The 71,461-nt window shown below is 42.4% G+C and overlaps 4 protein-coding genes and 2 pseudogenes across 9 annotated transcripts in view; 1 reads left to right on the forward strand and 5 right to left on the reverse strand.

The window, feature by feature from the left end:
* Window positions 1–13,673, reverse strand: part of LOC111964182 (peroxiredoxin-5, mitochondrial) — a 15,759-nt gene extending 2,086 nt beyond the window's left edge. Inside the window, exons 1-3 of the mRNA XM_023987957.2 lie at window positions 13,536–13,673; window positions 8,559–8,693; window positions 7,859–7,990 (exon numbers count right to left, since the gene is read on the reverse strand). Of these exons, the coding sequence (XP_023843725.1) occupies window positions 7,859–7,990; window positions 8,559–8,693; window positions 13,536–13,628 (360 nt within the window). The 5' untranslated portion in view covers window positions 13,629–13,673. The remainder of the gene's footprint in view (window positions 1–7,858; window positions 7,991–8,558; window positions 8,694–13,535) is intronic.
* A 6,004-nt stretch (window positions 13,674–19,677) lies between these two features.
* On the reverse strand, window positions 19,678–24,560 carry LOC111964185 (mannose-P-dolichol utilization defect 1 protein). Of its 3 annotated transcripts, none has more exons than XM_023987963.2 (7): window positions 24,358–24,560; window positions 24,001–24,066; window positions 23,686–23,818; window positions 23,468–23,519; window positions 23,086–23,136; window positions 20,575–20,685; window positions 19,678–20,344 (listed from the first exon to the last, which is right to left on the reverse strand). In XM_023987963.2, exons 1-7 carry the CDS (start codon window positions 24,470–24,472, stop codon window positions 20,222–20,224), a joined length of 651 nt encoding a protein of 216 aa, XP_023843731.1. In that variant the 5' UTR covers window positions 24,473–24,560; the 3' UTR covers window positions 19,678–20,221. The 3 variants fall into 3 exon arrangements, with proteins under 3 accessions (XP_023843731.1, XP_023843729.1, XP_023843730.1); XM_023987961.2 differs by having other exon boundaries at window positions 23,086–23,204; window positions 23,468–23,553; XM_023987962.2 differs by lacking the exon at window positions 24,001–24,066 and having other exon boundaries at window positions 23,086–23,204; window positions 23,468–23,553.
* Window positions 24,561–25,290: 730 nt separating this feature from the next.
* On the reverse strand, window positions 25,291–37,706 carry LOC111964183 (steroid hormone receptor ERR1). 3 transcript variants are annotated; one of them, XM_023987959.2, is made up of 9 exons: window positions 37,218–37,706; window positions 37,051–37,109; window positions 34,747–34,870; window positions 30,833–31,216; window positions 30,550–30,666; window positions 30,223–30,336; window positions 29,837–30,004; window positions 29,337–29,606; window positions 25,291–28,748 (listed from the first exon to the last, which is right to left on the reverse strand). In XM_023987959.2, the coding sequence occupies exons 4-9, from the start codon at window positions 31,209–31,211 to the stop codon at window positions 28,495–28,497; spliced, it is 1,302 nt and encodes a 433-aa protein (XP_023843727.1). In that variant the 5' UTR covers window positions 31,212–31,216; window positions 34,747–34,870; window positions 37,051–37,109; window positions 37,218–37,706; the 3' UTR covers window positions 25,291–28,494. The 3 variants fall into 3 exon arrangements, with proteins under 3 accessions (XP_023843727.1, XP_023843726.1, XP_023843728.1); XM_023987958.2 differs by lacking the exon at window positions 37,051–37,109; XM_023987960.2 differs by lacking the exons at window positions 34,747–34,870; window positions 37,051–37,109; window positions 37,218–37,706 and adding an exon at window positions 34,145–34,342.
* Window positions 37,707–43,649: 5,943 nt separating this feature from the next.
* Window positions 43,650–44,889, forward strand: LOC111963709 (high choriolytic enzyme 1-like; annotated as a pseudogene).
* Window positions 44,890–47,785: 2,896 nt separating this feature from the next.
* On the reverse strand, window positions 47,786–58,195 carry LOC111963710 (potassium channel subfamily K member 4-like; annotated as a pseudogene).
* An 11,561-nt stretch (window positions 58,196–69,756) lies between these two features.
* Window positions 69,757–71,461, reverse strand: part of stx5al (syntaxin 5A, like) — an 8,096-nt gene continuing 6,391 nt past the window's right edge. For both annotated transcript variants that reach the window (XM_023987965.2, XM_023987966.2), the window contains exons 8-11: window positions 71,373–71,454; window positions 71,087–71,187; window positions 70,758–70,879; window positions 69,757–70,559 (exon numbers count right to left, since the gene is read on the reverse strand). In XM_023987965.2, coding sequence (XP_023843733.1) covers window positions 70,400–70,559; window positions 70,758–70,879; window positions 71,087–71,187; window positions 71,373–71,454 — 465 coding nt within the window. In that variant the 3' untranslated portion in view covers window positions 69,757–70,399. The remainder of the gene's footprint in view (window positions 70,560–70,757; window positions 70,880–71,086; window positions 71,188–71,372; window positions 71,455–71,461) is intronic.

Here is a 71,461-nt window from a genome sequence, read left to right on the forward strand (position 1 = left end):
GTCGAGGATCGGTAGGATAGTCAGTTTTACTAGGGTAAGTTTGGCGGCGTGAGTGAAGGAGGCTTTTGTTGCGGAATAGAAAGCCGATTCTTGATTTGATTTTGGATTGGAGTGTTTGATATGAGTCTGGAGGGAGAGTTTTGCAGTCTAGCCGACACCTAGGTACTTATAGATGTCCACATATTCTAGGTCGGAACCGTCCAGGGTGGTGATGCTAGTCGGGCGTGCGGGTGCAGGCAGCGAACGGTTGAAAAGCATGCATTTGGTTTTACTAGCGTTTAAGAGCAGTTGGAGGCACGGAAGGAGTGTTTGTATGGCATTGAAGCTCGTTTGGAGGTTAGATAGCACAGTGTCAAGGAAGGGCGGAAGTATATAGAATGGTGTCGTCTGCGTAGGGTGGATCAGGGATCGCCCGCAGCAAGAGCAACATCATGGATGTATACAGAGAAAGAGTCGGCCCGAGAATTGAACCCTGTGGTACCCCATAGAGACTGCCAGAGGACCCGGACAACATGCCCTCCGATTTGACACACTGAACTCTGTCTGCAAAGTAGTTGGTGAACCAGGCAAGGCAGTCATTAGAAAAAACCGAGGCTACTGAGTCTGCCGATAAGATATTGGTGATTGACAAGGTCGAAAGCCTTGGCCAGGTCGATGAAGACGGCTGAACAGTAATGTCTTTTATCGATGGCGGTTATGATATCGTTTAGTACCTTGAGCGTGGCTGAGGTGCACCCGTGACCGGCTCGGAAACCGATTGCACAGCGGAGAAGGTACGGTGGGATTCGAGATGGTCAGTGATCTGTTTGTTGACTTGGCTTTCGAAGACTTAGATAGGCAGGGCAGGATGGATATAGGTCTGTAACAGTTTGGGTCCAGGGTGTCTCCCCTTTGAAGAGGGGGATGACCGCGGCAGCTTTCCAATCTTTGGGGATCTCAGATGATACGAAGGAGAGGTTGAACAGGCTGGTATATAGGGGGTGCGACAATGGCGGCGGACAGTTTCAGAAATAGGGGTCCAGATTGTCAAGCCCAGCTGATTTGTATGGGTCCAGGTTTTCAGCTCTTTCAGAACATCTGCTATCTGGATTTGGGTAAAGGAGAAGCTGGGGAGGCTTGGGCGAGTAGCACGGGGGGGGCGGGGCTGTTGGCCAAGGTTGGAGTCGCCAGGAGGAAGGCATGGCACAGCCATTGAGAAATGCTTGTTGAAGTCTTCGATTATCACGGATTTATCGGTGGTGACCGTGTTACCTAGCCTCAGTGCAGTGGGCAGCTGGGAGGAGGTGCTCTTGTTCTCCATGGACTTTACAGTATCCCAGAACTTTTTGGAGTTAGAGCTACAGGATGCGAATTTCTGCTTGAAAAAGCTGGCCTTTGCTTTCCTGACTGACTGCGTGTATTGGTTCCTGACTTCCCTGAACAGTTGCATATCGCGGGGGCTCTTCGATGCTATTGCAGTTCGCCACAGGATGTTTTTGTGCTGGTCGAGGGCAGTCAGGTCTGGAGTGAACCAAGGGCTATATCTGTTCTTGGTTCTGCATTTTTTGAACGGAGCATGCTTGTCTAATATGGTGAGGAAGTAACATTTAAAGAATGACAGGCATCCTCAACTGACGGGATGAGGTCAATATCCTTCCAGGGTACCCGGCCAGGTCGATTAGAAAGGCCTGCTCGCAGAAGTGTTTTAGGGAGCGTTTGACAGTGATGAGGGGTGGTCGTTTGACCGCGGACCCGTGCGGATACAGGCAATGAGGCAGTGATCGCTGAGATCTTGATTGAAGACAGCAGAGGTGTATTTGGAGGGCAGGTTGGTCAGGATAATGTCTATTAGGGTGCCCATGTTTACGGATTTAGGGTTGTACCTGGTGGGTTCCTTGATGATTTGTGTGAGATTGAGGGCATCAAGCTTGGATTGTAGGACTGCCGGGGTGTTAAGCATATCCCAGTTTAGGTCACCTAACAGAACAACTCTGGGAAGCTAGATGGGGAGCGATCAATTCACAGATGGTGTCCAGGGCACAGCTGGGAGCTGAGGGGGGTCGGTAGCAGGCGGCAACAGTGAGAGACTTATTTCTGGAGAGATTAATTTTTAAAATTAGAAGTTCGAACTGTTTGGGCATAGACCTGGAAAGTATGACAGAACTTTGCAGGCTATCTCTGCAGTAGATTGCAACTCCACGGGTCCTCCTATTTGATTAAACTAAAAAGGTATTACTTTCATACACACAAGATTTCTTATTTAAACTCCTGCAACTGAGGTAAAGACAGTTAAGTGGGGTGTTCGACGGATATTCGCGCTTTCAAACCACTTGAGCCACAGACTCCAAATAAGTGTCATGTTGGAAAAATTGCACAACATTGCACAGGTCTTATTTTCACTATTTGGACATATTCACTTTCCAAAGATAATAAACATGTGGAAATGTGAGCAGCATTTTGTATTCCTAGTTGAATTGGTAAATGAAGTACAAACTTTTTTTCATTTCTTTTTACATTTGAATTTCAATAGCTCCTTGGTCATGTGACCTGCTGACTTCAAACAAGGTTCAGAATGTCCACTCAGTGGGCATACACATTGCACACCCTTTAGTTTGTCCATTTTCATCTCAAATGAATTTTCAAAATTTAAGTGTAAGCTTGCAGGCCATCATCTTACATGGGTGTTAATTATTACTTATTTTTTTAGAAGTTACATTTTCCAGCCTCGCAATAACTATCTTTCACCTGGACACTGAAAAGATCCACAAATGGCATGGATCAAGGACAGGAGAGGTGTTCGAACAGAGGTGCTTATAGGCCTCATGAAAAACTGTTTCATATGCTCTTTTTAATCACAGTAATAGGCAGTGATGTCAGTCAGAGTGAGCTTGATGACATGAAAATCCTTTTCATAGCATCACTTTCATATACTTTACATTAAGACAAATCCTTCTACATTGAGTATTAGAACGCAGTTTACATAACCTGATAATGACTTGATATTTGAGTGCATTCACAACAAGCCACCTGCAGACAACTTACAAAATGCAATAGTGCATTTGAAGGTTCCTTTTTCTGATGAAAATAGTTATTTGATGCACGGCCTACTATTTCTAACTGGAAAAATAAATTCCTACGTCTTTTGTAAAATCCTTTTTCCAAAATTGATTTAGGTACATTTTTGTGAAGAGGTATGAGGGTTGTGATATGGGTCATTTAATAGTGAAATCATTTAACGGATCAATACATTTCTATATTGCTTCCCCAGTATCTGCATGAACCATCAGGCCAAGTGTTTTTGGTTGACCTGCTGGACAGAAAGAGAAGGAGGAATCGGAACACGCTGCATTCAAATTCAGGTCTTAGTTATTCCATTGTACTGGATCTAATACATATTAGCATTTTACATACATGTAATAATTTATGACATACTGTGAAAAACTCTTGGCTGCTGGCTCTGTCACTTTCAGACATGTGCAGAGCAGACTGAAAGGGGAAGGGTAGCTCTTGACTTGAACCACAGGGGTTCTCTGTAAAGAGAGAGTAATCAAAAAAGGCACAGACACACCCCTTGACCTGTATGTATTCTCTCCTGATTGGCTCTGTGGTGCACAGTCTGGCTAAAGTGACAGAGGTATGAGGAGAGACATCCTCCTTTGTATTTATGGGAACAAATATTTCCTAACACTTTGGATCCTATTCTTGGATAGTTAGAAGACAATGCATCAATGCAAAAAATACTAATTACTGTCCATGAGTAACCTCAACCTTGTGGGTCTGTGGGCCAATAAAGTGCCAACTGAATTCTACCCCTGACTAGTCTCTCATGCCCCTATGAACGGGGACACAGGGCAATAGTTTTTAATCTAAACCAGCCCTTTTTTACTGGAGTACACAAACCCCTAATTGGGGCTCTTTTCTTGACACACAGTAGCAGTTTACCAGATAAGAAGTCATGAAGATCAAAAAGTAGATTGTTGTAAGGGTGTATTACATCCTGTGCTGGCCCCATTGTCATATCCATTCTGGATTCTGAGTGGTAAAATCATAGCTGAAAAACTCCTCTATGCATGAGTGTACTGTATGTGGGAATATCTTATGTCCATCCAACATGTAGTGTTGGTACATGGAATATTCCTCAACTGCATATATCATAAATTGCTATTGCAAATAGAAGTATTATGTTCAACAACTGACATTTTCAGATATTATTTTGACAAACAAACTTTGGTGCTTACAAATCATTCTCTTTTGTCATAGATATGGTGGGCACGGTCATCTGTGATCTTTGTGATATGACTTTCTTGTGAGATGAAAATGGACAAACTAAAAGGGTGTGCAATGGGTAGGCCCACTGAATGGACATTCTGCACCTTGTTTGAAGTCAATAGGTCACATGACCAAGGAGCTATTGAAATTGTAAATTGGGAAAAATTAATGTAAAATCTTTTGAGATGAAAATGGACAAACTAAAGGGTGTGCAATATAGAAGGGTAGTCAGTGGACATTCTGAACCTTGTTTGAAGTCAGTAGGTCATATGACCAAGGAGATATTGAAATTCAAATATGTAAATATATAATTTAAAATGGTGCGAGATGTAAAATCAACAACAAAAAAGTGTGCAATGTGTGTCTATGCCATCGGGTTAGCTACAACTAGTTTTGAAAGTTTTAGGAGTAATGGTTAAAGAGCTATTGAAATGAGAAAATGTTGATTTGTTACTATGTTGACGGTCCCTAACTGCTGTTGGTGAACGTAAGGAAAACTACAGGCGAATATCTGTCGAATATCCAACCTGAAACTGTCTTTACCTCGGTACTCCTGCACAGTTAAGGGCCGTGAATACATTCAATCCGAAACAGCAAGCTTGACATTTAAAGGTAATTTCCATTTGAGCTGACATCGGCAGCGTTGAACTTGAATGCGATCGGCGTGAATGTGGTAAACCTGCCTTTAAAAGACGCATTGTCTAGAAGCGCAACTGGATGAATCCCGGCCTAACACTCTTAAATGCAACATGTTCAAGAACAGGTCCTGTAAGTGACGGGGATAACACTCAAAGCCACAACCATATGTCAGGTCAGACTAGGGCTGTGGAAGTCACGAAATTTCGTCAGCCGGTGATTGTCAGGCAAATAACTGTCGGTCTCACAGTAATCAACATAATTAACACATTTAGCATCTCCTGGCTGCCACACAGCCTACTAGCCACTGATGCAGACCTTTGGAACATCTACATTTTAAAAAGTCTAATAAATCAATGTAATATAGCCTACACTTTCAAAAATGCATTATTTTAAACAGGTCTAAATAAGCATGATACGAAGAAGAAGAATCGAATAGCATATGGAGTTTTCCATATGTTATGTCCTGATCTGGGTATGCCAAATGGCTGTGGGCTACACTAGTTCATGTTATTGTATGAAGAATACAATTGAACAAAGCTGAATAAAATAGAAAGTACATTTTCTCCAAACAATTTGAGGAAGTGCGCACATGCAGCTATTCTGTGTTGAGCGGTTAACAAATAAATATGTACTCTATATCCTTAATTTAGAGTTATTAATGTAACTCCAGTTGTTCTACAAACGTTGGGCTATATGTTTTGATTTTTAATACATTATAAGGCTGCATGATGCGACTAATGAAGATTTGATAAAAGTCGCTTAAAAAGCATGAGCTCTGCTTTGTTTTTTGCGCAGGCTGTACACACCATCAGTCTCTCATTCACAATTTGACAAGCACTTGATTATGCCTCGAATTTCATGGCTGCATTTCTTTTAGGGCTATAATGTGCCCTAAAAAAACCATTGCCTTTGCGGCCAGTGGACGTTGTGCCCTTCTCCCAGAGTGCTGCGCACTCTGAAGCACCATTCACTCGCATGGCTCTCCATCACGTGATCGGATCTTTCTCACAGGATACAAGTGAAGACAGACACGTCCGGGACGCACCTGCGAGAGTAGGCCTAACCAACAGCAAAAGCACTATACTATGTCAATCTACTATCCCCCCATAGTACAAAAGTTGACCTATTCTGTGTGAGAAATAAATATTCCAAACAGTCTGGGACAGTTGTGGGATGCAATAGATCCCCAATGAATACAACCACTAGCATCCCAAAAATATTTTTTAAGCAATGTGGCTGATGCAACAGATCAGAACATTTAGCTTTAAATGTTGATAAACTATTAGGCTATTTCTTCACATTGTAAGCGCAGAAATGCACACATGGTAGTAGGCTATAAGCATGACTGTTCCATTAGCGGGAAAAAAACATTATCAAAAGTGACCGCAAATGCGATTATACATGTAATGCTTTTATTATAAACGGTGCATTTTTATGTGAAAATTATCTTCCACAAACTTGAAACTCAAGCGCTGCTTATGTATGCCAGTTAGGCTCTAAACCCCTTATAAAGCAGATTAATGTGCTTAATTTTAAGAAGTTATTTGGCCACTACAGTGATATATACCTTATCAAAACATATAGGCCCATGGGCTAGGCTACATGAGGTGTACGACTATAATTAGAAATAAAATCGCAAAGAAAGGCATCGTCTCGTGCCTTATGCTGGGCCTCATTCACAAGTCATAGGCTAATAGTGTCAACCATCAACTATTCTTGATTTAATCTTATCTTCACATATACTAAATAATGTGTGAAATTTGTTTTGATTTAGAATGGGCCATTATCATACACCCGTCTCGAAACAGGGGCAGCAGGAAAAAATACATGTCATCTATGCACTTAAATAGAGAATGGAGGACACTTCCCGTGGTTCGTTTTCATGCCAGCCAGGTAGGCTATACTCCTGTTGTAAAGAGAAGCAATGTGCTTAATATTAGGAAAGTTGAGAAATAAATATAGTAGGCCTAGCCTATAGAAAGCCGATGGGATCCTCTTTTTAATAGAGGCCATCACTCTGTTTTCATGCGCAATTGCATAGCCGATAGAAATGTTGACAACATGAGCTCATGGGCTCTCATGTAGTCTTTGATTAGATTTTCAATCACATTTGCATTGATGTCAGAGTAATTAGAGGGACATTAAGTGCAGAGTACCAGGGAGTTAGCAAGTTTGGTAGGCTATTAATGACCATCAGCAGCATCAGAGCTTGGAGAAGCCTAATTACCGTGACTAAACGGTCATGTGGAATTTGAACATAGCAACAGCCCTGGGTCAGACCAATGATATAGAGATATATAAATCATTGGGTCAGACCGGTCTAGACTGAAGAGCCACACTGTCTGAAGGATCTCACAATATAATTCAACGAGTTATGGTCTTGATGTAGTACATGTTTCTGTTTGGGAGATAAGATATGTCCAATGACTTAACGGGGCAATCTGCAGTTCAAACAACAAAGCAGACACACCGGTCGCCACTGTTTTTTTGGCAAACAGCTGAGGAATTGGGCTTGGGAAATAGAACCTCTCAATCTCATAGACAAAGCTATGGATGCCAGGACTGACCATCTATGAGATCAACATTATAGTTAAAGTTTCCCACCTATACAGTGTTTGTTTACAAAAAAAATGGAGTAAAACATGCTTACATTTGGGATTCTGATAGGCTACGACAGTTGAACTAAGTTCATGAGGCATTTGTAAATTATATTCTTCAAGAATCAATAGATATCATTAATTTAAAAGTCTAAAAATGTATGTAGCAACTTCATATTGATTTCTCAGGACAGATGCCTGTAACCAGATGAAAAGGTTTTCCTGTACCAAGTAAAATGCTGGACATCATCGTAACCGAACAGAGTTTTTCAGCCATATTCTGAGGAATACACTGCATAGACTACATTTCAATTACTATTCAGAAGGCTGAAGGCCAAGGTATCAGCTTGTCATTTTCAAACAGCATTCTGCACCTTGCCTTCTGCTCCATGTTCCTTTCCCCAGGCAGCCATAACGAATGCGTCGTTAACGGAGACGCAGGCGACCTCCTGTACACCCTTGCTCTTCAGCTCTGCTGCCTGCTCCACAAAGCTTGGAAGGTGAGTCTGAGGGATACAGGAGCAAGAAAGGACACGGGATGTGAAACAGTGATTTCAGATGGTGCACAAGGGACGTATATGGGCTGCGTTTAGACAGGCAGTCCAATTCTGATCTTTTGACCAAATCACATCAGATCTTTACACATCAAGTGCTGATTTGATTGGTCAAAAGAGCAATTAGTGAAAAAAATTATTGGTCTGCCTGTCTAAACGCAGCCATGGGGAAAAAAGAGTGCTAAAGAGAAACGCACATCCAGGTCCATTCATTGAAACTAGGATGATCTAAATCAGGGGTAGACAACCCTGGTCCTGGAGTGCCAGGTGTGTTGAATTTAGGCAATCACTGACCTGATTAATTAGCTCAGTGTGGTGCCTAGTTGGGACAAAATCCCATTCTAAATCAGGGTTTCCCAAACTCTGTCCTGAGGCCCACTACACAGCTGATTCAAATAACCAACTCATCATCAAGCTTTGATTATTTGAATCCGATGTGTAGTACTAGAGCAAAAACCAAAATGTGGGGGTCCCCCCCCAAGGACTGAGTTTGGGAAACCCTGCTCTAAAGGGACATTACCTTGGAACACCCAGGAGTGAAGGCCCCTGGCACAGCAAAGAGAACTCCCTTCTTCCCCTTGAAGAGCTGGTCCATAGACACCTTATTGCCTGGCTCATTCTCCTGAACCTCCACAGCAGGAAGCTTATCCCCAACCTAGTGTGTGTGTAGAGGGGAGACAATAGTTCAATCAAACACTGTTGAAGGTCAATCAAATGCTATGGAATAACATGAAAGCAAACCATGGTTTTGTTGAACATAAATTGCAACCCCTATTTAGTTAGAGATACATAATTATGCACTTGACTAATTCCGTACTCATGTACAGCAGAATTTGGTGAAGAATGTATTGGACCCAGGCAGTGGTTAGGGACAGTCTGCCACCACAACAGCCTTGAAAAGTTACTATTGGAGCATGAAGACTTTGCTTAATGTTAGAGCAGAGTCTTTTCTGAGGCACTCACTGACAGCAGCTGGTTTAGCCATGTGCAGTGTTGGTGCATCCACCGACGAGCCTCATACAAACAATCCTGATCGCAGAGGTGTAACCAGACCTCACCTTCTTGAGATACAATCGCTTAGTCCAGTTCACGCTCCAGTAGGAAACATGCGTTTCTCTTTGCTCCCTCAGAACAATAACAGATTGTGTACTTTATTTCAAAGGGATTTTATCTATTCATTCTCATAACTACTGGAATACATTTGTCAATAATATCAGTTGGGAAAATGTTTGATTATTACCACACAAATACCTGTGTGTTAAAGTAGAGGTCTCTTTCAGAATTAACCATAACTATTACCCTGTGAATCATTACATGAAGAAACACACAACAAAAAAATTCACATGAACTGTACTTTCTGTGTTGAGCATCAATGAATGGTTGTGCATTTATTTTGGCATGGTCTACATGTAAAGAGATTATGGCAAGATATTTGTAGATAATGATATGATAATATTCTTGATGACTTTTGTTTATTATAGGAGAAAGTGTGGATCAGTTTCCTTAACTACAATAAGGATAAAGAAAAACTTTTACCGCAAATTAATTGTGCCAATGGAAAAATCTCATGTTCATAAATGTCAATTCACTAATAAAAAACTTAAAAACACTAACTTTATTTCTATAAGGAGTTTGAGCAGTACATTAGGATCATTCTAGAAATAAGAAAGCTGTAAAAAAAACAGTCCATTTGTGTGTCTTTTAAGGTCTTTGTATAATCTCTAATTTGTTATACCCCCTAGCATATAGCATATACAATGAAAGTACAAAATGTTAGGAACATCTTCCTAATATTGAGTTGCACCCCCTTTTGCCCTCAGAGCAGCCTCAATTCGTCAGGGGGCGTTCCACAGGGATGCTGGCCCATGTTGACTCCAATGCTTCCCACAGTTGTATCAAGTTGGCTGGATGTCCTTTGGGTGGTGGACCATTGTTGATACACATGGGAAACTGTTGAGCGTGAAAAACCCTGCAGCATTGCAGTTCTTGACAAACTCAAACCGGTGAGCCTGGCACCTACTACCGTTCAAAGGCACTTAAATATTTTGTCTTGCCCATTCAACTGTCTCAAGGCTCAAAAATCCTTCTTTAACCAGTCTCCTCCCCTTCATCTACACCAGGTACTCCCAAACTGGGTTACGCGTACCCCGCAATGCGTGAAAAACCCCGTATGCCAAATAAAAATGTGATTCCCATTTTATTTATTTTTTCTCACATTTTCAAACAGTCCATTTATATTTTCCAACGGGGTGAGGTTTTTTTCTCGCCTAAGTAGCCTCGTTTCATTGGCAAAAATAAAATTAAACCATCTAGTGTTCAGCGAAATAACAACACAATGTCAAATACAAGTAGCCTAGTCAAATAATTAACATCCAATCACATTAACCGTTACACTCTCACGGGAATTCCACTAACGGTCCGTATGTAGCCAAACGTAGCTGCTGCTCATTCCGTTTGCTCGAAAATTGATAAATGGCAAACAAAAAGTAAGGCCCGCGTCCATAGAGACACATACCAGCTCTACTGGTAGTACTGCTACTACCAGCAGTACCTACACCTGCACCTATCGGCGACACAAGTTGTTCTGCTTTCACGAGCACATCCAATGCTAGCATCAGCAATTCTACATTTGTTGTTAGCCCAGCTAGCATGGACACTGACAGTTGTGAACCTGATGCAGCCGAAGAGCTACTACCCCCTTACCCGGGAAAGCACCGAACAGACAGGGATGTTGGACCATCGAAGAGGCGCAAATATGATAACTACATTGATTTGGGGTTCACTTATATTGGGAGTAGTACCTTTCCACAGCGTGTTATGTGGAAAAGTTCTATCTCACAACTCGATGAAACCTTCACTCTTGCACAGACATTTAGAAACAAAACATGCCAATTTGAAAAATAAGCCACTAGAGTTTTTTTTGTTGCAAGAATTAAGATGACTTTCGAGTAGTAACACATGTATTAAAGCAACAGATATCATTAATAAGAAGGGTCTGGAAGTGTCTTATATAGGGAGCTACCGAGTGGCTAAGACAGTCAAGCCCCATACTATTGCGGAGGACTTCATTCTTCCTGCTGATATGGCTGGGACAATGCTGGGGGAAAAGGCCCCAAAAACTATACAGACAATGCCTTCATCAAACAACACTGTTTCACGACGCATCAGTGACATGGCAGGAGACGTTTTGAAACAATTACTGCTTCGCATAAAAGCCAGTGAATTGTATGCGTTACAGCTGGAGGAGTCAACAGATGCGGCAGGCCTGGCACAGCTCCTGGTATATGTCCGTTATGTTTATGGGGGGGTCAATTAAGGAAGACATCCTCTTCTGCAAACCAGGACAGCATGAGAGGATATTTTTAAAGTACTGGACAACTTTGTGACATCAAATGGACTTTGGTGGTAAAGATGTGTTGGTATCTGTGCTGATGGTGCAAAAGCCATGACAGGGAGACATAGTGGAGTGGTAAGCAAGCAGTTTCTCCCAACGCCACTTGGGTACACTGCAGCATCCACCGAGAGACTCTTGCTGCCAAGGGAATGCCTGACAGCTTTAAAGACGTTCCAGTGAAAATTGTTAACTTTGTTAAAGCAAGGCCCCTGAATGCTCGTGCATCTTCTGCAATATGCAATGATATGGGCAGTGACCATGTAACACTTTTACAACATACAGAAGTGCGCTTGTTATCAAGGGGCAAAGTATTGACACGTTTTTTTGAATTGATAGACAAGCTTTCTTTCCCCATCATAATTTTCACTTGTCTGACTGCTTGCATGATGACGAGTTTCTCACACGACTGGCCTATCTGGGTGATGTTTTTTCCTCACCTGAATGAACTGAATCTAGGATTACAGGGACTCTCCGCAACTATATTCAATGTGCGGGACAAAATTGAGGCTATGATTATGACGTTGGAGCTCTTCTCTGTCTGCGTTAACAAGGACAACACACAGGTCTTTCCATCATTGTATGATTTTTTGGTGTGCAAATGAACAAGCTTACGGACAATGTCAAATAGCGAAGCACCTGTGTGAGTTGGGTGCGCAATTATGCAGGTACTTTCCCGAAATGGATGACAAACTGGATTCGGTATCCCTTTCATGCCCTACCTCCAGTCCACTTACCGATATCTTAACAAGAGAGCCTCATCGAAATTGCAACAAGCGGTTCTGTGAAAATTAAATTTAAAATCAGAAGCCACTGCCAGATTTCTAGATAGGGCTGCGCTCAGAGTTTCTTGCCTTGGCAAATCGCGCTGTTAAGACACTGATGCCCTGATGCCCTTTGCAACCACATACCTATGTGAGAGTGGATTTGCGGCCCTCACTAGCATGAAAACTAAATACAGGCACAGACTGTGTATGGAAGATGATTTAAGACAGACTCAATCCAATACAACATTGCAGAGTTATGTGCATCCTTTCAAGCACATGCACCCTTCTCATTAACCTGTGGTGAGTTATTCCCAATTTTCAATTAATAAATACAGTTTTATATGTAAGATGTTTAAATAAACAGCAAAATTATTGATCATTATTTGTGCCCTGGTCCTATAAGAGCTCTTTGTCACTTGCCATGAGCCGGGTTGTTACAAAAACTCATTCTTATGTTTAATAAAATGTATAGTGTGTGTGTGTGGCAGGCTTACAATGATGGCAAAAAACAACATTTTAGAGTGCGCTGACCCTGGTGCTAGAGGGGGTACGCAGCTGGAGGTTGAATGTTTGAAGGGGTACAGGACTATAAAAAGTTTGGGAACCACTGATCTACACTGATTGAAGTGGATTTAACAGGTGACATCAATAAGGGATCATAGCTTTCTACTGGATTCACAGGTCTATGTAATGGAAAGCGCAGGTGTTCCTAATGTTTTGTATACTCAGTGTTTGTTTTTCTTGTTTGTAAACTACTTGTATGCATACTGGTTTTTCGTGCAATACAGGTTTTTCAAAAACCCATCCTGATCTCGCGAGCATACATTACATTTTGCTACATGGATACCGAAAAAGAATGTCAATTTGCGAGATGAGGATGTTTCTTCCGAGGCTATCCACCTACAGCCACAAATAATAAATAAATATGTGGATGTAGGAAAATCTATGGATAGGGGTCTAAGGCGGTAACTGTATAGTAATATTTATTTGATAGAAAACGGATTTCATGTTGTAAATCCTTTATGTATACTTCCTTCATGCGTCAGATCTGATTCCCTACAAATGAAGTGGACAAACCTTCCCAATCCGGTTATCTAATCTTGCCGGCTATAAAAAGCAGACTTCGCTTGAACGCAACGGCCGACCATATTCATGTTTTTACCCCAATCAGGACAAATGCCTAGTTGCATCATTGACTCGAGAATGGCGGCTGTATGAGTCATGGACTCGAGAATAAGTATAATAATCACGTTTTACAAACTTCAAAATTGTTTACAGTCAAGGTCAACAAGGATCGTTATTTTTTGAATTAAAAAAAATAGTTGACAGCATTTCTTACCTTGATAGGCATGTTGACAATTATCGTGGTGTGTAGTGGTCTGATGCACTGGACAAAACCGGTCCCTTTGAGAATCGCTGAGCTGGAAATCATTGGCCTATGTTGAGGCGAGCCCCTTTGACGCCGTTCATTGGTAGCAGACGACGTTCAGTGCGGATGTCACAAAAAAAATGGTTTACACAACTTACCCCGCCCCAAGCGTCCGTTTGCAACGGAATTTACAATCCAGAAAATACCAGTTTACTGTAATACTTATTTTGTAAACTCTAACTGGTGGCTGCGGGCGGACTGCGTAGGCCGCAAACATTTTTGGCCTCCCATGAGAAATTATTTTCACAAAAAATGTGCGAGCTAAACTGTGAATGGTCCTGGCGCACCAAAAACAAGTGTCAATGGAAGCCAGCTTTGGTTTTGACATCACTCCTATCAAATCACATTGAGAGCATAAATCATTGACAGAAACAGCATGAATTGTTACCTCTCGTTGTGTTGTCCTCCTGTGGCTAGTAGCTAGCTAGCTATTTTAATTGTGCCTTTATTTAACTAGGCAAGTCCATTAAGAACAAATTCTTACTTACAATGATGGCCTACCAGAAGGCAAAAGGCCTCCCGAGGGGACTAATATAAAATAACAATATAGGACAAAACACACATCACGACAAGAGAGAAACCAGAAGTTGACCCTTTCCTAAATTAGCCATGGAATACTGACCAATGATTATGACTTTAACTGCAATTCTGATCCAACCATTAATTCATACGATGTTGTGCCCCTGGCCTGAGAGGATGGAAGTTCAATATGTAGATACGTAGAAGGCTGATGTTAACTAGCTAACCTTGCCCATTAATGGAAGTTAGGCTAGCGAGCCACCATTTTAGCCAGGTAGCCGAGAACAACAAAAAATAAAAGTGTGTACTGTATGACCGAGTGATAGACCGTTTCGTCAACATGAAAGAGAGGAGGATGGCATTGGCGTTTCTCTACAAGTAGGGTGAACTAATGTATTTTATATTTGAAGGAGCACGCACGCACACGTACGCAGAAATCAGAACCATAGACAGCCACGTCATATTTAGCTTACGTTGATTGGACTAAATCGTTTTTGGTATCTTTTAGTTGTCACTGTATTAGACTAAGCAGAGGTGATTTGATGATGTTGAAATGTTGAAGCTAAAATGATATTCCTATTGTCTTTTTATTGTCTCAGCCTTTAGGCCTATATATACTACCGTTCAAAAGTTTTAGGACACCTACTCATTCAAGGGTTTTTCTTAATTTTTACTATTTTCTACATTGTAGAATAATAGTGAAGACATCAAAACCATGAAATAACACATATGGAATCATGTAGTAACCAAAAAAGTGTTAAACAAATCAAAATATATTTGAGATTCTTCAAATAGCCAACCTTTACCTTGATGACAGCTTTGCACACTCTTGGCATTCTCTCAACCAGCTTCACCTGGAATGCTTTTCCAACAGTCTTGAAGGAGTTCCCACCTATACTGAGCACTTGTTGGCTGCTTTTCCTTCACTCTGCAGTCCGACTCATCCCAAACCATCTCAATTTGTTTGAAGTCGGGGGATTGTAGAGGCCAGGTCATCTGATGCAGCACTCCCATCACTCTCTTTCTTGATAAAATAGCCCTTACACAGCCTGGAGGTGTGTTGGGTCATTGTCCTGTTGAAAAACTACTGATAGTCCCACTAAGCCCGAACCAGATGGGATGGCGTATCGCTGCAGAATGCTGTAGTAGCCATGCTGGTTAAGTGTGCCTTGAATTCTAAATAGATCACAGACAGTGTCAACAGCAAAGCTCCCCCACACCATAACACCTCCTCCTCCATGCTTCACCGTGGGAAATACACATGCAGCGATCATCCCTTCACCCACACCGCATCTCACAAAGACATAGCGGTTGGAACCAAAAATCTCCACTTTGGACTCCAGACCAAAGGATACATTTCCTCCGGTCTAATGTCCATTGCTCGTGTTTCTTGGCCCGAGCAAGTCTCTTCTTATTATTGGTGTCCTTTAGTAGTGGTTTCTTGGCAGCAATTCAACCATAAAGGCCTGATTCACACAGTCTCCTCTGAATAGTTGATGTTGATGTCTGTTACTTGAACTCTGTGAAGCATTTATTTGGGCTGCAATTTCTGAGGCTGGTAACTCCAATGAACGTATCCTCTGCAGCAGAGGTAACTCTGGGTCTTCCATTCCTGTGGCGGTCCTCATGAGAGCCAGTTTCATCATAGCGCTTGATGTTTTTTGCAACTGCACTTGAAGAAACTTTAAAAGTTCTTGACATTTTCCGTATGGACTGACCTTCATGTCTTAAAGTAATGATGGACTATTGTTTCTCTTTGCTTATTTGAGCTGTCCTTGCCATAATATGGACTTGGTCTTTTACCAAATAGCGCTATCTTCTGTATATCCTCCTACCTGGTCACAACACAACTGATTGGCTCAAATGCATTATGAGGGAAAGAAATTCCACAAATGAACTTTTAAGAAGGCACACCTGTTAATTGAAATGCATACCAGGTGATTACCTCATGAAGCTGGTTGAGAAAATGCCAAGTGTGTGCAAATCTGTTATCAAGGCAAAGTGTGGCTATTTGAAGAATCTCAAATATATTTTGATTTGTTTAAAACTTTTGGTTACTACATAATTTCATATGTGTTATTTCATAGATTTGATGTCTTCACTATTATTATACAATGTAGAAAACCCTTGAATGAAGTTATTCTAAAACTTTTGACCAGTAGTGTATATCACGGTCGGAAGGCATATGAATTTACAGGTTATAGAGCAATCAACGCAATTATCACAACACATAGGTTGTTATACAGTGCATTCGGAAAGTAGTCAGACCCCATGACTTTTCCCACATTTTGTTATGTTACAGCCTTATTCTAAAATAGATTCAATAATTTTTTTCCTTCATCAATCCACACACAATACCCCATAATGACAAAGCGAAAACAGGTTCAGATATTTTTGAAAATGTTTAAAAAATAAAAAATAGAAATACCTTATTTAGTATTCAGACCCTTTGCTATGAGGCTTAGGTGCATCCTGTTTCCATTGATCATCCTTGAGATGTTTCTAAATCTTGATTGGAGTCCACCTGTGGTAAATTCTATTGATTGGACATGATTTGGAAAGGCAAACACCTGTCTATATAAGGTCCCACAGTTGACAGTGAATGTCAGAGCAAAAACCAAGCCATGAGGTAGAAGGAATTGTCTGTAGAGCTGCGAGAACGGATTGTGCCGAGGTACAGATCTGGGGAAGGGTACCAAAAAAATTCTGCAGCATTGAAGGTCTCCAAGAACACGGTGGCCTCCATCATTCTTAAATGGAAGGAGTTTGGAACCAACATTTTCTCAACAAAATTTCACTTAGGGCCCACATCAGGCTAGGGCTGGCTCTGACTGCGTGTATGGATGTGGGTAGCAGACGCACATCCACTGTAGCCCCTCATGAGTTCAGATTCCCCCCCACCCCTGCCCTAACTGAACAAAACGTGGACAAGTATTGGACACGCAGATCCTTAGATCAGAGCTGTGAAGGGTTGGGCCGTACAACGGAACATCAAAAAGCAGGACAAAGGCATAGAAACCCTGCCACACGTATCGATGCGTCAGGGAATTTGGAGATGCATAAGCTTGTACAGGTAGATAAGAACAGAACACATTGGGCCTCAAGCAGATATGAGCCAGTCCAGATATGAAGCTTAACTTCAAGTGAAGGTGAAAAAAATAATCCACAGCCTTCCACACAAACAAATAAGATCATTACATGCTGCACCCACACAGTGAGACTACCTTTCTCATTAAGGATGCACCAATTGTGCCTTTAAGGCAGTGTAATTTGGTAAAATATTGTTTACCTAATTTTAACATTGTTTAACTGCATAAAAAAACATGTTTTTCCCATCTCAAGAGGTTAATTTAAAAAAAATACTATTGTAAAGTGCCAATGAAGTACCAGATAAAGTAACAGAGTTGACTGTAACAGGGTTGATGTTTTCATCTTAAGCGATAAATCCCCCTTGTGACAGGAGGAATGAAAGCTTGTTGTGTGCAATAGAATGCAAGTTTCACAAAAATGTTTTAATTGTTCAAACATGTCATGCCCATCTATGAGTAACAGGGTTGACGTGTTGTGCTCTAATTCGTTTTTTTATACCATAAAACACACAAAAAATGGCCAGAGTAGAACCAGTTCACCTATATTTACACAGATTTCACTATTATACAGTGGGGAGAACAAGTATTTGATACACTGCCGATTTTGCAGGTTTTCCTACTTACAAAGCATGTAGAGGTCTGTAATTTTTATCATAGTTACACTTCAACTGTGAGAGACGGAATCTAAAACAAAAATCCAGAAAATCACATTGTATGATTTTTAAGTAATTATTGTCATTGTTATGATGAATATATAGTAATTGTTCATGTGTCATATCACATATCCGTATGCAATTTCTCCCGGTCTCACTAAGTACCTGTTTCTTTCTTATGAAGCCTCTGTTCTCCATTCATTTGTGATTTTAACGACGTTTTGATACGTTTAATTCATTTATAAGAAGATCCTCTGTCTCAACACTTGCGAATCTCAAACAGACTAATTCCTTCCATATGCAAGACTCTTAATAGTAGCTGTTTAGTGAATTCTAGGGGTATATGATTGTAGACCTGACAGTAGTGATGGTACGGAATTAGTCAAGCAGTTTGGTTGAGATATAGGCAACACTTCTTGTTGGCTGCAGTTATGTTAGATAAATGGATAGTAAGTTAAGATGTGGTCGCAAGGTCTGTTTTCGCCTTAAGGCTCTGGGGCTCCAATGCAGAAATGTCTTCACCTCGTGGGCATTCAATGATATGTAGAATGGTGAGGTCAACCAGAACTTCACGGCAGGACCTGGTAGAATGACCTTGAAGAGAGCTGGAGACCACAGTCTCAAAGAAAACATTAGTAACACTCGTCGCCGTCATGGATTAAATCCTGCAGCACACGCAAGGTCCCCGCTGTCTAGCCAGCGCATGTCCAGGCCCTTCTGCAGTTTGCAATGGCCCTCTGATGATCCAGAGGAGGATATGCGAGAAGGTCATGTGTCTGATGAGGACAAAAATATAGCTTTTTGGTCTAATATCCATCTCGCCGTGTTTGGAGGAAGAGAAGGATGAGTACAACCCCAAAGAACCCATCTCAACCCTGAAGCATGGAGGTGGAAACATATATTCTTTGGGGATGTCTTTCTCGGTCAGAGGGAGCAGCGAAGATCCGATCCGATTGAAGGGGAGCGTGGATGGGGCATGTATTGCATCCCGAGAGTTTGGCAACAACCTTCCTTTCCACAGTAATGAGCATTGAAGATGGGTGTGGCTTGGGTCTTCCAGCATGACAATACGCCGAAAGCACACAGCCAGGGCACAAGGAGTGGCTCCGTAAAGAAGCATCTCAAGGTCTTGGAGTGGCTAGCAGTCTCCAGACCTGAACCCAATAGAAAACTTGGAGGGAGCTGAAAGTCCGTATTGCCCAGCGACAGCCCCAAACTGAAGGATCTGGAGAAGGTCTGTATGGAGGAGTGGGCCAAAATCCCTGCTGCAGTGTGTGCAACTGGTCAAGAACAGGAATGTATGATCTCTGTAATTGCAACAAAGGTTTCTGTACAAATATTAATGTCTGGCTTTTCTGATGTATCAATACTTTTTTCATGCAATTATTATGCGATTAATTACTTAAAAATCATAGAATGTGATTTTCTGGATATTTGTTTTAGATTCTGTCTCTCACAGTTGAAGTGTACCTATGATAAAAATTACAGACCTCTACATGCTTTGTAAGTAGGAAAACCTGCAAAATCGGCAGTGTATCAAATACTTGTTCTCCCCACTGTATGTCCAATGTTACTTTTGAAACAATTTTAAAAGGAATAGTTTCAATAGTTTATGATTAAAACAAGATTTCAGTTCGTGTTAACAGGGTTGACCTTAAAATGAGGAACAGACGTAATTTAATAATAATCTTCAGACATTACTGTCAAAGCAACAAAATAACTACTGCTTTGGAATGATCTTAAGAGAAATTTAGGGGTTGAGTAGAATAAAATCCTCCTTAAAGTCAGAAAAACATGCACTTTAGCAAGTCTTTATTCTTTAAACTGATTTCTTGTATAATAAAACCAGACATATTCAAATGTAATATTGGTGCACAATTTATACTTAAAATATCAAAGGGACTCAAAAGGCATTCTATTTGTGGAACGAGCCTGCTGTATGACAATATATTCAAAAGTTTTATTAATAACAAAATTGAACAAATTCAATAACCCAATCCCCATATATGAGCCAATGGAGAAGCAAAAATGTATCTGTAAAAGACACAATAAGAAGGGAAGATATTACACTTCTGCAGCAGCTTTCCTCAAGATAGGCATGAGAATCACAGTACACTTTGGTCTCCGAGCAACAACGCAATTACTGGAAGTACAAATATATATACCATTTATATAGTAATATAGTTTATAGAGCATTACATTTTATTATGTGACCTGAAATTTAACAAACTTTGCCATACTACACACACACACACAATAGAATGATTGAAATAACCTAGAAAATGTATCCCATTTACTATAACAGCGGGTCCTTGGATTGAGTTGTGGTTGACCACTACTCTGTCTTGTCTTTAGTACGGCTATTCCTGTAACAAACCACCTGGGTCAGGAGCAGGCAGCTGAGACAGGCAGCCACTACATGGGTCACAGTAGAGACAGAGCTCCAGTCTCCAGTTTCCTACAGAGAGGGATAAGGCCAGGGGAGGAGGGATGAGAGGGGGATAAGGCCAGGGGAGGAGGGATGAGAGGGGGATAAGGGAGGAAAGGTATGAGAGGGGAATAATGTAGGAGAAGGATGAGGAACAGAGGAGTGACAAGGGAAAAGAGATGGTAGAAGTCAAATGAGACGGCAGGGTAGAATGCAAAGAGGCATTGAAAGGGAATGTAAAGGTACAGAATTTTTTATACCTGTAGAGAGGTGAAGATAAGAGCCAGGGAGCCAGTGAAGACCAGGAACACAGACAGAGCTGACAGCTGGCCCGTGTTGCCATGGTAGTAGTTAGTCCCTGCCTGGATCACCTGGACAAACATCCAACATAAAACAATCAACAGTCAGTCTGTACAAGTCAATATAGGCAAATGTTTATTATGACCTAACATAAGCAGTTCTCTTTTCTCTCGATTGACAAAGACCTAAATGATAGCAGCAGACTAATCCAATGTTGTACTTCTCCTGCTGAAGTTTGAGATAAGCATGCTTATCTCATCGGCCAGAGGGGTACACAAAAAGCAAGATCAATGACTTAGCCAGCGAACTATTCTGAAATAATGTTTTTTCTGAAAGATGAGCATAAAATGGACACGGTCTAATTGACTCAACAACCAAAAACGCATATCTAAGTGTTGCTTTCTTAAATGGACCAAAAGATCAACCTTTGTTTATCAAAGTTAGCTGGCTAACTCATTAATCCTGCTTTGTAGTATACCCCTCTGCTCCTATAGACGGGTTGACTGACAGCGGCACGGAAATTAACGGCCAGGTAGCTAGCAACAATGACAAGAAGCTGCCTAGTGATCTCTGGCCTCCCAACAAGCTGCCCACTTGACCCCATCCCCTCCTCCATCTCTGGAGACCTTCTCCCATTCCTCACTTCCCTCATCACTGACCGCGTTCCAACTGACTTCAAGATGGCCAGAGTCGCTCCTCTCCTTAAGAATCCAATACTCGACACCTCTGACGTCAAACTACAGACCTGTATCCCTTCTTTATTTTCTTTCTAAAACACTTGAGCGTGCCGTCTCTGACCAATTCTCTCGTTATCTCTCTCAGAACAATCTTCTTGACTAACCAGTCAGGCTTCAAGACGAGTCACTTAACCGAGACTGCTCTTCTCTGTGTCACAGAGGCTCTGCCAAAGCTGACTCTCTCTCCTCTGTTCTCATCCTCCTAGATCTATCCGCTGCATTCGACACTGTGAACCATCAGATCCTCCTCTCCACCCTCTCAGGGTTAGGCATCTCAGGCTCTGCACACTCCTGGATTGCATTCCTACCTGACAGGTCGCTCCTACCAGCTGTCTTGGAGAGGATCTGTGTCTGCTCTCACTACTGGTGTCCCCCAGGGCTCGGTTCTAGGCCCTTACGTTTCCTTTTACACCAAGTCACTCAGCTCGGTCATATCCTAAAATGGTCTCTCCTATAAATAACTGCTATGCGGATGACACTCAACTACTCTTCTCCTTCCCCCCTTCTGACACCCAGGTGGCGACACATATCTCTGTGTACCTGGCATATATCTCAGCTTGGATGTCGGCTCACCACCTCAAGCTCGAAAAAACAGAGATGCTCTTCCTCCCGGGGATGGCCTGCCCGCTCCAAGACCTCTCCATCACGGTTGACAACTCCACGGTGTCCCCCTCCCAGAGTGCAAAGAACCTTGGCGTGACGCTGGACTGTTGTCCAGCACCCTATGGTGACGCTGGACTGTTGTCCAACACCCTATCATTCTCTGCACACATCAAAGCAGTGACTTGATCCTGCAGGTTCATGCTCTACAACATCTGTAGAGTACGACCTTTCCTCACACAGGAAGCGGTGCAGGTCCTAATCCAGGCACTTGTCATCTCCCGTCTAGACTCCTGCAATCTGTTGGCTGGGCTTCCCACTTGTGCCATCAAACCCCTGTAACTTATCCTGAATGCCGCAGCGTGCCTGGTGTTCAACCTTCCTAAGTACTCCCCGCTCCTCTGCACATTCCACCGGCTTCCAGACGAAGCAAACATTATCTTCAAGACCCTGGTGCTTGCCTACGGAGCAGCAAGAGGAACAGCATTACCGTCAAGCTATGCCAAAACCTACATCCCATCCGAGCACTCCGTTCCGCAACCTCTGGTCTCTTGGCCCTCCCACCCCTTCGGGAGGGCAGATCCCACTCAAAGCTCTTCTCTGTCCTGGCACCCCAATGGTGGAACAAGCTTCCCCCTAAAGTCAGGACAATGGAGTCCCTGCCCATCTTTCGAAAACGTCTGAAACCCTAACTCGTTGAAAAGTATCTTAAATAACTATCACAGTGCCCCCGACACCCATTAAGATGAAATGTAAAAATAATCGTAGGTGGCTTTTTTCAGCTCTTTGTATCTTGTTATTGAGACCATGTCTTGTTTTGAGGTGTTTTGACTGATGTCATGTCTATGCTAATATGGCTAGCTAACCAACAACTGTAACTATGTATTTGAGACCTGTGCTCATTGTGCAAATGTATTCGTTTTCAATAAACATTGAGACAAATGATAGTTTACATGCTGTCAACAGTTTAACCAACCCAGTCTGTTTTGCTCCATAGTTTCACAAGCGTCAGTTTTGTTGCTGAACAACCAACACGTCTACACCATCTGCTGACTGTACCTTAACTGCTATAAGCCTTGCAGTTGATTACATTTCCATGCAAATTGAAAATAAAAGTATTGTATGGTATCATACCCGGCTAGCAACAACAGCCAGCATGCTGGAGGCCTGCATCGCAGGGATGACCTGTTCAGGGACCAGACGAGAGGTCAGGAGCAACATAACACCACCGTAGGCCAAGAGGAATACTATACCTGCAGGAAACAAGGACAGTTATGACACAGCCCTGGTACAGAACATACACTCATATTCCTGTGAACTGTTGAACTACTTTGTCATAACATTGCCTAATTTGCTCATTTTACCAATGGGATGGTGACTTACCAAACAGTAGCTAATCAACGTGTTAAAAACATTTAATCTCGCCACTATTGTGAGTATTGATGTAAAAGGAATCTATAGGCACGGACTCAGGCACATTGGAAGCACAAGTATACACAGAGAGGAGTGGTCAAACCTTTGAGGGTGTTACCACTGTAGTGTTGGATGAGGAAGCCCATGGCCAAACCCTGCATAAACATGAACAGTCTCTCTGACCAAGCTCTGTGCAGACAGACACACAAATGTTGTCAATAACAGGCTTTGTCCAATTCACTGGTTTGCGCTCATCACTGGATTAGTGTAAATCACTTTTGTTAAAAAGGAGTGTGTAATAAAAATATGAATTGATCATACTCAAGGGGAACGTTGTTGGTGATACAGTAGACCACAGGACCTGTGATGGCATAGACCTGCAGTAGGACAGACCACCAGCTGATCCCTGATGCACTCCTGGCCCTCAGTACCTTCCACAGCTGAGGGAGCTGCGCTGTTTGGCAGACCGACAGGTGGAGGAGAGGGAAGGGCATATGAGAGAGGGGGAAAAGCAAAAAGGCATAGCAACAGACAAAGAGATATTTAGATATAGATCCTCTGCGTAACAGAGGTTTCCCGATTATTAATCCTTGCATAATGTGTGAGAGCAGTCGAAGACAGAGAGAGGTTTCTCACCCATCACAGTCCCAAGAATGATCCACACTCCCACAGTTTTGCTCAGAACTATCTTCCAGCATGGCACTATTATTACCCAAAAAAAGTATTGTCAGACCACCTAAACCATATGAACATCTGGGGTGGAGGACTTGTTAAAATACTAGAAACTATCTACTGTAGGCTTTACAAGACCTTCGGCAAGGCTTATAAAAACACTGTATACAAAAGGTGCTGAAACATTGTAAAACTTTAACAATCACGCATGCAACAACTTCCTCAGCTTTACTCTACGTAAGCATCTCTAAATAACAAATCTGAAATGAGTATCACGTCAGCAGCACATCTTTTCCAGACCAACAGGACAGCGAACCTCACCGTGGAGAAAGTTTAAGTCGACAAAAAAGTAGTTGTAACATTTCTCTGGCAAAAAGTATGTGAGTAGAAACTCTTTAGTTGGAGACAGCAATTCCTCCAACTCCGACGTGTCCATCGTTCTACAATTGTGTGCCCTTGGAAAGTTTTCCCACTGATTTTAGGGAAACATGCAGTTCCCCAAAGAGCCTTCCCAAACATCCTTGCCAAGTATAATGCGGAACTAATGTCATTAAAGCGCTGCAAACGGGAAGCAAAAGCTGTTGCACTTTTTCCAGTGTCCAATGAGAAGACAGTTTTAGCAAGATCCTCTCTGATCCAACCAATCAAAACCGAGAGACCAGAGCACATCTTTAGGTTCCATTGGTGTCAATGACGGAGGCAAGAGTTTGGCAGATAATGTGCTGTTTTTATTTAATTAAAAAAATGCCTAGGTTTTTAGCTGAAGAGGGTTAATGTCATCTTCCACAGATGACCCAGGTTCAAGCCCATTGACCATATAGATAATGTGCCTCCTTCTGTAAATGGTGGACTGAGCTATAGCCCTAAGTCATAGAGATCACTGTGCATGAGGCTATGCAGGATACATGTCTAAAGTGTTGATGGTAAACTGTTAGTATGGGAGATAGTTCTAAATACAAAAAGTTCACAAACTGACTAATGTCTTTCAAATTGGGGTTCTTAATGAAATCTGATATGATATTGTACCTCTGCAGAGGGGTACATGTTTGCTGAGAATCTGCATTATGCAGTTATGTCCATAGACTTACATATTATAACTAATGTAATAGGATATCTTTGGTTATATCTGACCCATGAACCTTTGGTGAGCAGGACAGGAAATATTGTTTAACATGATTGGGAAACAAGACAGCAGCAGACAGACAAACATTCTAACAAACAGTTCATGACAGAAGACGTACGAGACCAATGATATGTGATGGTGTCTGCTAATTTATTACAAAACACAAAGCACCTACAATATTTATATTGACCCCTTGTTTCCTGCAGTGTAGCATTTGTCTTCACAGTGATTTAATTATGAACATTTTGTTTAGACAGTCACATCAAATTAACCATTGTAGCTTACTGAAAAACAATACAAACACAGACATTCACAGCCATTAGACTTAAACCCACACAAAAAAATTAAACGAGTATCAACAAACATCAGCAAATTGAGTGAAAAATAGAATTTAATATTTTAAATACAGTATTTTTTTTAAATACAAATATTGATTAGAATTTTTCCATATTATAAGCTTTAGTACTACTATTAATTATTTTTATTACTGTTGATGTTTAATTTACATTATGTGACTATACAAGGAAATGTGAAACTGAGTTTTGGTAATTTCTTGTATTGCTCATTTACGTCAATGTACACAAACATACTAACAACTAGCAATGACTTTACATCCTCTACATTGTGATAGTCTAAATCCCCCCCACCAACCATACCTATATATGACAGACAAAGTGGCATTACATATTTCGTATCTCTATGAAAACACTACCTTTGTATTATTATATTAGAGTTAATATTGACACAAACATGAACTTTATTAAACTGTACACATTTTTTTTTTTTTATTCAGTCTTTGAGAAACAAAATACAAAAATTATGATAGAACACATAACAAATCAGACAGCAAGATATAGTACAGTTGAAACAATTGTCGCCTGGTGTTACTTTTTAATTTAAAAACCTGAATTACAATAATGGAGCCACAAATGGTCATCAAACGCAAACATCCACAGCCACGAAGAAACATCCACAGCCACGAAGAACAGAACTAAATCTCGAACATTTGTTTGGGAGTTTCCAGACTGCAAAATCTCCTCTCACAACTAGGTGGGGTAATTGAGAGGAGAGTATGTTAATTCAACATGGTTGAATTAACATACTAAAGAAAATGGGTTTTCTTCAATGCATTATCAGAAGAAAAAATCTATTTCAGTAATGAATTTGAAACACATAACATTCACAATGGATTGCCTTATTCAGGTATTTCAGTACCAAACTTTCAGAGTTTAACAGTCTTATTTTAGTACCAAACTTTCCAAGCGTAACAATCTAAACTCAAGATTAAAATCCTGTAGAAAAAAACAGATACTCAAGTATGAATTTCAATTAACAGTGGCAATTAGTTGAATCTATCCCATCATTCATGTCAGGGACTACCACATTTACTGGATTCAGCTCTCATGGGCTTTTTTGCCATGCGCTAAAGTTCTCAACAGTGAAAATACACAGTCATAACTTATTTCTAGTAATACAGCACCCAACATGTATGGTTTAGAGTCTACATCATACATGTTGGGTGCTGTATTACTAGAAATGTTATGACATTGTAGACTGAATTAGCATTTTGCTGCTCTGATTGATTTACAATCAAATTCTTCCTCAACAAGTGGCCAAAAGACCAACAGTCCAGGCCCTTTACATTTTGCCATTTCTGGTAGCTTACAGACACTGTAGCTTACAGAAACTGTAAGAGCTCTGAATAGATACATGTATATCACCAATCAAGCCCATAAAACAGAGTAAACAGACAAATAGAAACTATGAGAAGGATTAAAAGGAGGGTCTCAGTCAGAGTGGCTGTAGATTCCCATATGAGGCTGAATGTGTTGCATTTCATGTTGCTCTAAACCCCATTTGGGCACTATTAGGCTTGCAGTTCAAAGGTCATACACAGTACGAAGACCTCCAGGTCAAAACAACAGAAGTCCCTTTCTTCAGTCTTTCAGCGGCTGCAAGAGGAGAAGCAAACTGTTCCGCTGAAACGACACCTCATATATATATATATATATATATATATAAAAAACTGTTTAAATTCCTAATTTTAGCCCCAAACCGATTTGATCACTAATAATGGCAGTCAGTTAATCAAACTAATGGTTTTAAACAGCACATTCCATCTGAATCAGAGGGGTTGGAGAGGACCAGTGAAGAGATCTGGAGAATCAAGCATCCAATGAAAACATGCTCAGGAGCCATTGTAGTTCCCCTCTGACCCAATCTTCTTTATTCACTCTGTTATGGCCAGGCTGACCAAGAAAGTAGAACAGTTGCTTTTTCCCCTGATCTTGCCGCTTCAGTGTGGTGCCAACACTGCAAAATGACAGCGCACCTTCTCTCTCTCACATACACTCACACAAAGGCTTGCGCATAATTCATTTTTTTGTATGCCTATTGGGACTACTTACAGTATAAATAAAATCAAACAACTTCCAAGTACAGCGACACTTCAACACTTTGTTGACAATCATCATATTCCCTTTTCTTGGACTAATAACCATTTGCACAGCCTTTTATAAGCTGTTTTTCCACACCCACCCTGCCACCTAGGCCTATACGTATAGCCAGTCATTGCCTAACCAGTTACCACTATTATTTTATTTTGTCTGCAACTTTTTTGTATGTAAAGTATTGTATTGCTTTAAAAATATTGCAAGTAATTCCTATGAGTAAATTGTAAGACTGTGCGTCTGTGTATGTAGACTAACCTACTACTCTTATGGGTGCATGTTGGTCTGACCCTATACTGCAGTCTTTGTAAATGGTTGTTTCTTTGCCTGGTATTTTAGTATGGCTTTTGTGTGGAGGGAGATATTGCATTTTTCACAATCAAGACTCAGCCACAAGGTTACAGTCTGGTCTTAGATATCTAACTGCAGTCCTTCAGTAGTTTATGATGTGAAGCTTACCCACTGGGCACACACACTGGTTGAAATTACATTGAACCAACATGGAATAGACATTGAATTGACGTCTGTGCCCAGTGCTACAAATGAAAAACCTTAGTGATACTGGAAATCTAATATGATTCTGACAATCAAACTGACTATGTCTTGGACTCTTTCAATGAAGTTTGGCAGTCAGGTATTAAGGAGTTAAACTCCACCATCAACCTCCACTGAGGGCATCTACAACATGTATACATGTTTTCTCCATTTTTTTAACACCATTTTGAATCTCTGAAGAGGCCAGAGATTATCTCCACATTCTTCATGGTCAAAATCTAAGACAAACCTCTCCGTTCACAGCAGCCAGCCATTCACTCTGCAGATTGCCCGTCTCTCATCGTGCCCTTGCATCCGCTCTCCTTGGCTTCTCCTCATCCTCCCTTCTCTCTAGGGCGAGTCCATCATGGCTTCCAGCATCTCTAGGAAGAGTTTGTGCATGGGCACGCCGCCTCGGGTCTTGATGCTGTAGAAGGTGGTGAGGGCGCGACCAGCTGTCTGGCGGAGGAGGGGGAGGGTGAGGAGGAGGCGCCCCACCCGCTGGGGGTCCTCGGGATGTCGCTGGCACTCCATCTCCAACAGGGTCTGGTGGAGGAGGTCCCTCAGCTTCTGCACCGCCTCCATGTCCTCTATGTACACAGAGTCTGGCACGGGAAAGGGGGAGCATGGTCAGACTGTATATCAGTGGGGGAAGAGGGTGTTTGGTGTTTTTTTCTAAATGATTTATTTTATCTTTTGGAGAGATGGTTTTGTAAGATTGTGTTTGTCAGAGAATGTGGATGATTAAGGAACAGAACACACCAGTCCAGACTAATGACCATCTTTGTATTTGCATAACAAATAGTGCCTTTGTGGGTTAAGCAGACCGTGGGGGTGAATCTTCTGTTTACAGTAATTGTCTGTCAGTCCCTCAGGGCTGAAGTTATTTTCATCAACAATCTCCTCAAAAATGGAGACTATGACACAGATCTTTACTAATCTGTCTTCTCTGATTTCTTGAGTTGTATTTTCTTTTAAATAAACAGTTGGACATAAACTGTTGCTTAACGAAACTGAAAGTGGAATAGTGCTTCAAATAAAGCATGTCGTCATATTAGCAACTAATTGTACATATGGAGGGTTCGGTATTTCAGTCTCACCTACTGCTTTCATCACATTTTCATGTTGTGACACTCCACATAATGCTGATTGTAAAGGTATTCTAGGATTATACTTTTGTATAGCTAGTTTACCGGAGTTGGTGAGTGCGATGGCTTTGAGCATGACAAACTCCTCCCGGTCCAGCTGCAGGGAGCGGAAGCGTCGGGCCAGCTGGCTGATGGCTGCGTTGAGCTCTGTCAGTCCAGCCACGCGGGACATCTCCTCGTCAAGGACAAAGTCCTCAGCGAACACTACCTCATCCTCACAGCCCAGGGAGCGGAAGGCCACACCCAGCACCAGCACCTCCAACCATACGGACTGCAGCACCGACATCTGGTCTGCCAGCGACAGCGACAGGAAGCCTACAGGGGGGGACAGGGTAGACTGACTGATCAATCACTAGGCAAAAAGCTGATACAACGAGACAGCATTCTAGTCCCTGATCATGGCATAGTGAACCACTGCAGGGCTACTGATAAGAGTTGAGGGCTAGTTCCCACTAACTTATTTCACCTTACTTTCCATACTTTCCGCCATTCTCTTCCCATGCCGATCTCCCTCCCCACCAATCCCTCTTCCCTGCCCCCCTTACCGGGGATGTGTTTGGCCCAGCCGATGATGACGACCAGTTCGCGGTCGGCGAGGTCACAGAGGGTGGTGAGTGTGCGCTGAGCCGTATCAGGCTGCAGGGGGTCAGGCATGGCAAACAGTTTCTCTGGCTCTGCCACCAGGAGGTGGGACACGATGATGTTGGAGGAGCCTGGGTCACGCACACAAACAGAAAGCAAAGGTCATGGCACAACTGATGTTACATTTACCATAAAACAAAGAACAAAGGCACTATGTTAATCTAAACTCATCCTTATGTGGAAAGAGTTCCATGATGTTACAGAAATGAAGGGTCTCTGGAAAAACAGACTGCACAGTTAAGAGTGTTTCTTAACAAACTCTGAAAATGTCTCCTGAACAATCTCCTACCTTTTTCCCCTTCCTTCCTAAGCGGTAGAGGGGTACTCTGGTAGGTCGCATTCTCCACCTCTGGACGCCTTTTATACTTCTGTCTCCCTCCTCTGACCCGGTCCAGACGGACTCCTGCAACACACAACACCACGACAATGAATAGAAAGTGATAAGGAGAGTGAGAGAGAGAAAAAGAGACAAACAAACTCCCTTTGTTTGGGGAAGTATGGAGATTAAAAAAAGGCAGATCTTAATCAAATAACTACTTTCCACACTGCATCAAACAGTGTCTCCAGACCAGACCAGTCCAGACCACCAGTTAAGGGCTCTGGGTCATACACTCACCCTCTTTTAGCATGCCTACTTTAAGGCACTTGGTGAAGCGGCACGCCTGGCAAGCCTTTCTGCGCCTCTTGGTGATCTCACATTCGTTTGACGCCGGACAGCTATATTCAATGTTACCTTAGGTAAGGCAAGGAGGTGGAAAGAAGGACAGAGAGAAGGAGAATAAACAAACAATAGCGATATGAGACTTCTGTCAAAGCAATCAAGGTCTATCCCATTTCATTCATTATACTGGATTGCAAAAACGCACAAGACACACACTCAACTTCACCCACATCCTTACCCTGGATGGTTCTCTTGAAGAAGGCCTTGCAGGCTTCACACGAGGCTACACCGTAGTGGTAGCCAGATCCTACATCTCCACACACTAAACACAGTCTCTTGGGAAGTGTGCTCAGGGCATACTTGCACCGCCCTCCTCCGCTACCTGTGGATCCCTCCTCCGCCCCATCACCACCCTCCTCCTTGAAGTGGCACCGCAGGGCCGGTGTGTACAGAGGGGGTGAGTAGCGCCCAACCCCGTCTCCTCTTGTCCCACCTCCACCACTCTGGGAGGAGTCTGAGGAGGCTCCCCCTGGGCTGGCCCGGCCTCCTCCACCTCCCTCTGGACTGCTGGGCTCTGCCTTGATGTACAGGTCTGACCGACGCTCCCTTGAAGACATGATCACTGCAGACAGAGGGGAGAAAGATAGGGGGTGTGAGACAGAGGTATTAGACTGTCACACATCCATTTCTGAGTCACCTTTTCATTACATGTTAGTATCAATACACCCCTCCAGACAACCAGGACCATCATAAGGAGACAACATAAAAATAATCAAAGCTGTTCCCTCAATGCTGAATTATATTACTCGCTTGACATCTGACAAGTCACGGCGAAGACACCTTTGGGTTGACTGACAAGCATCAACAGAGAGCTGCAAAGACTGAACATAATACACACTGCAATATGCCTCCTTTTCCCTTATTAAAAGCAAAAACAAACTGTAGGCTTTCACAGTGTTGGATTCGAGGTTAAACTTGGAACACTGTTATACTCAGAAGTATAGGAACATTAGTTACAAAAGAGACATGAGGGGTGCCATAACGAAGTTTGGGAGGGGCTGAGCGCAGGGAAAACAATCGCATGTGACAGTACTGATAAGGGGAGAAACCGTTGAAGGCTCATATCACTTAGTTCCCTGCTTAGCAATAATTATGCAATGTTTAGCGATAATGAGGAGACTCCACCCAAAGTGGGGTATGAATACCACCACGGGGGAAGCCATGCCTTTGTCTGAATTACAACTGATCTGGACTCTTTGGTTTGATAAAAAATCATGATGAATCCTGCCGACAACGCCAACTGTTAGGTTCTAATTTTCAGAGTAAATAACTCACGGACACTAGAAAAGCTTAACCAAGTTGAATTCTTCCCAAAGGGTCGATTCAGCTGTAATTCAGACAAAGACATGGCTTCCCCCGTGGTGGTAATCATACCCCACTTTGGGTGGAGTCTCCTCCTTATCGCTAAACATTGCATCATTCTTGCTAGGCGATGGGAGGAAAAACAACGACAGTTACATATCGTAATATCAATTTGGACAATATTACATTGGAGTCAAAGTATGTTAGCTAGAGCTGGTTGGCTGCATCTGCGGCAAAACTCTGGTATTTTTCCTAATTTAGCTTGTTCTCCATCTTCTTTTTAAATAGTGAGCCAACATGTTTTCAACACCTTTATTTCAATGACTGATCAAAACTAATGTTCTCATGCTCTCATGCTCTCAGCAGTAGACATATTTGGAACATGAAATCGCAATATTGAATCGCAATAAATATAGAATCGTGGAAATCGCAATACATATCGTATCGGCACCTAAGTATTGTGATATCGTATCGTGGGGTCCCTGGCGATTCCCAGCCCTACTGCAGTGTGGGTACCTATTGCCTCATAAATATGCAACAACTAGTAGCCTATAAGACAAATGGCTGCACACCAGCAGAGAATAATTTGACATAACAATAATGGGATATTTTGAATTACGAGAGAGAGAGAGAGAGAGAGAAATAGGCGAGCGAGATGGAGACAGAGAAGGGGAAGGGAGAGCGTGTTCAAGCATGCATGCGTGTGAGAGTACCTTATGTACCGTATTTGAGTGCTAAAATGCTAAGGGATGTGAGAGAGACCATAATCCCAGCTCCAACCTACTCTGACCTCTCCAGATTAGGGTCATTAATCCAGAGCAGAGTAGCAGCAATCCCTTAACCCCATAAGGAATCCCAGTAAGGAGATGGACGACACTCCCAACACTCTCCATTATGACGCACTGAACCTACAAACAGCATTAGAGACAGTTGTGCATGGCCGATTATCACTCAATCATCTGAACAACTGAAGAAAGAGAACACTTTCAAAATGCAATGCAAAAATGTTACTTAAAGAGATTCTGGGATTGTGACAGCACACAGCACACAGACAGGGATTGTGTAAAACGGGGATCCTGTCTCTGAACTCTACACTGTAGGCCACTGGTCCTACCCTTCTCCTCCTTTCCACAGATCAGCAGGAGGTGTTGCAATGTGGGCCAATGTACTTTGGTTGGTCCAGTGGCCAAATGCTTCTCACACACCATTCACTATGGCCTGTAATCTTTACGCCTTTACGTAACACGTCAACTATGACATTACTACCCTGGCCCCAACCCCACCTCTCTACTATTTGTAACAGGAGTTACAGTCCAACTGCAAAGGAGGGAGAGACACAGGCACAGATGCTTTCTAGTAAAATATATCCATGCCAAGAATTTCACACCCTGTTCTAGCTCCCATCTTTGGCATAGATGACCATTTATTATTTGTGAAGCTATTCAATAATTACAATGTTCTGATAATGATGATCCCACCCGGTAAATAATACTCTCATGACTTTTAAGAAATTAACATATTCAAGAGTGATAAAATGAAGTGGTAAAACAGAGATTTCAATTATCTGACAATGATCTGACAAATGCTGAGGTCTTCACGCCTATTTGTCAGAATGAGCCTTCACAATATAATCTGTCACCCTCGCTGAACTCAAAGAGACAACCGGAAGAAGCCCCCGCAATATTCAATAAAATGTGCAGTGCATGTGAGTTAGCTAGCTAGCTGTGTTAGCAGCTATGCATTTACTAACTATTTTTTTGTGTACTTTAATTCGGGCAAAGCCATTCGTGGGACGGTGAGAGGCAGGTTGGTCAGGTAAAGGAAAAGGTGTAGATAATAAGAAAAGGAATGCCACGTCCCTATTATTTTTCCTGACTTTATAAGGAATTTAGCTAGCTAGCTAACGTTAGACAGTATCACAGTTAGCCGTTATAGCAAGTGAAGTTCCATGTGTGGCGTTTGCACATTCTTACATATAATGAGCTAGCCTTCCAGCTAATATTCCCTATCTAGATCTGTGTTGGATGTTCAGTTATCTAGCTGAATTTAAAACGTATATTTAGATAACTAGCTAGGTAATCCCAAATTGAAGTCCTAAAGAAAATATACTAGTAACGTTACTATAGCTAGCTAACGTTAGCAATCAATGTGTATTGTTGGCTTTCCTCATCAGGTGACATTAACTTACCTCTAGCCAGCTAGCTATCTCCCTCAATGTAGCTTTAGTTCCCCAAGTATTTGCTTTCCCTCGGCGATATTATCACGCAGGTTTGTGTTGTTGAGGCTACACAACGTAGCTAACATGTTATAACGCGTCTAAAACGTGTCATGATCCTCAAACGTGTCGAAATCGAATGTTGGTTTTCAGACAGGAGGAGATGGGAAGTCTGATGCATAATAGGAAGTAGTCAACGTAATAGTCATTCAATGAAAGACTGAGACATGGGTTACTGTCTACCCCAGCCTACTACAGTATGCCTTAGTAGCATAGCTAAAAGTCTTTATAAAAAGCAAACACATCATAAATAACAACTTTAATTTGACAAATAATGGCAACTTTTTGATCTGTGAAATCATTAAACTCTTCAAACTTTTATCAAGCATATCCTCCACAGGCTGAGTGTATGTAGTCCTACACTTTGTCAGTGCTTAAAGTCAATCAGTTTGACCATATCTTAAAATAGTTTCAGCAAACTTCACAACCACATTAATAGATCAGATCACTATTGAACATCCATAATTACTGGTGGTTAAGATTTGATTGAAAGATATAGAAGACAAAGCAATTACCTGTGTTGCTGTGCTGCAGTAAAGCCGTATTCGTCTCCTCTCCTGGTAAACCCACTCACTTTTTATTTTATTGGTTTAGAATTGTGGCTATGGTCTGGGTAGAACAGTCTGATTATCAGGAAACCTAAGAGGGAAGACAAAACATTTCTGATTTCTTCTCAGGTCATGTATTTTTATGTGCATGTTCAAGATTATGTCATAGGACAGGGACAAAACACATTTCATCTTGGTCTCCCAATTGTTACTTTATCTAAATCTTAACCCCTCCCCACACACACACATACATGTGTACATACAGTATGTACAGTACACCAAACATAATGGTTGCTTTAACCAACATAAGCCCGAAGATGTTGATATATTGTCTTGTTATAAGGTTCAATCATATTTTAAGCACTCTGTCTAAGGTTTTCAAGCTTATTGGGGTTTGGAAATGTATAGCCAACAAAACGTGTGTGTGTGTGAGAGAGAGAGATTTACAGAGATTTGTCAAGGCTTTGTAAAACTACTAAACTACTCCCTATCTCTAAACCAAATTGCATCAAATGACTGAGTGACTGTCTATCATACACTGTGTCCTGTTATTTTCATCAACACCATTTGGTAGAAATTGCTGACAGAGGGGGAAACCATTTCTTTGTCTTTCTCACAGGCACAATTTAGATCATTGCAGTCACTTTTCTCATTCCCACACAAGCACACATACACACGTTTCTGCACACTACACCCAACCACCCCTCCCCCAACTCTCCCTCTGTGACACATTCCAAAGGTCAAAGTCACAGGAAAGCTTGAAGGACAGATAGAGTAACTGCAATTCGGCCTCACTCAGACACAAGCACACAGAAAATGTTTAAGTTGGATGAATGTTTTAAGAATGGGGGACAAAAAAATATTGGAAGAAATGTTAGGGGATAAGATGACTAATTGGTATGTTATAGGGGGAAAGTGAAAAGAATCTCTGATTTACATGCCTATGTATAAAATAGTGCATAATTATTCATATACATTTTCCTATTTTAGGTTGAAAATACAGCACCATAACTATTGTTCACATGCATCACAAATAGTTTAACCTGAAGTGAAGCTCAAAAACTGACAGACAAATGAGAGTCTAAAACTGTTTCTAGATAGTGTCATCTTTTTACTAACACAAGTTCTGCACGATGATAGGCACCATCTTCTACAACATCTAGCACATTATAAAAAAAGGCTTTGAATGACCATCATGATGAGCTCGGTGCCAAGAAAATCTATCTTGACAATTGACACTTCAAACTCAACAGTAACAGCATCAACAAAAGACCCAATTCTGTCTACTTCCTTTGTCTGATACCAGTATTTGTTTTTAGTTAACTATCTCTGTAAATGTTCCTTATCTCAGGTTAAGAACTGTTAGAGCACAATTGGTGTTTCTGTGTAAAGAACTGAGGATATCTAAAGTTTAATTTGAAAGCTTTGCATGCAGCACTGTGGAGAGACAGTGAGAGCAGCAGAGGTGACCTTGCCAACTGATCTCAGACCGGTGAAAGGTTAATTGCAAAACTGGATTATGGCTTCTTAAGATCAGGAATCTCAATCCTGCTCCTGGAGGGTCATAGTTTGCACAGGTTATTCCCTTGGGAGACTATTCACCTGCATTCTGATGATGAAATGTACTATCTGAACAGCAGTTGAGAAACTGGACTGTGTGAGTGTTTAAACTGAGTTCATAAAGCATAAAAGTCTCTTTAAATTATGGTTGTCACTCAGTATGCCATCAAAGACTATTGGTCAGGCCTTTACCTGGAGAGATAAGAGTGGCAGGTAGCCTAGCGGTTAAACACTTTTGGCCAGTAACCGGAAGGTTGCTGGTTTGAATCTCTGAGCCGACTACATCAAAAATCTGTTGATGTGCCCTTGAGCAATACACTTAACCCTAATTGCTCCTGTAAATCACTCTGAATGAGTGTCTGTCTGCTAAATGGTAAATATATATATGTATAATGTATGACTTAACTGTGGTAGCCAAAGTCCAGAAACAAGAACTAGTCCACTGCAGACCAAATGCTACAGTAAGGATAATTTATTTGGTTCTATTTCATACCAATCTGTTTGGATTAATAAATGCCTGCAATCTGTTTGGATTAATAAAAGCCTATATGAAAATGTGTAGGTAACTACATTGCGCTGATGAGTGAGGGTAAAGCTATAGCTTGATGTAGGTTAGAGGGGATTGACCTAACTCTTTGGGTCAGTCATGATGTCCCAGTGACACAACACACATGCCAAAGCATTCGGTATTTTATTATTACAGCAACTCACCATTACAATTATCGTTCGTGCGTCCCCCTTCAATAACGTGGTCATGCAAAGTTAATCAGCTGCAGAATAGAGAGGAACCGCGCGTGCAAATGATTCAGACGGAATACAGACTACAATAGGCCTATATTTTGACAGATTTACAATGTTGACCATTATCAAGCACTTACTTGTATTTGTGTGAACATCGCAGGAAAGAGGTCTCAAACCAGGCAGTACTGTAGCTACGGAAGCCACAGAGAACTCCACTACAAGCCACGGTTATACTCACCGGGTTTTCGACATTGCCACAAGAGTGGATGCAGCTCGTGGCCAAAATAATAGCCTATAACGTTTATTTATGTTTAAATTGTAGGATCTGAGTTGCGATCAGTCGTCGTAGCGCAAATTCTTTCTAAAATGATTGCTTGAAAATAGAAACTGCTGCGACAATGTATCAAGGGACACAGCGTCGAAAAACTGATTGCCGCTGATAAAAAATGGTCAACCAAATGTGGTATTTAATCCATAGGCTATTCTCTTATCAGGCCTGGTCCTGCATATTGATGTTACTGGAGGTTGTAGATTATCCTCGCTGCTACAACTGAGGTTTTAGTTACGTATAGCCTATCCCTTGTCCATTCTCCTCCCTCTCTCAATTTGCGTCTGCGGTGTCTCCGTTACGTCCGTGCGCGCCCTCCAATCCAGCCTCGTTCCATCAGCGTCATCTGCGTTGCAACAATGAAAAAATGACCTACTGTAGTCTAGCGTCTGCCTGTAGCCTCACTGTTTTAGATTTTATACATCGCATATAGAAAAAAAACCTGTCGTGATCATTACCTATGGTATGTAGATCATGCTCACTACCAACATACAGAAAGCGCAGTAAGAGTGCCTGGTTTATTATTGCATCGAATAGGCTATGTGCTGCCTCTAAACTCCAATGCCAATCAGTAATATGCCATAATTCGTTTTACAGGTTCATGGATTTCAATAATTTACAGTAGACCCAGCCTATTATAAATAGTTGGACCAATAATAGGTGATCTTTATTACATTTTTTATTTTACCAGGAAGGCCAATTAAGTTAGGCCTACTAACTTCCATAAAGGCTGCTTTTTGGATTGCTTATGCAGTTTGATAATTTGTTGGTCTAGGCCTAGCCTACTCCATTTCAGAAACAGCTATATGATTATGCAATCCAAATTTGATTATGCAATCCAAATAGCTTCACAATATAAATTCTGCACTATTTCCTAGTCCTGTCATACCTGAGTTCCTAATTAACAATAACCAGTTAATTATGGGCCAATTTGCAAAATACATTCTATTCGTACATGTCTGTAATGCGATGGAATTCATGTCCCCCAATGGATCAAACGACACCATAGTAAACATAGCTTTAGATGGCATGGAAAATGTTTGCAACCGAGCTCAGTCGACTCGGTCTTGTGACTCTGACCCGGCTCACTGCGCTACGTAGGCAACACTCGTCAGCTGGTACGCGGAGTTTTGGATCGATGCCAAGGAAGTGGGGGTCAGTGGACGACTGCAACGAGATGAGAAGAGGAAAAACCGAAGTCTAGAATCCGCTTGTTAACTTGACTATAACAGCTGGCATCGATAGAGGAAGGGAGAGGGGTGCGCATGCAGTGCTATGGAGAGGAGCTCGTGCAATGCTATAGCAGTCATGGAAAAGAGCCGACAACCCATTTCCCCTGTCCGCGGAAAATTCATTTTAAAACACAGAACAGTTGGCAACTGGAATTATCTAAGTAGTATATTTGTTAAAATAGCTTAGCATGAGGAAGACCACATGCGGTAGTCTCCTATAATAGAAATATGTTCCAGTAAATATTCTTTAATCAAACCCATCAATCATAAAATAATTAGCTTATAATAATGTATTGTATGTTCATGTGTTAGACCTATGATGTCTGAGAATATTTTCAGAGACTGCAGAGAGATTGGAGACTGATGGCAGTGTTCCCGGTGTCATTGAGAAAAACATCGACCTTGAATTGAAGGTCATACACGGATTCCGCATGCGCTGCATTTCAAACGGTTTGCATGTTGCTGCAGTCAGCCTCCACACCAGCTCCACACGCATTATCCCCTATTGCAAAAACGGCGTTTCACATACACTATATTCTGGGCTTTTGGTAGGTTTAGGAGCTTGAAGTGAATGTTTTTATTTATTATTGTTAATTAAGTTGTTAGAGCGTAAGATGCCTTGCCCAGTCCTTTAAACACTCTTCTTTTGAGGAGTCACGTGAAGCATTGTACGACTTTAGAATAGGTATGGACGAATGTGCTGTATGTCAACGGAGGCCATGGCCTGGGATGGTGGCATGCTGACAGGTCATATGACCAGAGACAGGTGTAAACAACAGACACACAGGCACTAAAACAAGCAACCACACAGATAATGCTTTGTATAGTGAAAAGTGTATGCCGACTATAGCTTCCACAAAGCTAGGCTACTCTCTTTGTGATCCAGTTGTTGTGCATAGGTGTATCTTACTACTGTAGCCCACTCATCTAATTGTTTTGCATACTTTTAATGAGATGGCTTGGCTATGTCAAGCAGTTTATTGAATTATGCTTTTTCATCCTGGCGTTGGGGGTCTGCTGCCAAATGGTTGCAGAGACAGATATAAAGGGAGTTAATTATTTAGGGTGTCCTCAGCCTGTTCTTGTCCATCTAAGGTTAAAGTAACCAAGAGTGAACTGAACAAATGGGGAAACGGGACATTGTCGAAATGGGAGAAGGGGTGAAAGAGAGACCCTCAGTGATATAAAAAGTAAGCCTTGTCATGTCAGGAAATGTTCCACCAGACAGCCGAACATTACATTCTAGGACTCCCATTCTTCCGTGGCATTGCATCTCTGAAGACCGACACCCTCTATATAGTAGACAACCCTATCCTGTCTGAATGGAGAAAGCATACTGGTATCTTAATTTTACTCATCCAATAGCCAAACACACATAACTGTTAGGCCGCATGGCATGTCACATGACGTGTTAGTTATTACTGGGTCATTGTGGAATAGGACACCTGTCACCTGTCAGCATTGGTTTTGAGTGGCAATATTTTAGCATACATAAATGGTATAGATTTAGAAAGAGGACAGACATATTTGATCAATATACATTTATTTTTTTGCTTTTTAATGTCAGGGGAATCTGAATTGTCGCATTTCATTAGTTGTTGTATTGTAGCGCTCTCTAGTGGTGTCTTTATTACATTGCCAATTACAGTATCTGCCTGCCTGTCTGTGATGACGTCTGCGTTCGTGTCCTCGAGCACAAGGTCACAGAGTCAACTGGGCATGCAGGCTTGATGGTTTATCAGAGCCATAGGTGCAGGCGACAGCCGATTGACTGATATACAAATCACCTTGCGTCATAAATAACGACTCATTATTATTTGTAGATGAGTCAGTCAGTCACAATTTACCTATACAGTGCTTGACTTGGACTGAAATAGCTGCCAGTACTCATTTTGGATGCCGGTAGGCCTACTGTTTATATTTAGGTGCAGGAGCACCATAATTCTTTTGAGCTAATATTCTATAAGAGGAACAGGAGCTCAAGCAGAAGAACATTTGAGGTGCTGGTACTCAGCTCTAGTGAGCTCCTGTCCAAGTCAAGCACTGGATATATCACAGTTTGATGCTCTCAAACTCGCCTGCACTGCAATGTAGAATAAGCTCATTGAGATCCTATTGAATTACTAGAGAGGCTATGTCATGACCCCTCAAAGTTCCAGAATGGTATGAAAATAGCAACCATAGATGCGGTAAAGGAGTGTAGACCGTTCCATTGACCAGATTGGAGCACATTCCACACATCTGATCTAAAAATATTGGATATTCATCAAATCCATCATGATTGATGTATTGTAACAGGCCCACAATGTGGTTACTAAAGTCTGATTTGGATAGATTTGGCTGTACAAGTTGTCCCTTTTCAGGTTTAGAAGTGACTGCTAAATGCAAAGTCCTGTTCATGTAAGATGGTTAGTATACAGAACTCGGTGGTGGTAATCAGTTGCTTTTTACTGTAATGCAGTTGATTGGGAAAGGTGATAGTCAGTTAGACAACTGAATGCATTCAACCTAAATCCTTCTTCCGCATTTAAGCTCTGAATCAGAGAGGTGTGGGGGGCTGCCTTAATCAACATCATTGGCACAGTTGTTGTTAACTGCCTTGCTCAAGGGCACAACGGCCAATTTTTCCACCTAGCCGGCTCAGGGATTCTAGCAACCTTTCGGTTACTGGCCCAACGCTCTTAACCACTAGGCTACCTGCCACCCCAGAGGACGATGAACATGTGTTGGGGTATACAAGCATTATACTCAGCTTTTTACCGCAACATGTGAAATACACATATGAACAATAGCCTAAATGTAGGCACATTTTTCTGGATGGCAATGAGGAGACTCAGGAACTTTCCCCCACGGCCCTGTCTCCCACACGATTCCATGACAATTCCGTTGTTTTGGTCGAGTTTGATTAACCTCTACCTTATCTAAATGGCTGACCTATGATACCGTCATCTGGTGCATAGGAACAGGTGTGTGAGACTGTCAGAGACCCACATAGGGAGGGGCTACCAGTCAGGCTTATGCTTTTTATCATCACTTTGGGTCAACATGCCTTTTAGCAGAGGGATTACTGCAGCAACCTCACCCAGTATGTCAGATTACATGGTTATGGGATCAAAACTCTTTTCTATATATGTTAAACAATGTAATACAATAAACTATAATTTAACTATAGTAAACTAACTATTATCTGCAGTTTATTATTTACTATTTATAAACAACTGTATACTCTTTATAAATGGTACCTTTGAGGAATCTACTTTGAAGAATCTAAAATATATTTTGATTTGTTTAACACTTTTTTGGTCACGACATGATTCCATATGTGTTTTTTGATGTCTTCACTATTATTCTACAATGTATAAAATAAAGAAAACCCTTGAATGAGTAGGTGTGTCCAAACTTTTGACGTGTACTGTATATATTTTTTGTACTTTTACCCCTTTTTTTCTCCCCAATTTGGTGTTACAGCCTTGTCCCATTGCTGCAACTCCCATATGGACTCGGGAGAGGCAAAGGTCGAGAGCCATGCCTCCACCGAAACACAACCCTGCCAAGCCGCACTGCTTCTTGCCACACTGCTCGCTTAACCCGGAAGCCAGCTGCACCAATACAATACAATTGGCAATCGAAGTCAGCTTGCAGGCACCCCGCCCACCACAAGGAGTGGCTAGAGCATGATGGGACAAGGACATCCCGACCGGTCAAACCCTCCCCTAACCCGAACAACGCTGTGCGCTGCCTCAAGGGTCTCCCAGTCATGGCTGGCTGTGACACAGCTTGGGATCGAACCTGGGTCTGTAGTGATGCCTTAGACCGCTGCGCCACTCAGGAGGCCCTAAATGGTACGTTAATGTAAAGTGTTAGCCTACTGTTAAAAGCAGGGGTTTATTTAGTGACAGAACATCCACAATGGACTCCCTCGCTGAAAACTGAAGCATTTGGAACATTAGGGCTCTATTCAATCTGTATCGCTGAAGTGTTACAGAGAGCACGCTAGAAATGTAAAGGTCATGTCCTATTGAGCCGACATCTGCAGCGTTTACCATGAATGCAGTCTCTGCTAACACAGGAACATTGCCTTTAAATTTCAATCATGCTGTAATGCTGAATTTTAGCAGTACGGAATGAATAGAGCCCTTAATCAGTCTGCTTTACAATACAGATTTATGTTAAATTCAAAGAATCCTTGTAATATATACAGCACTTAATTAATTTTCTAATGGATTCTATAAATTCACTCTTCTTTGAGTGATATTTTAATGTCTTAGTATGGGAGCTTTGCCAACTCCGTACTCCCATATGTCCAGCTTGACTTACACATTGTAGATGCCTAGGCCTACTATCTGTAATCAGATGAAGATTAATTAGAGCTAAGATTATTCATGAAAAACATAGCTATCACAACTCTACCTGCCCTTGTAGATGTATCCTGAGTCAGTGACTGAATGGATGGGCGAGGTTACTGTACTAATCCCTCTTCTAAAATACTTGTTTTAGGCTCCTCGTGTTGACATATGGCCTAATCCCACTGGTGGTCCCTCCCTGTGTGGCTGTATAAAAACTTTGCTCTGTCTCACTCACATACCTGCTTCCACCTTGAGCATCTCCACTCGCTAATGGAGCATGGACCAGAGCCTCAACTTCGCCATCTTGGCCTTGCTCCTGCCTGGCCCACTATCCCCTTGTAAAAGCTGGAGTCCTCGGCACGGCTGAGCTCCTATCTAAACTCTCAACTCACTGTAGTGTTCAGAATCACTCACACAGTGATTGTCTTCTCTGCAAGAATGGCCCATTGAGGATGGTAAGTCTTCACTTTAAATGCACAATACTGTGCAGTGCTATATAATAATCCAGTCTACTGTATATTGAAAAGGTACATATTATTTGTGCAATTTACAACACTAGCTAGAAACACAATGCTGAACTAGCAAGAAATATTTAAATTCTGCAGTATGGCAGCTGCCATGTAACTACACTCCTGTTCAGATGTCATTACCAAATAATCTAATATTTTAGACATCACTACAAGGATCCTTGAGGAAAACAAAGGTACATATGATTTACTCATAAGCTCACAAGTCAGTATCTGATTAACATAACATCTACAATTCATATCTTTGTTATGTGATCCACTCGACTCTTTGCACTAAGGGATGAGCCATCCACTTGACTCTGCACTAAGGGATGAGCCATCCACTTGACTCTTTGCACTAAGGGATGAGCCATCCACTTGACTCTGCACTAAGGGGATGAGCCATCCAGCTTGACTCTTTGCACTAAGGGATGAGTCATCCACTTGACTCTTTGCACTAAGGGATGAGCCATCCACTTGACTCTTTGCACTAAGGGATGAGCCAGATGCGGATGGAGGGAGATGTAGCTATACTCAGGACCAGAAACGCCATGAAGTGTTGGTGCAACAGCAACTACTGCAGATGGACCAAATCCTCCTCTGGACTGGTGGAGGTGTTATATCATAAGACGATTACTTCTGTAAGTGAAAATAATTATTTCATTTTATTTATAAATTGACATAGCACGTTCATTATTTATTCTTAAACCATGAACACACATAATCTGATGTTATGATGTGATAACGCAAGTGAGACAGAAGTCTTATTGGTCTTCATCACAGATGACCCCGAAAAGGCTATGATTGAGACGTCCATGAAATCATTTCACACAAGAACCTGTATTCGATTTGGTCTCTGGAGTGGCCAGTCAGACTACATTGACATTCAGAGTAAAACTGGATGAGTTTTACTCACATGTCCACACACTGGGCATCTACCATGAGCACAACAGGAGTGACAGGGACCAGTATGTCAAGATCTATTGGTCAATTGGGGAAAACTATCCTCTCACTCTCATGGTCAAGTGCCCATATATCAAATCAAATTCATCGACACCTTTTAAGAATTGCGCTATCTTACCTCAACAACATCAACAAGTATCAGAAGCACTTTCACATATACTCATATCCATCTATACTTCCAGAAACAGGACACCAACAATCCAAATACGCCATATGACAATTCATCTGTTGTGCATTACCCAATTTGGCTTTCAAGCTTTGTAAGACATGATGGCACACTTTTTAAGAGTCAATTGCCACGGCCTACTGTTTTGATACTGTTCTTTTCTCATAAAATGTGTCCCTCTTCCATTTTAGGACCTGCCTTCTCAATTGAGAATAGGAAGGACACCATCACTCCTATTCCTAACCCGTCTGTGAAAATAGGATGTTGATGTTCAGAGGATCAAATCACATTTAATTAATCACATGCTTCGTTTTCAACAGGTGTAGACTAACAGTAAAATGCTTACTTGCAGGCCCTTCCCAACAATGCAGAGAGAAAGAAAATAGAGAAGTAAAACACATAATAATAAAAGTAATAATAAATACACAATGAGTAACGATAACTTAGCTATATACATGGGGTATCAGTAACGAGTCGATGTGCAGGGATACGAGGTAATTGAGGTAGATATGTACATATAACTAGGAATAAAGTGACAGATAATAAACATTAGCGGCAGCGTATGTGTAATGAGTCAAGAAAGTTTGTGCAAAAAGGGTCAATGCAGATAGTCCGGGTAGCTATTTGGTTAACTATTTCACTAACTATTTAGCAGTCTTATGGCTTGGGGGTAGAAGCTGTTCAGGGTCCTGTTGGTTACAGACTTGGTGCATCGGTGCCACTTGCCGTGCGCTAGCAGAGAGAATAGTCTATGACTTGAGTGGCTGGAGTCTTTGAAAATGTTTAGGGCTTTTCTCTGACACCGACTGGAATAAAGGTCCTGGATGGCAGGGAGCTGTGATGTACTGGGCTGTACGCACTACTCTGTAGCGCCAAGCGGTCTTATGCCGAGCAGTTGCCATACAAAGCGGTGATGCAGCCAGTCAAGATGCTGTAGAACTTTTTGAGGATCTGAGGGACCATGACAAATCCTTTCAGCATCCTGAGGGGGAAGAGGCATTGTAGTGCCCTCTTCATGACTGTGTTGGTGTGTGTGGACCAAGATAGATCCTTAGTGATGTGGATACCGAGGAACTTGAAACTCTCGAACCGCTCCACTATAGCCCTGTCGATGTGAATGGGGGCGTGCTCAGCCCTTAATTTCCTGTAGTCCACAATCAGTTCCTTTGTCTTGCTGATGTTGAAGGAGAAGTTGTTGTTCTGAAATCACACTGCCAGGTTTCTTACCTCCTCCCTATAGGCTGTCTCATCGTCGTCGGTGATCAGGCCTACCACTGTCATGTTGTCAGCAAACTTAATGATGGTGTTGGAGTCGTGCATGGCCAGGCAGTCGTAGGTGAACAGGGAGTACAGGAGGGGACTAAGCATGCATCCCTGAGGGCCCCCCGTGTTGAGGGTCAGCGTGACGGATGTGTTGTTGCCTACCCTCAACACCTGGGGGAGGCCCGTCAGGAAGTCCAGGATTCAGTTGCAGAGGGAGGTGTTCAGTCCCAGGGTCCATAGTTTAGTGATGAGTTTTGAGGGCACTACGATGTTGAATGCTGAGCTGTATTCAATGAACAGCATTTTCACATTGGTGTTCCTCTTGTCCAGGTGGGTAAGGGCAGTGTGGAGTGCAATAGAGATTGCGTCATCTGTGGATCTGTTGGGGTGGTATGCAAATTGGAGTGGGTCCAGGGTGTTTGAGATGATGGTGTTGATGTGAGCCATGACCAGCCTTTCAAAAGCATTTCATGGCTACATATATGAGTGATACGGGGCAATAGTCATTTAGACAGGTTACTTTGGCGTTCTTGGGCCAGGCACTATGGTGGTCTGCTTGAAACATGTAGGTTTTACAGACTGGGTCAGGGAGAGGTTGAAAATGTCAGTGAAGACACTTGCCAGCTGGTCAGCGCATGCTCTGAGTACGCGTCCTGGTAATCTGTTTGGCCCTGCGGCCTTGTGAATGTTAAACTGCTTAAAGGTCTTACGCACTTTGGCTACAGATAGTGGGATCTCACAGCCGTTTGGAAAAGCTGGTGCTCTCATGGTTCAGTGTTTGTTGCTTTGAAGCGAGTGTAGAAGGTATTTAGCTCGTTTGATAATCTTGTGTCACTGGGCAGCTTGCGGATGGGTTTCCTTTGTAATCTGTGATAGTTTGGAAGTCCTGCCACAACCTACATGTTTCAAGGGGCTCCCAAGTGGCGCAGCAGTCTAAGGCACTGCGTCTCAGTGCTAGAGGCGTTACTACAGACACCCTGGTTTGAATCCAGGCTGTATCACAACCAGTCGTGATTGGAAGTCCCATAGGGCTGTGCACAATTGGCCCAGCGTCGTCTGGTTTTGGCCGGTGTCGTCATTGTAAATAAGAATTTGTTCTTAACTGACTTGCCTAGTTAAATAAAGGTTCAAATAAAAAATAAAAACATCCGGCAAGCGTCAGAGCCAGAGTAGTAGGATTCGATCTTAGTCCTGTATTGACTCTTTATCTGTTCGGAGAGCATAGTGGGATTTCTTATAAACGTCTGCATTAGTGTCCCGCTCCTTGAAAGTGGCAGCCTTTAGCTCAGTGAGGATGTTGCCTGTAATCCATGGCTTCTGGTTGTGATATGTAAGTACGGTCACTGTGGGGATGATGTCATCGATGCACTTATTAATGAAACCGTGACTGATGTGGTAAACTCTATGCAATCGGATGAATCCCGGAACATATTCCAGTCTGCGCTAGCGAAACAGTCTGACCACTTCCATATTGAGCGTGTCACTGGTACTTCCTGTTTGAGCTTTTGCTTGTAAGCAAGAATCATGAGTATAGAGTTATGGTCAGATTTTCCAAATGATCAACAAGCTGTGTCAGTGTAGTGAGTATAAACTTTTTTTACAATTTATTTCCCAATTTTAATTTCGTTAAGTGTTCTTAAGTGCAAATGGTTGCAAAATGTGTTGATAAGACATATTATATGTTGTTTTTCTAATTTCAGGTATGTAGTTTGTTAATTGAAGAACTGAGAAAAGATGGTTGTATGCAATATAATTCTAAATGACTGTGTTATTCATTCTCAGTGTGCCACTGTATCTTCATTGTCCTTCATTTACTGACAGTCATCTTTCCATTCCTCAGGAAAACAATGCAAATTCTGGAAAATCTCTCACACGCATGCACACACAAAATAGTATTCTGATTATTTAAAAAATGTGTTGTTTATTTTACAGGACAGTTGTGTGTAATACATTCAAAGAATAATACTCAAAAATATATACAATGGCATATGCTGTACACAGTGCACACAGTAATAACGTCACTAGTGTAATACTTAGGCTAAGGTCATGCAAGACCAGATATGGTTATTGGCAGAGACAGGATTTACTCATGCCTTGAATTAGAACTTTCCTATTATATACCAAAGCTTTGTTCTCTATAGTTTGGGCTCCAGACATTCAGGGACAAATTCATTATGGGAGAGTTATTGTCATAAGGCTTTTTTCCCCTAACGGCAAAAAATATAAATTCATTCAGAGTAATAAAAAAAACAATGCATGTTGGTGTGCTTCACTGCTTATTTTATCCAGAGAAAACAGGGCTTTGCAGTTTCATGATTGCCCGGTAGGGAGCGCTCACTCCATAAGCAAACATAGATAAGTGGGGCACATAAGATTGTGTTCCTTATTAAAACGCTACCAAGGCAACATCAGGTTAAAGAAGTGACATGGTTAAGTTTTGTTAGGATTATTTGAATAAGTCACTCTGCTATTACATCAAGGCTTACTCCCTATTTGAATCAGGCATACACAACATACACACACTCAAACTATGTTTATGAAACATGAACAGTGTAGTGAATAAAACATAATCAATCAGATTCAGTTCTTCCCACATAACTTCTTCTTCCCTTCACACCTAAAAAGAGCAGAGTCAGGGGTTTTCTAGCTTGACAGTTTCATCATTTGTCTTTTTTTTCATATGTTTATCCATTTTCAACATGCTCTGAAAAAACATACAAACTCACCTTTGAGCATTTGGTTCATCTATCCTTTGGTGGCGGTGGATTTTCATGGGGTTTTATGTCTCCATTGGGCTCTTTCTTCTCAGGTTTGGTAGGGCTAATTTTAGGGCTCTTCTCTGGGGGTGGCCTTCTGGGCCGTCTCCTCTTGGGCTTTCGTGAGCGTGTAGAGACGGGCTGTGTTGGATCCAACAGGGGATCCAAATGTAATTTTCCACTAACTGCATCTGAGGACTCATCAATGTATGCCAGGTTCTCTCCAAAGTAGTCCAGAGGCTGGGAATACAGGGATTCTGGGAAGGCGTTCTCCTTATCGACATCCTTCTCTTTTTCCTCTACTACCCGCTCATGCTGCGTGACCTCTGACCCTGTCGCAGATCCAGACTCTGACTCGTTGGATGAGTAAGAGTATGAGGATGATCCAGTCTCTGATTGGCTGTTCAGCTGGCCATTCTCCATCACTCTGCCCCTCTCCCCAGGGGCCCCAGACACATGGCCTGCCCCATTGCCTCGGCTGCGAGGGCCATGTCGACGCTTTCGTCGTCGTCGTTTGAAGGGGTCGTCTGGCATGCGGAAGTCCACGGACATGTTCTGAATGTTCTGACCCCAGTCAGTGGTACGGGCTCTGAGCTCCTCCATCTGGGAAGAGAGAGGAAAGAGATCAAATCACTATTTAAAGAGAATTTAATGAAGTCACAACACACTTGAGAGTTGATAAGAGAGGAAGGGAGGATCATTGAGAAATAGAACAGGTGTCTATAGGTGACAAAGTGTACAGTGCAGACCATTTGCTTGTAGGTTGTACTCTCCCATTTTGGGCCCGATCAGTTTTTACACACCTCAGCCCTGGTCTTCTTGGACAGGACCCGAAGCCAGTTTGCAACCATGGACAGGATGGAAGCAAAGTAGGCCAGGCCCAGCAGGATCCAGAACCACACCAGGGGCTTGTACCAGTGGTCTTTACCACCATCTCCACTATCACCTGACAGAGATAAGCAAGATGATAGGAATAGATAGGGGTTTACAGGTGTAGACAATGGAGAATCAGCAACTTTACAGGTCTAAAGGTTAGTTTACACATGACAGATCTGCTGTTAAACCCCCCTAGAATCTAAGCCTGGGGGGGAACCAAATAGGGGTTTTCAAAGGGTTCTCCTATGGGGACAGCCAAAGAACCATTTAAGGTTCTAGATAGCATCTTTTTTTCTAAGAGTGTACTGTATACGGTCTAATAAGCATGAAGCAATCATGTCTCACTGGAGCAGGCAAGCCGTGTGTTGTTTTTCGGTGGCATCATGTTTTAAAATGATCATACCAAGGATAATTTAGCTATTTGATTTTGAATTTTAGGACCCCTTTAGGTATAAAAAACATATTTGATGAAACATTGAATTTGGCCTTACTGTTATTAGCCCATAGAAACACATTGAATAACAGATTTATACATGGAAAAACAGTATCATCTTTCCATAGCGGGGTCGTAATAGTTTGTAGGCCAAAACCGCTAAAGACGTTTTCACGAGAAGACCGATTTTCGGGATGTCTCATGGTCTGACAAGCAGCGCTGTAGCTCTGCCACCTTTCACCACAGATGCGGAAGGCCGACATCGGCGGATGAGGTGAATTAAGACGCAGCCCATGCAAAGAGATATCTCTAGATTAAACAGTCCTCCCGAGTGGCGCAGCGGTCTAAGGCACTGCATTGCAGTGTCACTGTAGACCCTGGTTTGTTCCCAGGCTGTGTCACAACCAGCCGTGATCAGGAGTCCCATAGGGCGGCGCACAATTGGCCCAGCGTTGTCCGGGGGGTTATCCGTCATTGTAAATAAGAATGTGTTCTTACCTGGTTAAATATCATTTTAAAAACACAGATTTTTATGGGGAGTTTTTTTGTTATGCTAATTCGATTTCAGCGGGGGCGCAGACATCGACTCTAGGGGTTTATTAAATTAATCTCACATTTGTGAACATTACAGACTGAGCTGCCAGAAAACTCTATGGGGTTAATAATTAAACTTTCATTCAAAGATTAAATTATTCACAAAGAGTAAATTAAATGTCCAGTTTAATGAGTATTAATGAGTATTTTATCACTCAGGCCTCCTAAACTACATTAATCTGGAGTACAGGTGTGTAAAGTTTCAACAGTGAAAGAGAGTTTCAACACTGAAAGAGAGAGTTTCAACAGGGAGAGAGTTTCAACAATGAAAGAGAGAGTTTCAACAGGGAGAGAATTTCAACAATGAAAAGAGAGTTTCAACAATGAAAAGAGAGTTTCAACTAGGAACAGAGAGTTTCAACAGGGAGAGAGTTTCAACAATGAAAAGAGTTTCAACTAGGAAAGAGAGTTTCAACTAGGAAAAGAGAGTTTCAACACTGAAAGAGAGAGTTTCAACAGGGAGCGAGTTTCAACAATGTAAAGAGCGTTTCAACAATGTAAAGAGAGTTTCAACTAGGAAAAGAGAGTTTCAACTAGGAAAAGAGAGTTTCAACTAGGAAAAGAGAGTTTCAACTTGGAAAAGAGAGTTTCAACTTGGAAAAGAGAGTTTCAACTTGGAAAGAGAGTTTCAACTAAGAAAAGAGAGTTTCAAATATGAAAAGAGTTTCAACTATGTAAAGAGAGTTTCAACAATGTAAAGAGAGTTTCAACAATGTAAAAAGAGTTTCAATAATGTAAAGAGAGTTTCAACAATGAAATGTGTGTTTAGACCTTTTGAGACAGATTCCTTGACCCAATCCTAAATGCAGTGGCGGTAGTACCTGCAACATAGTCTCCAAAACCCACTGTAGTCAGGGTGATGACAACAAAGTAGGACGCCTCCAGGAGAGTCCACTTCTCCACCTCCTGAAACACCAGCGTTGGCACTGCAACGAAGAGTGCTACCCCCAACAGGATGGAGAGTATGGCTGAGATGACTCGAACAATAGTAGGACTCACCTTCCATTTCTGAGAGGGAGACAGCAAAACATGAAAAAGAGGAAAGAAGGAAATGGAGGGACTGAAATACTGACAGGCCGAGAAAGACAGAGTAAACACATTAAACCAAATATTTAGTGTCTCACCGCTAAGAGAAACTCTATTTTGAGGATGGCCTTCCTCAGCCCGGTCCCCAGATGGTCTCCAACTCCAGCCAGCAGGATACCAAACAGAGGGATCCCCACCAGGGCATAAAAGATACAGAACAGCTGCCCCCCTTCTGTCTTCGGGGAGATGTTCCCAAAACCTGAGGATGATGGTTTGTAGAGCTTTAGGATTGGGATAGGTAGTGTCAGTGTGTAACAATGGATTAAACATAGGGGAGATCAGCCTGCTGATTTACCGATGGTGGTGACGATGGTCCCAGAGAAGAAAAAGGCGCTGGCCAGGTCCCATTGGCTGGTGAAGGTGGAGGAATTGCTGCTAGGATCCACACCCGCACCCACAGCATCTGCCACCTCCTGGGATGGGACAGTCAGGAAGTTAAAGTGATGAGAGAGAAGAGAAACAGTGATGTTTGTACCTGAATATTTCTGTATTTGCATTGTACAACTTGTAGACTTGTTTACGTGCTGCTGTGCGGTTTGTTGCTAACCTTACTTGCTACCTGCCAACTTTACGGTTTTTATTTTTTAATTACTGTTTATATATTTATTTTTTTCCCTCACTCGACTTTTTCCATTCCATTTTTTTCACCCCGGATGCTTTACATGGACGTGGTTCGTCAGGACCTCCACCAGCCGAAGCTAAGTATTAACATTAACATGATGCCTTCTAATTGCAGTAGCTGTACTCATAATATACAGGAGAACGATCTCCTTACCACGAGGATAGCTGTGCTGCAAGCCCAGCTTCAGACGCAATCGTTAGGCAAGGGTAATTTAAGTGTAGGAAAGGATGAAACAGCGTCTGTGCCACCAGTAAGTACAGATACTAGTATAAATCCCCTCGCACAGTCCCCGCAGCCGGACAACTTTCTCATGGCTTCTGTAAGGAAATGCTGTAGGAATGCTCAACCGGTGTCGCTCATTCAGCCGACAGAAACTTTAAACTTTCAACCGGTTCTCCCCATTAAGCAGCGAGTCGGAGGCAGAGGCCGAGCCTTCTCTGGTCTCTACTCCTCCCGTTACGGGGTCTGAGATGCCGAAGCCTCCCACCATTAGCTCTGACAAATTGAAAACCCTAGTCATTGGTGACTCCATTACCCGCAGTATTAGACTTAAAACGAATCATCCAGCGATCATACACTGCTTACCAGGGGGCAGGGCTACCAATGTTAAGGCTAATCTGAAGATGGTGCAGGCTATAGCTAAAACGGGCGAGTGTAGAGAGTATAGGGATATTGTTATCCACGTCGGCACCAACGATGTTAATATGAAACAGTCAGAGGTCACCAAGCGCAACATAGCTTCAGCGTGTAAATCAGCTAGAAAGACGTGTCGGCATCGAGTAATTGTCTCTGGCCCCCTCGCCATTTAGGGCGAGTCGATGAGCTCTACAGCAGAGTCTCACAACTCAATCGCTGGTTGAAAACTGTTTTCTGCCCCTCCCAAAATATAGAATTTGTAGATAATTGGCCCTCTTTCTGGGACTCACCCACAAACAGGACAAGCCTGGCCTGTTAAGGAGTGACGGAATCCATCCTAGCTGGAGGGTGCTCTCATCTATCTTACGAACATAGACAGGCGGTCTAACTCCCCTAGCTCCACAATGAGATAGGGTGCAGGCCAGGCAGCACCCAAGCTTAGTGGAATCTGCCACTATCACAGTCAGTATAGTCAGCTCAGCTATCACCATTGAGACGTGTCTGTGCCTCGACCTAGGTTGGGCAAACTAAACATGGCGGTGTTCGCTTTAGCAATCTCACTGGAATGAAGACCTCCTCCATTCCTGCCATTATTGAAAGAGATTGTGATACCTCACATCTCAAAATAGGCTACTTAATGTTAGATCCCTCACTTCCAAGGCAATTATATCAATCAACTAATCACTGATCATAATCTTGATATGATTGGCCTGACTGAAACATGGCTTAAGCCTGATGAATTTACTGTGTTAAATGAGGCCTCACCTCTTGGTTACACTAGTGACCATATCCTGCGCATCCCGCAAAGGCGGAGGTGTTGCTAACATTTACGATAGCAAATTTTAATTTTCAAAAATATATATACGTTTTCGTCTTTTGAGGTTCTAGTCATGAAATCTTTGCAGCCTACTCAATCATTTTTTTATAGCTACTGTTTACAGGCCTCTTGGGCCATATACAGCGTTCCTCACTGAGTCCCTGAATTCCTATCAGACCTTGTAGTCATTGCAGATAATATCAAATTTTTGGTGACTTAATATTCACATGGAAAAGTCCACAGACCACTCCAAAAGGTTTTCTGAGCCATCATCGACTCAGTGGTTTTGGACAACATGTCTCCGGACTACTCCACTGCACAGTCAAACACTGTACCTAGTTTTGCCCCGTGGAATAAATGTTGTGGATCTTATGTTTTTCCTCATAATCCTGGAATCTGATCTCGAGACCACCATTTTATTACGTTTGCAATCGCAACAAATAATCTGCTCAGACCCCAACCAAGGATCATCAAAGTCGTGCTACAAATTCTCGACAACCCAAAGATTCCTTGATGCCCTTCCAGACTCCCTCCACCTACCCAAGGACGTCAGAGTACAAAAATCAGTTAACCACTAACTGAGGAACTCAATTTAACCTTGCGCAATACCCTAGATGCAGTTGCACCACAAAAAACATTTGTCATAAGTAACTAGCTCCTGGTATACTGAAAATATCCGAGCTCTGAAGCAAGCTTCCAGAAAATTGGAACGGAAATGGCGCTACACCAAACTGGAAGTCTTCCGACTAGCTTGGAAAGACAGTACCGTGCAGTATCGAAGATCCCTCACCTGCTCTCGATCATCCTATTTTTCCAACTTAATTGAGGAAAATAAGAACAATCCAACATTTATTTTGATACTGTCGCAAAGCTAACTAAAAAGCAGCATTCCCCAAGAGAGGATGGGTTTCACTTCAGCAGTGATAAACCTATGAACTTAAAAAAAAAAAAAAAAAAAAGATAATTAGAAAGCAAATTACGGACTCCTCTTTAAATCGTGCATTCCTCCACAGCTCAGTTGTCCTGAGTCAGCACAACTCTGCCAGGATATAGGATCAAGGAGACACTCAAGTTTTTTAGTACTATATCTCTTGACACATTGATGAAAATAAATGACCTCTAAACCTTCAAGCTGCATACTGGACCATATTCCAACTAAACTACTGAAAGAGCTGCTTCCTGTGCTTGGCCTCCTATGTTGACATAATAAATGGCTCTCTATCTACCGGATGTGTACCAAACTCACTAAAAGGGCAGTAATAAACCTCTCTTGAAAAAGCCAAACCTTGACCCAGAAAATATAAAAAACTATCGGCCTATATCGAATCTCCCATTCTCTCAAAAAAAAATTAAAAGCTGTTGCGAAGCAACTCACTGCCTTCCTGAAGACAAACAATATATACGAAATGCTTAAGTCTGGTTTTAGACCCGATAATAGCACTGATAATAAATTACCTTTTAATGGCGTCAGACTGAGGCTCTGCATCTGTCCTCATGCTCCTAGACCTTCGTGTGGCTTTTGATACCATCGATCACCACATTCTTTTGGAGAGATTGGAAACCCAAAATGGTCTATAGGACAAGTTCTGGCCTGGTTTAGATCTTATTGCTCGCGAAAGATATCAGTTTCTCTCTGTGGATGGTTTGTCCTCTGACAAATCAACTGTACATTTTGGTGTTCCTCAAGGCTCCGTTTTAGGACCACTATTGTTTTCACTATATATTTTACCTCTTGGTGATGTCATTCGAAATATAATGTAACTTTCACTGCTCTATGCGGATGACACATAAGCTGTACATTTCGATGAAACATGGTGAAGCCCCAAAATTGCCCCCCTGGAAGCCTGTGTTTCAAACATCAGGAAGTGGATGTCGGCAAATGTTCTACTTTTAAACTCGGGCAAAACAGAGATGCTTGTTCTAGGTCCAAGAAACAAAGAGATCTTATGTTGAATCTGACAATTATTCTTGATGGTTGTACAGTTGTCTCAAATAAAACTGTGTAAGGACCTCGGCGTTACTACGGACCCTGATCTCTCTTTTGATAATATATCAAGACTGTTTCAAGGACAGCTTTTTTCCATCTACGTAACATTGCAAAAATCTGAAACTTTCTGTCCAAAAATGATGGCAGAAAAATGTATCCCATGCTTTTGTCACTTCTAGGTTAACTCTGCAATGCTCTACTTTCCGGCTACACAGATAAAGCACTAAATAAACTTCAGTTAGTGCTAAACACGGCTGCTAGAATCTTGACTAGAACCCAAAAAATGTAAGATACTCTTGTATAACTACTTTACCTCTTGGTGATGCTTGCTCCTACCTTCTTTCCGATTTGGTCCTGCGTACATACCTACACGTACGCTACTGCGTCCAAGACGCAGGCCTCCTTAAGGGAGCTGGAGGCAGAGCTTTTCCTATAGAGCTCCATTTTTATGGAATGGTCTGCCTATCACTGTGAGAGACGCGGACGTCTGACTCTTGTACTCTTTAAGTCTTTTGAAGACTCATCTCTTCAGTAGGTCCTACTGTAGTGTATCTGGCCATTGAGTGTAGTCTGGCCCAGGAGTGTGTAAGGTGAACGCGAAAGATCCTGGAGTAACGAACCGCCCTTGCTGTCTCTGCCTGGCTGGTTCCCTCTCTCTCACTGGGATTCTCTGCCTCAAACCCTATTACAGGAGCTGAGTCACGGCTTACTGGTGCTCTCCATGGTCCACTGCCGCTCAGAGGGGTGCGTCACTGAGTGGTTGAGTCACTGACGTGATCTTCCTGTCTGGGTTGGCGCCCCCCCCCCCCCCTTGGGTTGTGCCGGTGGGATGGATGTTCGTGGCTATACTCGCCTTGTCTCAGGATGGTATTGGTGGTTGAAGATATCCCTCTAGTGGTGTGGGGCTGTGCTTTGGCAAAGTGGGTGGGTATATCCTGCCTGTTTGGCCCTGTCTGGACGGGGCCACAGTGTCTCCCGACCCTCCTGTCTCAGCCTCCAGTGTTTATGCGCAGTAGTTTATGTGTCGGGGGCTAGGGTCAGTCTGTTATATCTGGAGTATTTGTCGTTCTTACCCGGTGTCCTGTGTGAATTTAAGTATGCTCTCTCTTATTCTCTCTCTTTCTTTCTCTCTTTCCGCCTTTCTTTCTCTCTCTCTCTCGAGGACCTGAGCCTAGGACCATGCCTCAGGACTACCTGGCCTGGTGACTCCTTGCTGTCCCAGTCCACCTGCCGTGCTGCTGCTCCAGTTTCAACTGTTCTGCCTGCGGCTATGGAACCCTGACCTGTTCACCGGACGTGCTACCTGTCCCAGACCTGCTGTTTTCAACTCTCTAGAGACATCAGGAGTGGTAGAGATACTTGATGATCGGCTATGAAAAGCCAACTGACATTTACTCCTGAGGTGCTGACCTGTTGCACCCTCGACAACCACTGTGATTATTATTATTTGACCCTGCTGTCATCTATGAACATTTGAACATCTTGCCATGTTCTGTTATAATCTCCACCCGGCACAGCCAGAAGGGACTGGCCACCCCCCATAGCCTGGTTTCTCTCTAGGTTCTTCCTAGGTTCTGGCGCTTTCTAGGGAGTTTTTCCTAGCCACCGTGCTTCTACACCTGCATTGCTTGCTGTTTGGGGTTTTAGGCTGGGTTTCTGTACAGGACTTTGTGACATCAGCTGAATTTATAAATACATTTGATTGATTGATTATACTGCAACCCAACTATGAGGTCTCATTGGATTACATGACCGATGCCTTGGACCCCCCGAAAGTCTTAATATCCCAGTCATTCAGTCATTTTAACCTGTTTGTTCTCTAGGTGTGTGTAGCCTATGTAGGGTACTCTATGAGGCCTGCGGATGTCTGGGCTGATGCAGGTGTAGTTCTCCAGGAAGGCCTTTGTGTGTCCTGCAGCTGTATGTGCTGGCCCTCCTCATGGGAGCCTCCAGGGCCTGGAACACCACGGCCCCAGCACTAGTAGAGCAGCACCCCCGTCAGGATACACAGGAGGTGGAGCAGCGCATGCTTGCACCTTCGTTAAGCCCCAAAGAAGCACGCTTCTTCCCCCCGCTGCCAGTGCTGGAGCGCTCTGGGCCCAGCTGCAGAACAAACAGACCAAACACAGACAGCAAGCCCATGGAAACAGATGTCACCCACATTAGCTAAACTGCAAGGTAATCATTAACCTGAAACTAAACATAATACAGACTGTAGCCCCATCATATTACTGACCAAAACCTATAAACATGTTGCTGATGGTTACACTACAGTGGGGAGAACAAGTATTTGATACACTGCCGATTTTGCAGGTTTCCTACTTACAAGCATGTAGAGGTCTGTAATTTTTATCATAGGTAACCTTCAACTGTGAGAGACGGAATCTAAAACAAAAATCCAGAAAATCACATTGTATGTTTTTAAATAATTAATTTGCATTTTATTGCATGACTAAGTATTTGATCACCTACCAACCAGTAAGAATTCCGGCTCTCACAGACATGTTAGTTTTTCTTAAGAAGCCCTCTCTTTCCCCACTCATTACCTTATATAACTGCACCTGTTTGAACTCGTTACCTGTATAAAAGACACCTGTCCACACACTCAATCAAACAGATTCCAACCTCTCCACAATGGCCAAGACCAGAGAGCTGTGTAAGGACATCAGGGATAAAATTGTAGACCTGCACAAGCTGGGATGGGCTACAGGACAATAGGCAAGCAGCTTGGTGAGAAGGAAACAACTGTTGGCGCAATTATTAGAAAATGGAAGAAGTTTAAGATGACGGTCAACACCCTCGGTCTGGGCTCCATGCAAGATTTCACCTCGTGGGGCATCAATGATCATGAGGAAGGTGAGGGATCAGCCCAGAACTACACGGCAGACCTGGTCAATGACCTGAAGAGAGCTGGGACCACAGTCTCAAAGAAAACCATTAGTAACACACTACGCCGTCATGGATTAAATCCTGCAGCGCACGCAAGGTCCCCCTGCTTAAGCCAGTGCATGTCCAGGCCTGTCTGAAGTTTGCCAATGACCATCTGGATGATCCAGAGGAGGAATGGGGAGAGGTCATGTGTCTGATGAGACAAAAATAGAGCTTTTTGGTCTAACTCCACTCGCCGTGTTTGGAGGAAGAAAAAGTATGAGTACAACCCCAAGAAACACCATCCCAACCGTGAAGCATGGAGGTGGAAACATCATTCTTTGGGGATGCTTTTCTGCAAAGGGGACAGGACGACTGCACCGTATTGAGGGAGGATGGATGGGGCCATGTATGCGAGATCTTGGCCAACAACCTCCTTCCCTCAGTAAGAGCATTGAAGATGGGTCGTGCTGGGTTTCCAGCATGACAACGACACGAAGCACACAGCCATGGCAACTAAGAGTGGCTCCGTAAGAAGCATCTCAAGGCCTGGAGTGGACTAGCCAGTCTCCAGACCTGAACCCAATAGAAAATCTTTGGAGGGAGCTGAAACTCCGTATTGCCCAGCGACAGCCCCGAAACCTGAAGGATCTGGAGAAGATCTGTAGGAGGAGTGGGCCAAAATCCCTGCTGCAGTGTGTGCAAACCTAGTCAAGAACTACAGGAAACGTATGATCTCTGTAATTGCAAACAAAGGTTTCTGTACCAAATATTAAGTTCTGCTTTTCTGATGTATCAAATACTTATGTCATGCAATAAAATGCAAATTAATTAGCTTAAAAATCATACAATGTGATTTTCTGGATTTTTGTTTTAGATTCCGTCTCTCATAGTTGAAGTGTACCTATGATAAAAATTACAGACCTCTACATGCTTTGTAAGTAGGAAAACCTGCAAAATCGGCAGTGTATCAAATACTTGTTCTCCCCACTGTATATGTGTAGGCTGCACTCTTTAAAAAAAAGGGTTTCAAAGGGGTTCTTCAGCTGTCCCCATAGGAGAACCTGGAACCAAAAAGGGGTTTTCAAAGGGTTCTCCTATGGGGACAGCCGAAGAACCGTGTAAGGTTCTAGACAGCATCTTTTTTTCTAAGAGTGTACTGTATACAGTCTAATAAGCATGAAGCAATCATGTCTCACTGGAGCAGACAAGCCGTGTGTTGTTTTTCGGTGGCATCATGGATGCGGTATGAGTTGAAACCAGGAATGGACTTGAATTCTACCAGAGATGTGTCTAAGTAAAGGATCATTACTATCTACCACACTACTCTTCATCACTTGTTTACCTCTCTCTCTCCTTCTCTTCCTCCCTCTTCCTCCTCTTCCAGCTGCTCTTCTCTCTGCGGCTGAGGATGGAGATTCTGGACCCGTAGCTGCGGGGGTGGCCGTCCTCCTCACAGCCCGAAGGTGGGGACACTGGGTGGGTTTTACCAAGAAGTTGGTGTTGAACAAAATAACCATTGTTATTGGACCACTAGTTACTGAAGAGATTACTCATTAATGTTTGACAACATTACAAAGATCATATTAAAGGTTAGTTATTATGTATGAGATCAATAAACTTTGAACACGACAATTCCCTGTTGTTCAGAATTGTTTGTTGTTTGTTTTCCATTGATGAGAGGTTCCCTGTTTGACAATGAAACATGGGGTTCAGCACTGCTACATGATGCTTTTGATTGTAAGCGTAATGTCACCAAAACGACAGAAAATGAGCTGTCAACCAAAACCCTGTGTGAGAGAGAGAACGTACAACAGATGCATATCTCTAATGGATCACATTGGGGAGAGAAAAAAATGATCAAGCTGATATAATGGTGGATGGAGCAAGATACACAAACATACAGAATGCAGAGTCAATAAACATAAAAAATACTATGTTCAAGACAACTCGCAAACTGTGAATCTCAGGTTAAAGTTAGATACGTTTTTTTGGCGTAGAGCTTCCTATTGGTTGACTCAGATACTTTCCAAGTGGGAAATTATGTTCTTATCTTTCTACAATGAACTTCCAAGTTCCGAGTCGTCTTGAACGCGGCAATAGACAAATAGAGGTGTGCTTCAGCCAGCAGAGTGGGTTAGAGCCCGAAAAAGGTGTGTGTGTGTATGTGTGTGCACGTGCCTCCGGCCATGTCTGTCCTTTAACACAGGGGAGAAACATTATTCTATACCAGACATGCCACACTAGCAGGCTCGGCTGTGTGAAGAATTATTACCCCATGATTCTCAGGTCCCGGATGTGATGTGACTGAGCTGAATTACACATTCAGTGTAATGTCCTTTCCAAGCTGCTGAGTGATTGGGTAATTTAGTCCTTGATACAGCTATAGATGTTTAGTCAGCCCAGGTTCAAGACCCCAGGGACACACTAATGCTGTATATTTACATGTAGGTGTAATATTGTCTTCTGTCTGATTTTCTGTATTGACGTTGTGCAGTAGGCCTACACTGTATGTACTGTAAGTGTGTGACAGGTTACATCTGTGCTTTCTCTCTCTCATCTAAGATATAACATTGCTTTTGCAGTCAGCAACTCCTCTGGGCCTGATTTAACCTGAGACCAATAACCTGTCACCCACACAGTGAAATTTACACTACCCAGCCAAACAACTTCAGCAGCTGCTCGGGATACACAAAAAAATACATAGACAGACAAGCCTTTCATCCTAACGTGCAGCTATTTTGCACATGCTCTCAGATCAAAATAACTGCCCTTCAACCTCCCTTTTAGTCATGTGCATTAGCTGACATCAATCACTAGTGACAGTCAAGTTATCTTTTATAAAATTACAAAAGCTGTCGAAAAGGCCTTTTCAGTGCCACCAAACAATAATTTGAAACTTTAACAAGGTTTTATTTTAATTGTTCTTAATTACAATCTCTCCATTTTAACATAACTGCACAGTTATAGAAAACCATGAACAGATTTAATGCCTAACTGTTGTATAAAGACGTCATCCTTGAGATACCTATCACACTCAAGTCATGGCACTTCTAAGGTACAGATACTTCACACAACACATTCAAAATGCCTGAGAATACATCCTTCGATTACACAGAATGAAGTTAATATGGGGTACTTTATCTGTAACAATGAAACAATTGCAATGTTCATTATCTCATCCAATGGAAGCAGGATTTGTGGTCTCTCTAACACACAGGGGGTGAAGCCTGTGGTCATCTCTTACCTCAAAATGAACGATCTTAAAAATCCAGGATATCAGCAGCTATAGGAAGGGTCTCTTTCACACACTCACACTAGACGCTAGGAGAGTAAACGTGCACGAGCGTGCATGTGCATGAGCGCGTGGGAGAGGCTGTTGCTGAGTGTCCAAGAAATGAAAAGCTACTCCATCAAATTGACTCCAAGAAGAGAGAGAGCTAGGGAGAGAGGTGGAATCAGAGGGAGAGGTGGAATGAGTGAGAGAAAGGGAGTGGGAGATATGGAGGGAGGGGTCAATGCAGATACACTGAGCTAGAATGAGCTTATTGCTTTTTTGTTTGTTTCCTCTACCCTGATTTGGATCACTCAGTTTCTCCAAGGCAATAAGTGGAGAGGAGGGTAGGGACTAACAGTGTCTCTTGTGGAAATCGGACACAGGCTGTTGGTGGCACCTTATTTGGGGAGGACGGGCACCTGGAATAGGTGGAAAGGTATCAACAACATATCCCACATGGTTCCAAGCAATTCCACTATTCAGACATACAGTGTAACACTTTTTCATACTCCTACAATATACTGTAGTTGTGTAGCTCTCTCTATGGGTATGAGTAGCAGAGTATCAGTGTCTCAGTCTGACAGTGCCAGGATCAATTCCTCTAGTGGAGTTTACGAGGTCTGCTGGCGTTACACTGCCGACTCCGCAATGGGCAACAGGCTCCCCCTCCCTCTGCTACCCTCAGCAGAGCCCGTCAAAGAACCCAGCCGCACCCTGGAAATGGTGTGTGTGTGTGTGTGTGTGTGTGTGTGTGTGTGTGTGTGTGTGTGTGTGTGTGTGTGTGTGTGTGTGTGTGTGTGTTGTGTTGGTGTGTGTGGTGTGTGTGTGTGTGTTGTGTGTGGTGTGTGTGGTGTGTGTGTGTGTGTGTGTGTGTAGCGTAAGGTTGTGGTTATGCTTCCCAGGGCTATGCAGTTGAGAATACCCCAATCAAAGATGTGATGGGGTGGCAGGTAGCCTAGTGGTTAGAGAGGCGAGCCAGTAACAGGAGGATTGCCAGTTCAAATCCCAGGTCTGACGGGAAAAATCTGTTGAGAAGTGAGCTGGCAATTGGAGGGTTGCAAGGCACTTAACCCCACACAACAGCTCCCAATGTGGCAGCCCCCTGCACCTCTCCCAAAACCTTGATGTGTTTGGGATAAAAGTGGAAGTAAAATTTTGGTTGGACCTTGTGTGCAATTGACCAATAAAGTGATCTTAGTTCTTACCACCCTCCTATCTTTCCTGTGTATATATCTTCTTCCATACTACTGCTTTCCTTCCTCTCTCTCTTCCTCTCCAAACAAACTTGAGAAGTGCCAGTTTATTTCTGCATCCACACAGCTAATGAAACATTTGAAATGTATGAGGTATGTATTTTGTACTACAATTGGATTATCTACACATACAGCTGCCAGGTAGCATATTAGGTATGTAGAATACCTTTAACTATTTTTCAGAACTGTGCTGTATCAAATAGATGTTATTGCTATCGCAGTACCAAACAGAATGGGTGAAATTGGTTGGAATTTCACAACCACAAGGAGAGGGCATCAGGAATGGGACTGACACAATTTACCAAACCTACAGTGGCCTCATCAACTTTAAACACCAAATATGGACTTCTACGCATGATCAATGCTGTTTTATTATTCATGACAATACCAGACTGTTTTGGTGTGACAGCAACAACAAGATCACCATTGACATGCACTTTAATCACCATTAGCACTCTCTCTCTTTCTGTCTATCTCTCACTGATGGGTCAAATCAATGTCAATTAACTGATGATTGAATAAACAAAATGTATTTGACTAATGATGTTTAAGCATTGAATTGGAATAAATGTTACTATATTTTGAGGGAATGAAAATTCTGTACTGTTCTTGTACACTCTTCGAAAAAAAGGTGTTATCTAGAACCTAAATAGGTTAGTCGGCTGTCCCCGTAGGAGAACCCTTTGAATAACCCTTTTTTGTTCCAGGTAGAACCCCTTTGGGTTCCATGTAGAACCCATTTCACAGAGGGTTCTACATGGAACCAAAAATGGTTCTACCTGGAACCGAAAAGGGTTCTCCTATGGGGACAGCTGGATAACTCTTTTGGAACCCTTTTCTAAGAGTGTAGGATTTAAATCCTAAATTCCCTAATGGACTCTTAGCTTGGTCTCACTAACCAAAAAGACCCCTCTGAGGAAATCTGGATGAAGCATGTATCAATGGTGATACACAGAGACTGTGTTCCTCAGAGTGGCTCTGTTTGTCAGAGAAGGAGTCTCTAAGATTAAAAAGCCCAGTTTGCAATTAACTGATGTACCTATATGCTGTTAATTCTGGGCCTATTGCCATCATTGTCAGTGAGTATGAAATATATTAGTCCCCTACTCAGTTAAACAAGGCTTTGACAGGAAAACATAAACTTAAACATAAACCTCTCTCACTGGCCAGATCAGCTTCCCGGGGCAGTCTCTTCCTTTGTCACTGCATATACTGTAGTAATTTAATCAATGTACACTATGTTAAATGAAACAGTTTTAAGGCAAAATAAGCATAAATATAATACTTGCATGCATGCAAATGATAAGACAGTCTATCAAGAAAATTCTTGGAAGTTATACCAATCTTTCTTCTATACTGTACTACTGGTGCACTGGCAGACTATGGTAATTTGATTAGCTATATACACCCACCAAAGGAACTTTGAGACACATTTAGCTTTGTCAATTCAATCTGTGAGAGAGCCTACAGATCCCCTTTGCTCACAAAAAAAACTGAACTGAGTCCAACTGCTATGAAACAGGAGTCTTATTACTCAGAGGGCTGGGAGTCGGTAAATCAAGGCCAAGCACAGACAGAGGCATACAGGAGATATACTGCATATACTGAGAATCTTGAAGTAAACATAAACGAGGAACTGATTACTCAGAGAAGGAAACAGACAGGAATATACAATAATGAATATAGTGCTGACAAGAATCAGAATATCTGGTCTGAGTGGAAACTGAACATTTGACGATGAAAGTACAGAAGAGGGAAGGGGTGAAACTAAAGTGTTAGAATTGTTAGAATTGCCTTGAGCCAACCGGTGGCCAGAGACCATCAACCAATATAGACACCCTTCAATAAACTCTAGAGATTCAATGGTGTAGAAATAGTGATGTATTGCTGACAGATTTTTGTTCAATCTGTTGGATTTGTCACAGCCCCTGATTAATTTCAAGACATCAGCATGGAAATAATAACTGAATTGGAAGTGAAAAACATTTTCAATTAATAAAAGATTATTCTCAAAATGTCAATACTGTCAAACACCATTGTTGTTGTCATCAACACCATTGCAACTTACCTTGTAATTTCTACGAGGAAAAGATAAGAAAATGTAAAAGTCCTTACTTATGTTCCCTCAGAGATGACTGCAGGACTCAGATTCTCATTTGTTCTTCTCCTCCTTGGTTTCTTAGTATTCTCTGTCTTGGCAAGATGTTTATCTAAACAAAGACAAGTGAGACAAAGCAGAAAGAATACAGAGAGAGAGATGAAGAGAGAGAGATGAAGAGAGAGTTGATCAGAGAGATAAGGGGCAGATTTACAAGGGATGGGCAATGGAGTGAAAAACAAGCTTCATTGGGATGAAATGTCTACATTGATTTAACTGATGGCAAATTGACCGGCAATTACATGTGAAAAGGAGAGAGTGGGTGGTGGTGAGGGGAGAAACGAGGAAAGGGAGGGATATGAGAAGTAAAGAAGAGGTGGATGATGACTTGACTTCCATCATGAGCACTTTTTTCAATTAGGGCCTTTTTACATCTAAGCCCCCTTTCTGCCATTTTTGATGATGCATGGACTTCTAGGTCTGGAAATGGATTTGTTTGCAAGCGTCTGCAATTTTGTCCCATTTAGTGGAAGATGGGCTTGCCACAGTGCACTGATAACAAGAAGTAAAATATTGTTACAAGGCGGCTTAGCAAAAAAGTACAACGTAGTAACTGCTGTGTGGTCTCATGTAGCTTGTGATAATGTTCTCACACATATACACTCAGAGACTTCATTTCACCATTTCTATAAAATTGAAGCTTGCCAGTGACAATTGATTTAAAAACATTACAGTCAGTATCCAATAAATACATTTAACTAGGGTTTTCTCATATTCCTCCAGTCTATACAGTGTTCAGTGCATGACATTACATAATTGTGGCCATGTATGGTAGCTGACTGAGGCTGAAAGACGTTTCCCCATAGGTCCAACACACCACCTGCAAAACACCAGCACACTCTTACACTGTAATCGATATGCCTAGGAACTTTACACTTTAATCTAATCGCATCTTGTCCAGAAAGGCTTTTAAACAAGGGTGAGAGAGAGATAGAGAGAGAGAGAGAGAGAGAGAGAGAGAGAGAGAGAGAGAGAGAGAGAGAGAGAGAGAGAGAGAGAGCAAACAAGCCACTGTTGAATCAATTTACAGCGGCCAAGGCAGAAACCATCTGTTTGCCACCATGTGTGAGAGGCTGGGTATGCACAAGATCGGCATGACGCCACTTCACCCTCAAAAAGCGATGGTTTCGTGGAGGGTTTTAATAATCTCTGCCAAACACAGCGTGACTAGGACGAACATCTGCCCACGGTTCTCATGACGTGCTGCTCCGCTGTCCAGGATTCCACCTTCGCAAGCCTGTCCTACTCATGCCCTACTCATGCTGCTTGGTTGGCCCCGTGACAGCCCTGCCGTCCCCCCAGGGCCGGGGTACGCCAGGAGAGAGCCCACATCATCAGCAGAGAGAACAGCTGTTGAATGCGCATGTGAGGCAGAAAATGACCCATGATGTGCACACCCAGGGAAGGCACTTTGAGGCTGGGGAGCTGATCTGGGTCTACAGCCCCCTGAGAAAGAAAGGACAATGCCCCAAGCTGGACTGTCACTGGTGGGGCCCTGCAGGTTCCTGGCGAGGATGGGAGAGGTGGTGTACTGGGTCCAGCTGTCTCCCAGGGGGAGAAAATTGGCACTGCACCTGGATAGGTTAGCCCCATACAGATGGGCCTCTAACCCCAGGAACCCCCACAACCCCTCCCTCCACACACACGTCCAGGCCCCGCAGACAGGGCTCGAGATGGCCCACTCACCCAGTCTCTCCTGTGCCACTGCATGGTTCCCCAGAGCCACAGACTGTGCCCACATCGTTTCCCTCCATTTCCCTGCCTTCATCTCGTGCATCAGAGGGATAGCCCCCTGTGACCATGAGTGGACACTCTGCCCCCATCACGCCTGCAGAGACAAACGAGACCTCTGGTTTGCTTTCGAGACTGTGTGTTCTGTTGTTTTTGATGTAGTCATGATTTGGCCTTAACCCTGTACATGTGGTGGTTTGGCTACTAAAATGTTATTTATTTCTATTCTAAAATCCCCCTAATAAATAAACTGGAGATGGCGACTGTGCTTTTGCTCAGACGGTGGCAGTTATTTCCAAACTAAATCAAGGCAGGTTAAGCTGCCAGTGACAGAGGAAATGCTGATCACATCAATAAGGGGCTCACACAGACTTCTATTAACAGTGGATTAGAATTTAGACACACGCTTCTGTACTCACTTAACAGAGGCTATCACAGGATAAAGTATACTGTCACACATTGTCTCCCATTGGATCAGTCACTTATTCTTAGTTACTCCTGATTATTTATATTAATTGGACATTTTTATGGTAAGAACACTCACTTTAATTGGATCAACAAATATAATGACTTGTTCCATCAACATAATTATGATTCTACTTATTTGTTTATGAATGTATTTCAAGATAGAACCATATTTTGATCTGTGGCCTTGTTTGTAAAATATATGTAATTTGTGTAAAACTGGTCGGAACTTTTACCTGCTTTGTTCTCCTGGCAAACAGAAAAAGCTGATGTGCACAACTAGATAGGGTATCTATCTACTCTGAACTATCAGCACACTGTGTTCACTTAACACTCTCCTCTAGTTTGCAACCTTTCCCTTTCTCCTCAGATGTTCTGCTGGACATCTGTCTTCTCCTCCACAGAGCCCACCACAGTCCCAGCCCAGCACTCCCCAGAGGAGCTGGTCGCCCACACCCTGGTGCTGGAGTTTGGAGCCCTGCTGAAACACACTGACCGTCTCCAGCAAGAGAGGTTGACAGAAATATGCAGACGTTTACTACAGCTGACTAGGACCACCCCCAAGGCAGACATACACTGTTACCCCTGGGAAACTAATGGAGCTCCAGGACCTTTGTCTGTAATGCAGTTATAAACAGTAATTAATGCAGAATGCAAAGCGCTATGTCTGCAGAAAACCATGCACAGCTCATCACCCATATGACATCATCCCTACCGTGAAGCTTTGTGGCAGCATCATGCTATGGGGATGCTTTTCAGCAGCAGGGACTGGAAGACTGGTAAGGATAGACGGAACAAGGAATGGAGCCAAATAAGAGGTAAATCCCTGATGAGAACCTGCTTCAGAGTGCAAACGACCTTAGACTGGGGCGAAGATTTACATTCCAACAGGACAATGACCCCAAGCATACAGCCAATGCAATGCTGGAATGGCGTCAGAACAAGAATGTGAAGTCCTTGAGTGGCCCAGCCAGAGCCCAGACTTAAATTCCATTGAAAATCTGTGGAAAGACTTGAAGATTGCTGTTCAATGCCGCTCCCCAACTAACTTAAGAGAGCTTGAGAAAATCTGTAAGGAAGAATGGGAGAAAATCCCCAAATCCAGATGTGCAAAGCCGATACAGACATGCCCAAGACGACTCAAAGCTGTAATCGCTGCCAAAGGTGCTTCTACAAAGTATTGACTCAGGGGTGTGAATACTTATATAAATGAGATATTTCTGTATTTCATTCTCAAGAACATTTGGTAAAATGTCTGAAAACATGTTTTCACTTTGTCATTATGAGGTATTGTGTGTGTGTGGATGGCTGAGGGGGAAATAAACTGTTGAATTCAGGTTGTAACATATCAAAATGTGGAATAAGTCAAGGGGTATGAATACTTCCTGAAGGCACTGTATATGTTCTGTTTCTTAATGGAAGATGTAATTATTCTGAAAAACAAGGCTATGTAAATAAACTGTTCAGCTTCCAAAGAATGCAAACAAAGTGTTTGACTAATTTAGAATGAACCCTAAACTTGATAACAATAAACCTATATGTCAACGTTATGGTGGTGACTAGACTAAAACAAACACATTCCCGTTGACAATGAAAAACAAAAACCTTTTACAATTATTTTTAATTTTTGCTTACACATTTGCAGTTTCTACAACAAAAGCTTATGATAAAATACAGAAATTAGGGGTATCAATAAAATTAGCAGTGACCTACAATACTTCCTCTAAGATATCCAGAGAGAGGAGAGCAAATGTGTGAAACAGTTAAAAAAAAAAAATCCATTCCAACATTTCTGTGTTCCAGAATATTAGCTAAGCAGATGAGTTTGTATATTTGAATATTTTTTTAGTGTCTCCAAGTCATTCTCTTGAACAAAAAGGAGACATAACAAATTTGAATTACAATTCATTTACCTTTACAGATACCTCAGAGACATAGATAAAACAGAGATTTAGTCCCCAAAACATGTGTGAACACTGAACATTTATGAAGTGTGTGTGTGTGTGTGTGTGGGTATTAGGGGGAGGTAGGGGGTGAAAAATGTAGAACATCTGTCTGTAAAACACCACTCATTTGGTGTTATGTGCAGACTCTGATTGAACATCATTTAAATAACCGGTTTATGGAAAATAATGTATCTTAATTCAAAGATATTCTATGGTAGCTGTAAAAGGCAAAGCAGTTGTGCACATACAGTTCAGTATCTGAATAGAGAAAATAAAAGCATCAGAAGTACTGGCAATGCTCCACTTACACAGTACATTAATCTATCTCAGGTCAACCACGGCAAGTTGACTGTCATGATGGATGTCCTTTCATGTGCATGATATCATTGTGGAACACAATGCATGTACAGTTTAGGTTAAGAGTGGCCAAACATTTCCGATCAGCTTTTCTAACCATCAAAGAAGAGATTGAAGGTCAGACGGCATTCACATGGCCTTGTCATTCAGCCCTAACCTCCTAAAGGAGGTATTACTGCTGGCAGTGAGGTGCATTGTGAGGAGTAATGTCCCTCACGAGATTCAGCATACAGGTCTTTTAAGGCCAAATGAATCTACCAGTTTCCTATTCCGACTCAATTTCTCTTTGGATTGACCCTGTCCTTCAAGAAGTAGGAATGTTTTAAACAAATTACAGAAAGAACGCATGAAGACAACAGAAGAGTTTCAATCCAACTGCAATAGTCTTCTATCCTGCATCATAGATTTCATCCTCATCCATTTACTCCATTTAATGGATGGTAATAATAATAATCATCATGTTTTTCAACTTCTTTCTACCATACAGCTATTCATTATCAACATAACCAAATCTTAGCATATGCAGAATTGTGTGTTAGTAGTGGTATTTTCTTTAAACCACAAGGAGAGAAAGTATGAAACATAAAGAAGAAACTGCTCTCCTCCAGCACAATTCCTCCCTCTCTCATCCTTAGCCAAGTGCCCCCTGCTCCTCAAGCAAAGAAGACCACAAAGACGATGAAGAAGACTATGAGGACGAGGAAGATTTTGACCATGAGCCAGCGGTTGGATGAGACAGACTGAAAGTACTTGAGGATCTCTGAGTGTGCCATGTCCACGTTGAGCTGGGTGTCCTCCACATTGGCATCAATTCTGCAGGAAAGAGGATGGGAAATGGGAGGTCAATGAGTGTCAGAGGTTTCATTAACCTGCTTACCACTGCATGCCCTGTCTGATCATTGCTGGATATGCGAGCTCAACAAAACATCAGAACAACAATGTTATATCAGGGGAAAAGCATCTTAACTAGTGGCTTGATAATCTCTGGCTCTCTCTTCATGTCTCCCTCACCTCTGCACTGTCTCCTCCTGCTCCTTCACCATGTGGGCCAGCTGCTGGAAGATGGAGCCCAGCTCTACGATGGTGCTCTCTATGTTCTGCATGGTGTCTGAACGGCTCTGGATGTACGAGTCCTATACAAACACACCATAAGAGTGACACCACTTAGAATGAATGCAAATTATTAAGCAACAAACAGTATTATTGATTGACACATGACTCCAGAAACAAGTCTCAGTCAATAAAAGCATTTGTATCGAAAGAGGACACTGAGTCAAGTGTGTTTTAAATGTCACAATCATTATAATGCTTCTCATCATCAAGAGGATTGGAGGTAATACCTGTTCATTGACAAGCTGCAGCTGTTGGCTGGCGCGGAAGTCCATGTCTATAGAGACTTCAGCTGTCCGTTTAGAGTCGTCCTGCATTAACAATGAGTTACCTGAGAGAGAGAGAGAGAAAGAGAAAGAGAGAGAGAGAAAGAGAGAGTGAGAAAGAAAGAGAGAGTGAGAGTTAGAGTGAGAGAGAGTGAGAGAGAGAGAGTGAGAGAGATAGAAAGAGAGGGGGGTCAGGTTGTACTGTTTAGTGTTTGTTTTGTACTGTGGAGCTGATAGTAGTTTATCTCACCGAAGTTGCTGGCATGTAGCTGGGAGGAGGATGCTGGGGCTTGAGAAAATTGATCTCTTCTACTCTTCTGCTCTTTGAGGTTCTGCAGA

Source organism: Salvelinus sp. IW2-2015, linkage group LG5 (genome assembly GCF_002910315.2).
Source record: "Salvelinus sp. IW2-2015 linkage group LG5, ASM291031v2, whole genome shotgun sequence".
NCBI classification, from domain to species: Eukaryota; Metazoa; Chordata; class Actinopteri; order Salmoniformes; family Salmonidae; genus Salvelinus; species Salvelinus sp. IW2-2015.

What these genes read in the sequence shown, in the direction of transcription:
- LOC111964185 (XM_023987961.2), bottom strand. Translation starts at nt 24,472, where the DNA reads ATGGACACGTCGGAGTTGGAGGAATTGCTGTCTCCAACTAAAGAGTTT. An exon ending in CATTCTTGGGACTGTGATGG is followed by an intron (nt 23,819 to 24,000) that starts GTGAGAAACCTC and finishes TCTGCCAAACAG; the next exon opens with CGCAGCTCCCTCAGCTGTGG. An exon ending in TTATCTTCACCTCTCTACAG is followed by an intron (nt 20,345 to 20,574) that starts GTATAAAAAATT and finishes CCCTCTCTGTAG; the next exon opens with GAAACTGGAGACTGGAGCTC.
- LOC111964183 (XM_023987958.2), bottom strand. Translation starts at nt 31,211, where the DNA reads ATGTCTTCAAGGGAGCGTCGGTCAGACCTGTACATCAAGGCAGAGCCC. An exon ending in AGTAGGCATGCTAAAAGAGG is followed by an intron (nt 30,337 to 30,549) that starts GTGAGTGTATGA and finishes TGTGTGTTGCAG; the next exon opens with GAGTCCGTCTGGACCGGGTC. An exon ending in CATCGCACTCACCAACTCCG is followed by an intron (nt 28,749 to 29,336) that starts GTAAACTAGCTA and finishes TTCCCGTGCCAG; the next exon opens with ACTCTGTGTACATAGAGGAC.